We start from the raw sequence: 72089 nt of genomic DNA, 5'->3' as shown, positions 1-72089 counted from the left end.
TGCATGGGCCAGTTCCTTCCCCTGGATTTTCAGAGAAGAGCCCAATGAGTTGAAGCAGTCCTTCTCTCAGATATCAAATAATTGATGTAAAGATTGAGAGATATTAGCAACTTTTTTTCTCCATGTGTAGAGTGAAAGAAAAATCCGTTGTGCAGGGAAAAGCAAAGTCTAGAGAACATGCCTTAACAGAGGTTGCATCCATGTTCTATGTGTTCCTGAGGTTTAGCACACCCCTTTTATTTCCAGCTTGGTTGTTCTATGAAATAGTCTATTATTTTTCAGTTTAGGTATGTTAACTAATAAAGCTAACTGCTGTATTTCATTAATCATGGCATTCGTTTATAGTTCCATGTTGCCATTGAGTTTACCTTCCTCTGTCTCTATAGCCAATTACCCAACCTCTTATATAAATGGCTTCAAATGAGGCCTTCAGATGAGAAACCAATTAGCAGAAGTTTTAAAGACAGAATTGTAGTTCTAGATGATTTTGGCCTTGGTAGTTGATTGTCTATATTCTTTTCTCCTGTGTAGTCTTTTTAGAGTTTAAGTATTTAAGTAAACTGAACTTGGTTTTCTCTGATTCTCGAAGAAATGCATTTCTTTGGCTTCAACCCAGTTCAGTTAAATTCCTATGGAACTATGACAACATTTAACTGGCTTTTATTACTCCAGTCTCAGGGCCCTCTAATTACCAGAATAAACTTTCTAAATGAATTTCTAATAATATTACTTCCCACTCTACATACAATAATTGCCCATTAAATGTAGAATAAATGGTAAATATCTTTGGCTTATTAGGCTCTCCTTCTCAATATCTGCCTTCATCTGATTGGCCAGGCTCATTTAGCACTACTCCCTTCTTCACATCTCATATAACATACAAAGTAAATCGCCTTGGAGATCCTGGATTCACCAGGCTATTGCACACTGTCTTTTGCAGTCAATGGTTTGCATTTAGTCTGGAATGCCATTTCTTTCTCCCTTAAACACACCAGATCTTTGCAGTTAGTATCTGCTTTTCCTTTAGAACTAATTTAGGCAACTATTTCCTATGTGATAAGTTTCCTGCCATCTTCATTAGAATCAATCACTTCTTCCTTATATTCTGCCTTTTTATATAAATCATTTTTAGCCCAAATATCATTCTATTGCTAGACCAAAGAATATAGCTTAGAGATATGACATTAAGAACCATGTTATGTTCACTGATATACATTTGTGCATCACCAGGTACCTACCACTTAGCTTGCTGTCAAAAATATATGATGGCTTTAGTTGTATGAAATTCAGGACATATTTAAGTTATAATCAGTATCAAAATATAACATTTGCTATTTTTCTTTAGCCTGTCAGGTTTATCACTGAGTCTTAGTAGAAAATTATAGTAACTTAACATAAATTATTTTCTCCATTTAAAAATATTATTGGGCAAGAATCTACATATTTTCTGGTTCTGGATAAATAGAAATATCAGATTTTTTTAACGTTAAGGAAAAGTGAATGTATAACACAGTAAAAAGAAGACATGACATAAAGTTAAAAAAATTGGTGTTAATCATGACTTTCTGATGTATTTACTTAAACTTAATGACATTTTTATCACTTCCAAAATGTTGTAATGCTGACTTCCCTTCTCTGTTTTTTAAATTTATTATTTATTTAATATAATTTATTGTCAGATTGGCTTCCATACAACACCCAGTGCTCGTCTCAAGAAGTGCCCTCCTCAATGCCCATCACCCACTTCCCCCTCTCCCTCACCCCCCCCATCAACCCTCAGTTTATTCCCTGTATTTAAGAGTCTCTTATGGCTTCCCTCTTTCCCTCTCTTTGTAACTTTTTTCCCCCTTCCTTTCCCCCGTGGTCTTCTGTTAAGTTTCTCAAGATCCACATATGAGTGAAAACATATGGTATCTGTCTTTCTTTGTATGACTTATTTCACTTAGTGTAATAGCCTCCAGTTCTGTCCATGTTGCTGCAAATGGCAGGATTTCATTCTTTCTCATTGCCATGTAGTATTCCATTGTATATAAAAATCACATCTTCTTTATCCATCCATCTGTTGATGGATATTCAGGCTCTTCCCATAATTTGGCTATTGTTGAAAGAGCTGCTATAAATATTGGGGTACATGTGTCCCTATGCATCAGCACTCCTGTATCCCTTTGGTAAACTCCTAGTAGTGTAATTGCTGAGTTATAGGGTAGTTCTATTTTTAATTTTTTGAAGAACCTCCACACTGTTTTCCAGAGTGGCTGCACCAGTTTGCATTCCCACCAACAGTGCAAGAGAGTTCCCATTTCTTCACATCCTTGTCAGAATTTATAGTCTCCTGTTTTGTTCATTTTAGCCACTCTGACTGGTGTGAGGTGGTATCTCAGTGTGGCTTTGATTTGTATTTCCCTGATGATGAGTGATGTTGAGCATCATTTCATGTATCTGTTGGCCATCTGGATGTCTTCTTTGGGAAAGTATCTATTCATGTCTTCTGCCCATTTCTTCACTGGATTATTTGTTTTTTGGGTGTGGAGTTTGGTGAGTTCTTTATAGGTTTTGGATACTAGCCCTTTATCTGATATGTCATTTGCAAATATCTTCTCCCATTCCATCTGTTGCCTTTAGTTTTGTTGATTGTTTCCTTTGCAGTGCAGAAGCTTTATATCTTGATGAGGTACGAATAATTCATTTTTGCTTTTAATTTCCTCACCTTTGGAGATGCGTTGAAGAAGAAATTGCTGCGACTGAGGTCAAAGAGGTTGTTGCCTGTTTTCTCCTCTAGGGTTTTGATGGTTTCCTGTCTCACATTCAGGTCTTTCATCCACTTTTACTTTATTTTTGTGTATGGTGTAAGAATGTGGTCTATTTTCTTTTCTTTTCTTTTTTTTTTTTTTTTTTTTTTTTGCATGTTGCTGTCCAGTTCTCCCAGCACCATTTGTTAAAGAGGCTGTCTTTTTTCCATTGGATACCCTTTCCTGCATTATCAAAGATTAGTTGGCCATATATTTGTGGGTCCAATTCTGGGTTCTCTATTCTATTCCATTGGTCTATGTGTCTGTTTTTGTGCCAATACCATACTGTCTTGATGATTACAGCTTTGTAATAGAGGCTAAAGTCTGGGATTGTGATGTCTCCTGCTTTGGTTTTCGTCTTCAATATTACTCTGGCTATTCAGGGTCTTTTGTGGTTCCATACAAATTTTAGGATTATTTGATCTAGGTATGAGAAGAATGCCAGTGCATTTTGATTGGGATTGCATTGAATGTGTAGATTGCTTTGGGTAGTATTGACATTTTCCCTGCTCTGTTTTGAGATCATTTTTAGCAATATGTGCGAATGTGTTTTCACTTTAAATTTTTAGAGGTTTTTTGTTTGTTTGTTAGATAACAATCCTTTCATGTTTGTTTAAAACACTATTGATGTTAGCATCCAACAACATTTCATACTTTGACTTACTACTTAATGACTAAGTACCTGTTCCGTACGCATTTCACCTGGTCTGTTTATCAAAGATCAATATAAAGCTCTTCTCACTCGGAATTTTTTTTTTAAGTTTTATATTTCCAATAAAGAAACATTCTGAGAAAAGTTGAGACTGTATCTGGGTATTTTCTTCTCATATGGTTAGGCATTCCCAGGTAGAATCTCCTATCTCACTTTATATTTTGTATATTTTCCTTATAGCTATAGAAGTGGTTATTACTCTCAAACTTTCAAGCATATTTTCCATTTTTTAATTTTAATTTCTTTTTTTTTAACCTCTTTGGGTTCATTGGTAATCCATTGAACTTTTCTCACCATTTTCCTTTTGATAAGTGGAGATTACACTACTTTTATAGTTTATATCATAAACATATGATTTTCTTTCCAAAAGTGTTTTTCAATGATTACCCTAAACCTACTAAAATTTAGATATAAAATTTTCTGTGGACTTTTCCCTCCCAGTAATAGTAGGTGGATCAAACTGCCAATGGAAAAAAAACACGTAAAGAAAAATTATAGATATTTTTTTAAAAAACTGATCTCAATAGCATTGAACAGTTGAGCTGAAAATGAAGAGATACTAGGCCAAAATCTGAAGGTAAATTTATCCTAGAGACATGAGAATTATATCTGAAAAATAAAGTGTCTTTTGTCTTGGTATTTACCCATAGTTCAAATATGAGTATGTCACATCAAGGTCCAAATTGAGACAATAAGGTGGCATTTTAAAAAACCCTCTTCACAATAAGCTTGAAATAAAATGACCACTCTCAATTAAGGCTTAATGAAAATTAAACACTCTCACCTTCTCTAAATTTCTGAACCAGTAGCTAATTCTGCCTAGAAGTTGAGTATAGAAAGTGCACTAAAAACAAAACGAACAACACAAACTAAGACTCTGTGACACTTGCACAGATTTGCATCCAGATGTGCCGAGCTTGTGTAGGCCAGATAAACTCAAAGCTTTGGATTTGGTCTGTGATAGTCTGCAACCGATGATGAACCCTGTTCCTGACAGCTGTAAATGCAAATATTCTGTAGCACAAAAACACATTTTCAGCCTGAATCTCAGGACATTTCCACCAATAATGTTTATCTTGAAAACAACAGTATGAGATCATCTAGCACAAAAGAAAACACAATTTAAGTGTTCCCAATATGGAGTGGGTAAAAATAGGAGGGAAAAAAGAGGAAAAGAATGAATGAAAGAAAGTTCGGAAACAGCCCAACAAAGGACAGCTTAAATCCAAGATGTCATAATAATTACAATCAGTACAAATGGACTAAATATTTTCCTGTCACATTGGGAGAAATCACACCAACTATATGCTGTTTACAAGAGACAAATCTAAAATACAAAATACAGAAAGGGCAAAAGTAATGGAAAAAAAAGAAGAAATATTATACAAACTTTATTTTCAAGTACACATAGAAAAATCTAGCAAAAGTTGAATATTTATAAAAACAACCTAAACTCATATTACCATTCTGACCATAGTCTAATCAATTTTATCACTTTGGATAATGGATTGACACTAAACTGTATACTTGAAGTTATGTACACCCTATAGCTCAGTAATTATATTAATCACTATATACAGTGGTACAACGCATTCACATGTGCACCTGGAATCCATATACTAGAATATGACAGCATTGTAATAGCCAAAAACTTTAAACAATTCAAACGTTCATCAACATAATGGAATTGTGGAAAATTCATGTAATAGAATATTAAAAACAATGAAAATTAACAAACTATAGCTTCAGCGTATTTATTTTACAAACACAGTGTTGAGTGAGAAAAGCAAAAAGCTGAAAACAAAAAAATAGCAAGTTATGATTCTGTTTACATAAAGTTCAAAAGTAGGAAAAATCAAACCAGGCTTCAGCAGTTATGGCCTGTAGGTTAAGTCTGGCTTATCATCTGTTTATTTATTTAAGTTTCTATTTTAATTCCAGTTAGGTAACATACAGAGTTATATTGATTACAGGTGCTATTGGAACATAAACATGCTCATTCTTTTACGCATTATCTATGGCTATTTTTGTGTTACAATTGCAAAATTAGGTAATTGTGACAGAGACCCCCTATGGCTCTCAAAGACTAAAATATTTACTCTCTGGCCTTTACAGAAAATGTTTGCTGATCCCTGAACTAAAGTCATTTTTTTAGGGGGGGGGTATATAAGTGCTCAAACCTTAAGAAGCAAACAAGGAACAGGAAAATAATGATAAGTAAGCTTAATTTTTCTTTCTGAGGCTGGGAGAAAGGGATTGTAATCACAAAGTGACATACTCATTTAAAATTCCACCAAAAATAATGATACCTAGGAATAAACCTAATCAAAGTGGTGAAATATCTATACTCTGAAAACTACAAAACATTGATTAAATAATTTGAAGATGGCACAAAGAAATGGAAAGACATTCCATGCTCATGGATTGGAAGAACAAATATTGTTAAAATGTTTATACCACCCAAAACAATCTACAGATTTAAAACAATTCGTATCAAAATACTGACAGCTTTTTTTAGAGAGCTTTAACAAACAATCCTAAAATTTATATGGAACCACAAAAGACTGTGAATAGCCAAAGAAATTTTGAAAAAGAAAAGCAAAGCTGGAGGCATAACAATTCCAGACTTCAAGTTATATTACAAAGCTGTAGTAATCAAAACACTATGGTACTGGTGCAAAAATAGACACATAGATCAATGGAACAGAATAATAGAAAACCAAGAAATAAACCCACAATTATATGGTCATTTAATCTTCAACAAAGCAGAAAAGAATATCCAATGGGAAAAAGACAGTCTCTTCAACAAATGGTTTTGGGAAAATTGGACAGCTACATGCAAAGGAATGAAACTGAATCACTTACTTATACTCTACATGAAATTAAACTTAAAACGGATGAAAGGCCTAAATGTGAGACCTGAAACCATAAGAATCCTAAAAGAGAGCACAAGCAGTAATGTCTCTGACATTGGCCATAGCAACATTTTTCTAGATATGTCTCCTGAAGCAGGGGAAATAAAAAGCAAAAGGAAACTATTGGGAATACATCAAAATAAAAAGGTTTTGCACAGTGAAGGAAACAATCAACAAAACTAAAATGCACCCTACTGAATGAGAGAAGATATTTGCAAATGACATATATGATAAAGGGTTAGTATCCTAACCATATAAAGAACTGATGTAACTCAACACCCCCAATAATAAAATTAAAAATGGGCAAAAGACATGAACAGACATTTCTCTAAAGACATACAGATGGCCAACAGACACATGAAAAGATGCTCAACATCACTCATCATCAGGGAAATGAAAATCAAAACTAGAATGAGCTATCACCTCACACCTATCAGAGTGTTTAAAATAAAAAACACAAGAAACAACAAGTTGTTGGTGAGGATGTGAAGAAAAAGGGACTGTTTTGCACTCTTGGTGGGAATGAAAACTGGTGCAGCCACTGTGGAAAACAGTATGGTGGATTATCAAAAATGTAAAAGTAGAACTACCCTATGATCCAGTAATTGCACTACTGGGTATTTAACCTAAAAATACAAAAACACTAATTCACAGGGACACATGCATCATTATGTTTGTAGCAGCATTATTTACAATAGCCAAATTATGGAGGCAGCTCAGGTGTCCATAGATAGATGAATATATATATATATATATATATATATATATATATATGTATATATACATATATATATATATGTATGTATGTGTGTATATATATATATATATATATATATATATTATTCAGCCATGAAAAGAATGAAATCTTGTCATTTCCAGTGACATGGATGGAGCTAGAGAGTATAATGCTAAGCAAAATAAATCAGTCAGAGAAAGACAAACACCATATAATTTCATTCATGTGTGCAATTTAAGAAAGAAAAAAAATTAGCAAAGGAAATAAGAGAGGCAAACCAAGAAACATCCTCTTAACTATAGAGAACAAAGTGATGGTTACCAGAGGGGAGATTGGTGGGGAGAATGGGTGAAATAGATGATGGGGATTAGATACAGCACTTGTCATGATGAGCGTTAGGTGATGTATGGAATTGTTGAATATTGTACACCTGAAACTAATATAACATTGTATGTTAACTATACCAGAATAAAAGTTAAACAAACAAACAAACAATGTGACATACAAGGGGCTTCTGCACTGCTACTAATGTTCTTTTTTTTTTTTAACCTATATTAAGTGATTGTTTCATGTGTATTAGATTTACAAATGTTCAGTAAACTATGTATGTGGTTATGCATGCTACGATACTTTACAATTCAATGTCTTTAACACGGAAACAAACAAAAAACAGAAAACATAAAATAAACCAATGATATGCTAGGGCTTTGCATAAATATTTTATTTCCATAAAATATCCCTGAATTTCGCTTGGTTGTTATTAATTTTCTTGCTTCCACCATCCAAATTCTGTAGCTTTTCAATGGTCAAAAAAGACATCACTTCCATATAGTGTCTAGCTTCTCATCAAATAAAGCGGATATCTAACAGAACTTCAGATCCTTTGCAATCTATTATAGATATTATATTTAGTTAGGCCCCTTGAAATCAGAACTCATCTTCTGTTCATTTTCATCTCTTGTACTCTGCCTAGAAAATCCAAATGAATCTAAATAAAATTTTTGTTGAACTAAGAAAGAAAGCATCAGTCACTTATTTCTAATTTAAATATCTAGGATTCCAAATGCGGATCAGACAGCCACAGAACACTCTGTACATGCTTTTTTCTCATTTGCAAACTAGGGACAAATAAAGCTAACTAAATTTATAGAACTATTTACTAATAAAATTATCCCATTGTCTCTTAGAGCCATAGTCAAAGGGGTCAACATTTTAAAATATTTCCAGAATTATAGATTTCCCCATTTTATACATTTTTATCTGAGTCCCAGCATAACATTAGGAAGACATGCTGGGCTGACAGAAAGCGTGTTCCAAATTTGGAGTCAACTGAAGTTCCAAAGTTTTGTGGGAATGATAACGTGCTGGTTCGGGGCTCCAAAACTTACATTTCTCCAGATGGAGCGTTGTTAATATTCTGGATTTGTGGCATTGCACTATTTTGAAACAAATAAAATGAAGCAGTAAAAAGTAAGTTTGTTTGCCATATGGCTGTTTATTTCTGTGTGTAGAGCCTCACTGTGAAATATATGTCTCCTCAGTGTGGGACAGCCACATATTCACACCGGCACACCTGCTTTTAGCATAAAGAATCCTTCTCGTAGATGACATTAAATTCACAGTATCACGATTTGAAGAATTTCTCTCATCATTTACGAGACTCTGGGGAACGGTCTGGCTTATAAGACACAGAAAATGAGATTATATACCAGTAGCTTTTACCCTTTAAAATATATGTATTATTTAAATATGAAAAAGAACGGTTTTAGGTAAGTACAGAATATGACAGGTAGGAGGTGACTCCCAATACTGTGAAGGAAGCTTGTGTTCCAATTCTACCTGTGACAGGGGTTTCTGATGCAGCCTTGGGCAGGGGATGACATTTCTCTACCTAATCTATTCTACCTTTATAATTGGGATTTAAATAATAGAATCACAGAGTTATTGATTTCCTAAAATTTGATCTCGCTTTGCTCCAGGAAAGATACAGTGAGGATACCAAAAGAAGCAACAACTCCTTTCTTCCCTCAAAGGAAACAACTTCTGCTCCTAATCACTACAGTGTTGCTTTCAGGGTCAGAGGTCAACCTGTTCTTTGGAATTTGCTTTCTCTTTCCCACTGGAGAGTCAGAGAAAGTGTGACCCCTTACATTCCTACAGAGGATTTTTAAGTGTTGCTTTCAGGCCTGAATAAGAGGCAAAGACACTCTGCTAAGTTAAATACTCTCTGTTTAGCTCAGAGCCCAACCCTCAGACCTACAAACTCTTCTCAGATAAAACTGTTGAGATTCGATGGTTACTTCAATATTTTACTGAGGCATTCAATCAGTTCTTTTATGGAAATACCAGCCTTTATTACATAAATTTTGCAATCTTTTTACAAGATTTCAACTTCTTTAAACCTGGATAGTATAAAATATCTCTTCGACAAGTATTAATTACTTAAGTGAATATGATAAATCCTAGAGACTTTCAAATGTTGAATCTATAAACACAAAGCATATTTTAAATATTGTTTATTATTAAAGAGGAAGATTCAGTCCATATTATAGAGGTATATAAGCTCATAATGTGGTTGGAGAAATATAATTATGAATGAAAACAACTTTATTCTTAAAAAAATATATAGTCTTGGGGTGCCTGGGTGGCTAAGTTGGTTAAGTGTCCAACTTCAGCTTGGGTCATGATCTCATGGTCCGTGAGTTCGAGCCCCACGTTGGGCTCTGTGCTGAAAGCTCAGGGCCTGGAGTGTGCTTCAGATTCTGTGTCTCTGTCTCTCTCTCTGCCCCTCTCCCACTCACACTCTGTCTCTCTCTCTCAAAGGTGAATAAACATTTTTTAAAAATTTAAAAAGTAAATATATACTCAAATTATTTTCTCTCTTTTTTGCTGTTATTTATGTTTTGTCCAACTGTTGGGTAAATTCTGTTTTCTTTTGCAACATTTTCAGTATCAGTCAACTTCAAGGCCCATCTTATTCAAGATGCTTCACTAGAAATGTCATCAACGTGACCATCTCTGAATTTTTCCAGGTTTTGTTGACAAACTCTGTCACACCAGTGTCTTATTAAAGCACCTAGAGCAGTTGTTATTTCTGCTCACCAGGTCTGATCAGCATGATTCATTATAGAGTAAATCAGTGTGAAGTTCTACGAATGTTTTAGTCTCTTAGGCTGCCACAGCAAAGTGCCACAAGCTGAGTGGCTTAAAAAAACAATTTACTTTTTCCCTAGTACTGGAGTTTAAAGTCAAGGTGTCAGCAGGGTTGTTTCCTTTTGAAGATTCTGAAAAAGAAGGTTCTATGCCACTCTCCTACCTTCTGGTGCTGTGCAGCAATCCTTGGCATTCCTGGGCTTGTAGATGCCTCCAATCTCAGCTCTGTCTTCACCCAGGGTTCTCTCTGTATGTTGTGTCTTCACATGGCCGTCCTCTTATGCGGGCGCCACCAGTCATAATAGATCAGGTCTACACTCAACTTCAGTAAGATCTCATCTTAACTAATGACATCTATAAGAAGCCTTTCCAAATACAGTCACATTCTGAAGGAATGGGGATTAGAACTTCAACATATCTTTTTTGGGGGAAGACACAATTCAGCCCATATTGGTTATACATTCAGATACGTTCAAAGAACATTATGTCAGAAAGCAGGAATTCTGGTAAACATTAAGTAAACCACTAAAGGTATAATGTTGATGCTACCAGTTGAACACAAACTTCTTCTGACCCTACTTAATAATTGGCTCTTAAAAGTACTTGTAAAATGGATGGAGAAATCAATTTGCTCCAATAAATCAACCACTTTCTGATTTAAAGTTATGTTAGTCTTCAACCATTGTCAAAGTTCTATTTCGCTTTTGTAACTTTGAACAGCAGCTTAAATGATGTGATAGGAACAACCACTCCTATGTCTTTGGTACTAATTTCTGAAATTCTCTTAGGAATGTGGTGCATTTAGTTTGCTGTTTGAGAATGAGATTCTATGCTGAGAGTTTACCCTTAGTTTTTCTTGCCATCCATGACCTGTTTATCAGGTCAAGGCACCAATGTGGAGATTCTGTGATTTGCCATGCCTATCCCAATGAAGCATTCATGGATAGGAAAAAATAAACATAGGGTAGTTTGAAAATCTACTGGGCGCACTGTGAGACCAACTTGGCCCAAAACTTAATTTATCATCTCACCACTATAAGCCCTTGGTGGTGGTCTATAAATAATTGGAAGAAAATATATAATATTTAACATATATACCCTTTCATTTAGGGAAATGGGTCTCCATTTCAATCATAGAGCTTCAGGCTGCCAAGAACCATGAGAAATCTAAAATTGTATCCTGTTTGCAAGCTAATCAGTTAACCTGTCACAGTTTCTTGGATGCTTCCAGAAGACAAGAGACTCCTGGGTCAGAGACAAAAGATTTTATTGCTCAAAGCCCAGAAGATAACAAGCTTCATGTTTGCATTGGTTCCCTTGCCCACAATTTCCACAGGGTCATGTGGCTTGACCCACATAGATACTATGCATGCAGTGGGTTAGCATCCGAGGTAAAGAACACCATGTTTAAGAAACTCCAATCTTCTATAGTAGATTACAAACAAACCTGCCTGACCTGTGCCGCAGAACAAGACATTATATTTGTTATCCGGACAAAAAACAAGTCTGTCCTCTACCCCAGAAAGAAGTACTATCGCTTTCTTCCACAGTTGTTTGTTATATAAATATCTATATAAAGCAAGTCCAAAGGAAAAGGTTGTTTATACCTTTTCTCAAAGACTGACCAAAAACAAACAAACAAACAAACAAACAAACAAACAAACAAACAAAAAGCAAGCGAGCCATGGAGAATCGTCTCTCAACACAAGTATGAATTTATTTAAGCCTGGAAGATGGGTAACAGGTAATTACTTCCAGTTGAAGTTATCCAAGTCAGGTTTCTAGTAACCAGATTTAAAAATTTTTTCCCCATAATATATATGAAGTATTACTTTTGTAAATTGTCCCAAATTAATTGCTTCTCAATGCATTTGTGATGGAGAGTCTTCTGGGCCCTTTTGTTGGTAGAGTCAGTAGGAAGTGGTAGAGGGAGAGGATGTAAAGTAAAACATAGAAATTCAAACAATTCCTATCTTTTTAGCCTTAGGATTCTTTTCTGCACATAATGATAGGGAAGTTCTGGCATTTTTTACCTAATTGAGTATAGGTTACTATTGAACTCAAATTTTATTCAGACTGTTAGAGCCAATTTTCACAACTTTAGTGAGCTATTAAATACAAAATGTCTGTTAAGTGCATTCTTATGGATATAGTCAGCTGGAAACTTCTTTTTTGAAATTTTATTTAAGTATAGTTGACATACAATGTTATATTGACTTCAGGTGTATAATATGGTGATTCAAAAATTCTATATATTACTCAGTGTTCACCACAATAAATGTAATCACTACATATCACCATACTATGTTTATTATTAACTATATTACTTATGCTGTACTTTTCATTTCTGTGACATTTATTTCACTGGCCTTATGTTTCTTGAATCAGCCTTTAGAATCCATTTCTGCATATACTTCTTGCACTCCTGCTGATAAAAAGTAGCAAGATTTTTCAATTATTTTTGGCATCTAAATTATTTTAATAAGATCTCCCCAGGGGTGCCTGTGTGATACAGTTGAATGTCCAACTCTTTATTTCAGCTCAGGTCATGAGCCTAGGGTTGTGGAATCAAGCCCCATATTGGGCTCCATGCTAAGCATAGAAATCGCTTAGGATTCTCTCTCTCTCTCTCTCTCTCTCTCTCTCTCTCTCTCTCTCTCGCTGTCTCTCAAATAAAATAAATAAATAAATAAATAAAAATAAATAAATATCTTCCTATACATCATGTAATCTCAATCTCTGGATCAAAAGCAATGAGGGAATTTGGGGATGAATGCTAAGCATAATATGCACCCCCTTGCTAAACAATTCTACATGTGAAAGTTTGGGAGCTCAGTGTTCTCATATTTATCTAAGTCTGACCAAATTTTGCCATCCCCTTCCTTTCCAGTTAATGACCTAATCTTAATATGAGTAATTTGGTCAGGCTATGAATTCAACTTGAAAACAAGTTGCTCACTCTACTCGTGTATAAGCACTCTGGTTTTCTTTTTTTAATTTTTTTTCAACGTTTATTTATTTTTGGGACAGAGAGAGACAGAGCATGAACGGGGGAGGGGCAGAGAGAGAGGGAGACACAGAATCGGAAACAGGCTCCAGGCTCCGAGCCATCTGCCCAGAGCCTGAGGCGAGGCTCGAACTCATGGACCGCGAGATCGTGACCTGGCTGAAGCCGGACGCTTAACCGACTGTGCCACCCAGGCGCCCCAACACTCTGGTTTTCTACCCTTGTTTTGAATGGCAAATTTAAGTCTCTGAGTTTATCATATACTTTTACCAAACTTAGGAAAATGGTGAAGAATCTTGCTATATTATTGTCATCATTATCAACACACTTGAAAGATACAACTGCTGCTTGATTCTCCAAAGTTTTTCCTTCAATCATCACTTCTTCCAAAGCAAACACACGTGATAATACATGTAATACTTCTGAGGCTGCAGGCCATACATATTTGTTATCCTATATTTATTTGCAAAAATGTTATTGTTATTTTCAATCTCTAAGAGGTAAGCAACTCATTTCCAGTCTCCCATCTTTGAGATCTGTTTCCTAGGACCACCCAGGTACCAAGAACTCCGTAAGTCAAGGTTCAGTCAGGAATATAGAAACAATTCGGAATTTTAAATACATAAAATTTAATGCAGGGGATTTTTTAAGAAAGATAATAGAATTGCTGAGAACACTAATATAGAATGTGAGGAGAAAGGTTGGCTGCTAGATACATTACCCAAACAAAGGAATACCTAATTCCCTTTTCTTTCTAATCCCCAACATTCTCTCATTGTGAACTACTAGCTGAAACTAACTTGAAATAGTTGTAAGAGGAAATTTATAAATATGGTTGACTGCAAGTCATGGCAGAATATGACAGATAGAATAGTGCCTTCCTCCCACCACAAAGATGTTTATATCTAAATCCTCAGAACCTATGAATATGTTATGTTTCATGGCTAGAAGGAATTAAGACTGCAGATGGAATTAAGGCTGCTAATCAGTTGATTTTAAAATAAAGAGAAGATCATGGATTATCTGGATTGACCCAATATAATCACAAGTTTCTTTTAAATGTGGAAGAGTTAGGCACAAGAGTTAGAAGAGATGCAGGAAAGAAGAAAATTTAGAATGATGTGATATGAAGACTCAACCCGCCATTGCTGGCTTTGAACATGGAAGGGGGCCTCCAGCCAAAGAATGCAAGCAGACTCTAGAATCTGGAAAGGGGAAGGACACAGATTTTTTTCTAGAGCCTTAAAAAGGAACAGAGCCCCACAGATACCTTGTTTTTAGCTCAATGATATTCAGTTTGGAATAATGATCTTCGTAACTGTAAGACAATAAATTTGTATTATTTAAAGCCACAAAATTTGTAGTAATTTGTTATGGAGGCAATAAGAAATCAATACACAGAACAAGGTAAAAGGGATAGATATGAGGAAATGGACCATATCTAATAGTCTTAATTCCCAACATAGCAGTTCACAACATCATGCATGATAGAAAAAGTGTCAGATTCTTCAATGCATAAACCTTAAGATATGTATAAACACTGGTGAGATCAACCTCTTTTTACCATTCAATCAATTATATTATCCTGAAAATGAAATTATATTAATAAATTTGAATTCATTAAAAATCAATCCTTAAGTTTTTAACAATTTATATGGTATGATTAATACATATGTGCATATTATCCCATTTTAGAATGACTTGTCATCAAGAACTTAAGGTCAACTCTCAAAATTATTATCAGAATTAAATATTGGTTCAGGAATTCCAGCTGAGGCTTCTGAAGAATTCTAGGATAGCATCAAATACAGAAGTCTATATCTTAAGATATAAGTCTATATCTGTTCCTATATCTTAAGGAATATATGGTTATTTTCAATCCAGGTGGGTGGGTTAGCTTAGAACTTAGGCCATCAAGTAAACCCAGACAAAATAAAAAGACTTAGTCCTCGGTTGACAGGACACTGTCATCATTCAATTCAAAGGTTTCATATGTAGAAAAGAATGGCTCAGGCCAATATGTAATATGTAAGTTAAGAGTTATGTGCTCAGAGTATATTATCCAATGTCAGGTTGCAGAAGTGTTAGAGGACATAGGGAGAACTGGAACAGAGTTACACAAGTGCAGACTTCCTTATTCAGAGGAAGGCAAGCATAGAAACAAAAATAAAAACACAAATAAACCCATAGCCAACAAGAAAACACGTGCCCGCGCGAGCACACACACACACACACACACACACACACACACACACACAGAGAGACAGACACACACACACACATTAAAAACAAAACAAAACAACAACAGAAAACAAGCCAGGCAGTAATAGAAAACAAGAAACAGAGTAGAAAACGAGACACAGCATTTCAGGATCCCAAGAAGTCAAGTGGTTCCTGTAATCAGCCCAGCTAGAATGATTGCTTTCTTGTCCTGCTTTAAAGTAGTCTTGCTCTCGATAAAGTGAATTCACAATACAGGTTGCTACTCAGAGTAGGGAAAGTGCAGACATTTGTTACAGAGAGAGGAATCTCTTCATCTGGGAACAGAGTACTAATAATAATCTATTTCAATTTTTTATTTTATTCCTGTAGTCAACAGATATTACTTAAAAAAAACTATGATACAACAGTCATTGTGCTACTCACTGAAAATACAAGGATAACAATTGTCCTCATGAAATGTATGATTAATTAACTTCAGTATCTGGCTTAGTCTGAACCATTCTATAAGTTGTTGTGGCCTTTGTGGTCCTAAACTAAATTATTACTCACAGTTTAACTGATTCTTACACTCTGTGAAAATAAGGTAGTTGATCATTACCATCCAAATCTTTTTCATTAAAGATGGAGCATTTACATTTCTCCCAGTAGTAGTAATCATGTTTCCTATTTTTAATTTTTATTCTTTTTTTTCTGGATCATCTCAAAGTTTTCAATGTCTTATTTAGGTTATGGAACTTAAAGTTACACATAGGAAAATCTTGCTTATATATTCAACAATGACAATCAAAATTGAGGAAGTTCACAGCTTTACTAAAAGGTTACGGAATATCTCTGGATTTCTGACGATAAAACTTTGCAGTATCTCTTAGAAAATAACATGAAAAAAGAATCTTTCAAGAGGCCTTAAAGCATAAATCTGTAGGATTTCATAGATGTAACAGGTTAATTCTAGAGTTAGTACTCTCTTGTGGTATTGTAGCATTTAGCATGTTAAAGATAAAACACATTTCATCATCACAGGAGAGAATGCAATTATAAAAGCAAGTTCATCTGCACTCTCTTCCTATTCTCCAGTTTAGCTGGAAAACTGGAGTAAATATCTGTGTGTGTGTAGTGCAATTTTAAAGGCATGGGAAAATGATACTTCTAGGTTAAATGATTCTGGCCCCAACTAGCTAGTCAGGAGCAGCATGGATGCAGAAATTGAAGTGTTGAATGCTTCTGATATGCTCCCACTGGATCATCTGAATAAAATGCTGCCATGCTAATCCTGTTAGAATAATCCAATTTAATCATATCCTTAATCTAAGATATTGTTTTTCTCTGAATTTTTCTATCGTTTGCTAACCCAGGATTTTGTTGTGCGGTAAATATATTCTGACTGTAACATTTATGCTGACATAATTGAATGGTTATATGAAAACCTTTATTAATTAGGCTATAAATCTCTATCACTCTTAACTCACATGTGACATAAGAAAGCCATGTCCAGAAATAAAGGCATAGAACTTGCATTTTGGCAAATACTACGTTGTCTTCTCACTTGTGATTATGCTAAGAAAAGAAATAAACAAATCTCTTCTACCCATCACAAAGTTGCAGGAGACTCAGTCTGGAAGTAAGTACTGATATTTACTCCAGAAAAATGTAAAGATAAAATCCTGAATTTGGAACACTGAGCCAAAAACAGTTGACCTATGCAGCTTATAGCTATGTTTAGATACAGATGCAAAATATTTTAGAAGTGGAGGCAGTGATGGGGACAAGATGGTGTGGAAGGTTGGGCAACTAAGATGTGCAAACATTGAAACTGTTTCTAGTAGTTACATGCTCATGAAAAAGAAGAAACAGTTACTGTGTTAAAATAGCCAAAATAGTGGGGTGTCTGGGTGGCTCAGTTGGTTAAGCATCTGACTTCAGCTCAGGTCATGTTCTAACAGTTTGTGAGTTCGAGCCCCACATCCAGTTTTGTGCTGACAGCTCAGAGCCTGGAGCCTGCTTTGGAATTCTGTATCTCCCTCTCTCTGCCCCTCCTGGGCTCATGCTCTGTGTGTGTCTCTCTCTCAAAAATAAACAAACATTAAATTTTTTAAATTAAAAACTAAATGAATAAAATAGCCAAAATAAATTGGAAGCTTTTAATTTATACTCTGCAGATTTAAGGTGGCAAAATAATATTGAATGAGAACTCAAACTTGTGTTGGCATAGACATAACTTCAGTGAATCTCACGAGCCATATCTTAGAGCAATGGGAAAAGAAATATTTCATTATATTTTATCAAATAAGGAATTTAAAAATTTAGCTGGTTTATGCAAACTCCATAGTTTAATTAATGCTATTTATTATTTGGAATATGTTCACTTAACAAACACCATGAAAGGATTAGAGCTGCTAACTTACTAATAATGTTATAATGTTTTTAAGAAAAAAATTTCTTGGCATTGCATTCTTCGGCTGATGCAAGTAACTTCTTTGAATTATAGTTATTGTGAATTCACTGTGTACAATTAGGAAGGGAAAAACTTTCAAATGTAGTGAAGGGAAAGAATAAAGCTGAGAAGTAGCAATTAAAGATTTAATCATTACACCTCAATTCTCAAAAGATACTATAAATTGATCCACAGCTAATAATTACTCCTAACGCACACATACATTTTTCACAACTTCTCAAAGTATAGCTATAACTGAGGACGAAGGCATTCATAAATGTTATATTAGGAAGCTTTTACTTTATGATGCAAACCATGGCTGTGACCCAAAGCAAGAATATACAATACCTTTCTGTGAGATATTCAGTCACTTCCATTCCCTTTGATGCTTTCTTCAGTTTCTGGAAAGAAGCAGAGGGAGTTCAGGTTTGTGGCCTGCTCCCCTGTTGTCCTTCATTGCACAGTCACTGAAACCGAGATGAAACCACAGCAGATCACTCGTCCACATGCACACAAGCCCCTGGCTTTCATCAGTAGCTTTTCTTCTTTATGAAAGTTTCTATTGGAGAGCAGTGCACCTGATTATACAGTCCATCCAGCTCCACTCACCATGGTCGGCTGTGAAATGGGCAATGGCAGAAAACTTGACAAAAGTTTTCTTCATCTGTAAGATCCTCAAATGAGTTATTTTTTCTTCTAGTGTTGAGGAGCAGCTGAACCGAATATCTTCATGGACATACAACAATTGAGAGATCAGTAAGGTTTCTTTGTCCTTAGCAACCTCTTTAGGTATTTCACTCTTCTGGCAGAACTAACATGGGGTTGAGTCAGCATCTCCATAACCAAAAGTGGTGGCCCTGAACATCTGTCATTGGATAAGACTTCTCAAGAACGAGGAAAGAATAACTCTTATAAATTGTATTTATTTTTGTTTTTGTTTTTGGCTCATTTTCATAATGTATATTGAATTTTTCCTCAAATTTGTAAAGATAAAAATTCACTATTTTATAGTTGTAACAGTTTCTTTTTTACCTAATTAATGTAAACCCTTTTAAAGATTTTTTTCCTTGAACATTTATTTATTTTTGAGAGACAGAGAAAGACAGAGGGTGAGTCGGGGAGGGGCAGAGAGAGGAAGACACGTACTTCGAAGAAGGCTCCAGGCTCTGAGCTGTCAGCACAGAGTCTGGCGCGGGGCTTGAACTTGTGAACTCTGGGATCAAGACCTGAGCCAAAGTCAGACACCCAACCAACTGAGCCACCAGGCACCCCAATGTAAACCCTTTTTTAAAAAGGTAAATTGATGCAACAATATAAAATAACAAATACAGCAACAATAATATATAGATTCAAATAACCTGGATAGGTATGAAATCAGTTTTCTTACTCTAAAAAGGTCTGACTATTAATATATGATGAAATTTATTAAATATTCCTAGAAAACATTTCCCTTTAGGGCTGAAAAGAAAATGAAAGACTTTCACTTCCATTTTAAAAATTTGAAATTTTAAAATTTAAGTTTAAATTTTTAAAAAGTTAAAAATGTGAAAGATTGATTGAACAACCAAAAGAACAGCGGGTCTAGTTTAGGATTTCTCTTATAAATCACGATGTTCTTCCTTTTAGACTTTATAATTTAAAATTTTTTCATTGACAGTATATACATTTATTAATTGAACAAGTGAAAATATTTAGTAACTTCTATAGGCTAGGCACTCTTCTATGCATTGAGGATACAAATATAAAAAGAACAAAAACCAGACAACATCCTTACAATGAAGACCTTAAAACTTAAACGGGATTGAAATAAATGCAAAATAAATATATCATATAAGGATAGATGAGGTAAGTACTATGACAAAAATAGTAGAGTAAAAAATAGGCAACAATGAGGGATGGTAATTAACAGCCTTTTTTTTTTAAAGGAATAGAATTTAGTGATTCATAACTTACTTACAACACCCAGTGCACATCCCAAGAAGTGCCCTCCTTAATGTCCATTGCCCATTTCACCCATTCCCCCACCCAACACCTGGCCAGCAACCCTCAGTTTGTTCTCTGTATTTAAGTCTCTTATAGTTTATCTCCCTAACTGATTTTATCTTATTTTTGTGTCCATTCCCTTATGTTCATCTGTTTTGTTTATTAAATTTTACACATGAATGAAATCACATATTTATCTTTCTCTGACTTATTTCACTTAGCATAATACACTCTAGTTTCATCCACGTTGTTGCAAATGGCAAGGTTTCATTCTTTTTGGTCACCAAGTAACATTCCATTGTGTGTGTACGTATATATATGTGTATATATACACATATATACACATATATATACACACATATATATACATATATATGTGTGTGTGTGTGTGCATATATATATATATATATATATATATATATATATATGCGCCACATCTTCTTATCCATTCATCAGTTGATGGACATTTGGGATCTTTCCATACTTTGGCTATTGTTGATAGTGCCACTATAAACATTGGGTGCATGTGCCCATTCGAATCAGCACTCCTGTATCCTTTGGGTAAATACCTAGTAGTGCAATTGCTGGGTCATAGGGTAATCTATTTTCAATTTTTTTAGGAATCTCCATACTATTTTCCATAGTGGCTGCACCAATTTGCATTTGCAAAAGAGTTCATCTTTCTCCACATCCTCACCAACTATTGATTCCAGAGTTGTTAATTTTAGTTTGGAAGTTTTGCTCCCATTTCTATCTTTTGGAACAGCTTCAGAAGAATAATTGTTAAGTCTTCTTTAGATGTTTGGTAGAATTCCCCTGGAAAGCCATCTGGCCCTGGACTCTTGTTTTTTGGGAGACTTTTTATTACTAATTCAATTTCTTTACTTGTTATGGGTCTGTTCAAATTTTCTATTTCTTTCTGTTTTAGTTTTGGTAGTCTATACGTTTCTAGGAATTTGTCCATTTCTTCCAGATTTCCCATTTTATTGGCATATAATTGCTCATAATATTCTCTTATTATTGTTTTTATTTCTGCTGTGTTGGTTGTGATCTCTCCTCTTGCATTCTCAATTTTATTTATTTGGGTGCTTTCCTTTTTCTTTTTGATCAAACTGGCTAGTGGTTTATTAATTTTGTTAATTCTTTCAAAGAACCAGCTTCTGGTGTCATTGATCTGTTCTACTGTTTTTTGGTTTCAATAGCATTAATTTCTGCTCTAATCTTTATTATTTCCTGTATTCTGCTGGTAGTGGGTTTTATTTGCTCTTCTTTTTCCAGCTTTTTAAGGTGTATGGTTAGGTTGTGTATCTGAGATCTTTCTTCCTTCTTTATGAAGGCCTGGATTGCAATATACTTCCCTCTTCTGACTGCCTTTGCAACATCCCAGAGGTTTTGGACTGTGGTGTTATCATTTTCATTGGCTTCCATGTACTTTTAATTTCCTCTTTAACTTCTTGGTTAGCCCATTCTTTAGTGGGATGTTCTTCAGTCTCTAAGTATTTGTTATCTTTCCAATTTTTTTCTTGTGGTTGATTTCAAGTTTCATAGCGTTGTGGTCTGAAAATATGCACGGCATGATCCTGATCTTTTTGTACTTGTTGAGGGCTAATGTGTGTCCCACCATGCGATCTATTCTGGAGAATGTTCCATGTACACTGGGGAAGAATGTGTATTCTGCTGCTTTAGAAAGAAATGTTCTGAATGTATCTATTGAGTCCATCTGGTCCAGTGTGTCATTCAAAGTCATTGTTTCCTTGTTGATTTTCTGTTTAGATGATCTGTCCATTGTTGTAAGTGGGGTGTTGAAGTCCCCTACTATTGTCAATGAGTTTCTTTATGTTTGTAATTGATTTATATATTTGGGTGCTTTCATGTTTGGTGCATAAATGTTTAACAATTATTAGATCTTGGTGGACAGACTCCTTAATTATGATATAATGCCCTTCTTCATCTCTTGTTACAGTCTTTATTTTAAAATCTAGATTGTCTGATATAAGTATGGCTGCTCCAGCTTTCTTTTGGCAACCATTACCATGATAGATGGTTCTTCATCCCTTTATTTTCAATCTGAATGTGTCTTTAGGTCTAAAATGGGTCTCTTATAAACAGTATGTAGATGGATCTTGTTTTCTTATCCATTCATTCTGTTACCCTATGTCTTTTGATTGGAGCATTTAGTCCATTGATGTTTAGAGTCAGTGCTGAAAGATATGAATTTATTGCCATTATGTTGCCTGTAGAGTTGGGGTTTCTGGTGGTATTCTCTGGTCCTTTCTAGTCTTTGTTCTTTTGGTCTTTTTTTTCCATCTTTTCTTTCTTCAGAAAGTCCCCCTTAAAATTTCTTGCAGGGCTGGTTTAGTGGTCATAAACTCCTTTAGTTTTTGTTGTTTGGGAAATGTTTTTATGTCTCCTTCAATTTTGAATGGATAGAGATTTGTTTCTGGATAAAGAATTCTTGGCTTCAAAAGTGACCATTTTAAAGTGAACAATTCAATAGCATTTAGTACATTCACAGTGTTTCAAAATTGCCCCCTTTATCTAGTCCCAAGACATTTTCATCTTACCCAAAGGGAAGTCTGTACTTATTAGGCAGAAGCTCCCAATTCTCTCTCCATCCGGACACTGGCAGACTCTAAACTGCATTCTGTCTCTAACGACTTATCTATACATATTTAATATGTATATTTCATAAAAATATACATAATACAACAGGTGACCTATTGTGTCTGGCTACTTTCATGTAGCATAATGATATAGAAGTCATCTGTGTTATAGCATGGATCAATACTTCATTCCTTTTAATGATTGAGTACCATTTTCATTCCATGGATATACCACTATGTATTTATCTGGACCTTTATTGATAGACATTAAGCTCTTTCCACTTTTTGATTATAATGAATAGGGCTACTATGAACATGCATTACATAAATGTATTTGTTTATCTGTTTTCAATACTTTTGGATATATACCTAAGAGTAGAATATCAGAGTCATATGGTAATTACATATTTAACTTTCTGAGGAACGTCAAAATATTTCCCCATGGTGGAGCCATTTCACATTGCTATTATCAATTTTTCCCTGTTTTGCAAAAATTCATTACTTTTTGGAGTAGTTGTGCTTTTTAGGTTTGTTTTAGTTACAGCCATCATACCATGTGTGCAGTGGTACTCATTGTATGTAGGGTTTTGATTCACATTTTCCGAATTAGTAATGATGTTGAGCAACATTTCATGTACCTTTGGTCATTTGTATATCTTCATGGATAAACGTCCATTCAAAATCTTGGCCCATTTATAATTGGGTTGCTCACCTTTTGATTGTTCAAGTGTAAATGTTCTTTATATATTATGGATACTAGATCATTGTCAAATATATTATTTGCAAATATTTTCTCTCATTATATAGGTTATGTTTTCACTTTCTTAATAATGTTCTTTGATGCAAAACACTTTTAATTTTGAGAAGTTCAATTTATCTATTTTTTCTCTTGGTACTTTTTAATATAACTTTGTGTTATATTTAAGAGTCCACTGCTAAGTAGAAAATCATGATTTACCCTCTATGTTTTCAAGGATCTTATGGTTTTAGCTGTTGAATTTAGATTGTTGATCCCTTTTGAGTTAGTCTTTGCATATGGAATAAGGTAGGAAGCCAACTTCATTTTTTTGCATGTGTATATCTACCTGCTCTAGCACCTTTTTGTGAAGAGACAAATTATTTCCACCGTTGAATGGTCTTGGGACCGTGTTGAAATCATTTGTTTATATATGTGATTTGTTATTGGGCTCTCTGTTCCATTCAATTGGTTTATATGTTTGTCTTAATGCCAGTACTACACTGTTTTGATTACTGTAGATATTTTGCAATCAGGAAGAGGGGTCCTCCACCTTTGTCGTTTTTCAGTATAGTTTTGACAGTTTAGAACCCTTTGAAATTCCATATGAATTTTAAAATCAAATTTTGTATTTTTGTAAAAAACTTCATTAGGATTTTGATAGAGATTGTAATGAATCTATAGATAAATTGGGGTAGTATATAAGACTTAATTTTAACAATAAGTATATAAGTATACAATAAGTATATAAGATTTAACTTTAACAATTAAATCTTCCAATCTTTGAACACAAATCTTTCCAATCTTTCTGTTTTCATTTTTTTAAGATATTTAATTTCTTTTAGCAATGTGTTGCCATTTAAGTCTACAAGTCTTTTATTCCTTTGGTTAGATTTATTCCTAAGTGCTTAATTCTTTGAAATGTTATTGTAAATTCCATTGCTTTCTCAATTTCTTTTTTGGATTGTTTATTTCAGGTATGAGGAAACAGAACTGTGCGTGTTGATCTTGTATCTTGCAATTTTATTAAATATAGCTGGTTTATGGTGTATATATAACCATTTAAATATGCTGTTCAATTCAGTTTGCTAGTATTTTTTGAGGATTTTGACACTTATATTCATTAAGGATATTTGTCTGTAGTTTTCTCTTTTTGAGTTGTCTTTCTCTGACTTTGATATCAGGGTAATGCTTGCTTTATAGGATATGTTAGGAAGTGTTTATTCTATTTTTTTTCCTGAAAACTTGAGAAGGATGAGTATTCATTTCCTCCTTAAATATTTGGTACGTTTCATCAGTGAAAGCTTAGGTCATAGAAACTCCTTTGATGGAAGATTTTCAATGATTCTTCTACCTTCTGAAACCTGTTATTGGAACCCTATAGTGAGTTATTCATGCTAGTCATTGTACTTTTCAGCTCCAAAATTTATATTTTTAATAGAATATTTATCTATTTATCTCTCTATTGATATCCTCTATTTGTACATATATTGTTCTCCTAGGTCTTTAGCACTTTGTCCATATTTTTTAGCTCTTTGAGCATAGTTGGTTTAAAGTTATTGTCTAGTAAGTCCAAGGTTTGTGCTTACTCAGAGGGAAGTTTGTGTTAATTTCTTCTGTGAATAGGCCATACTTTCTTATTTCTTTGTATGCTTTGTAGTATTTTGTTCAATGCTGGACATTTTGGATATTATAATATGGTAACCATGAAAAAATTAATTCCTCACCCTCCTTAAGATTTTCTTTTTGAGGCTTGCTGTAGGCTGGAATTGTTTGTTTCCTTAAGTGCTAAGTGGATGGGGAAGGAGAAAGAGAAGGAGGAGGAGGAGGGGAGGAGTAGGAGGAGGAGAAGAAGAGGAAGAAGGAGAAGAAGAAGGAGAAGAAGAAGAAGAAGAAGAAGAAAGAAGAAGAAGAAGAAGAAGAAGAAGAAGAAGAAGAAGAAGAAGGGAAAAATGGAAATAATGGAAGAAAAAAATTAAATGAATTGAAACTCTTCCAGTCTTTGCAGATGACTCTGTGCATGATCTTTTTATATTTCTGTGGGAGGATAAGCTTCTGGAGATGCCTTTTCTGCCAATTTTGCTGACATCAACCCTCAAAAAATTTTAAGGTATTTCTAAGAAATAGTATGGGGTGTGAGATAAAAATTAAGTAGCAAATTAGAAAAAGTATGGAGTGTGAGATAAAAATGAAGTAGCAAATTATAGCCCACTTTTTCACTCAACTGTGTGAATAATGTGCTATTTAGTAGGATGGGGGTTAGTATAGCAAATGTAAGGTGAAATCATAAATTTGGTTTCAGATATAATAAATTTTAGTTGGTTATTAGATCTCCAAATGGAAAACTTAATAGTGTGGAGGAAGATTTGGTTCAGGGACTGCTTAGAATTAGAGCGATCTTAGAAGTCATTATTAAATGGATTTTTTAAAAGCCATTATGTTCACTTAGAACTAGTGTAGTTAGATGAAAGAATGGATCTCAGGAGAGAATTTAGGACATTACAACATGTAGAAGTTGGAAATTGAAGGATAATTCAGCCAAAGAAAATAGGAAGAAACAAAAAGTGAGGTAGAAAGAAAAATGGAAATGTATGGTGTCCAGAAGCCTAAAGCAGTAACTATTTAAAAGGAGAAGAGATCAGTTGCTTTAAATGCTGCTGAGATATCAACCATAATAATTGATCATTTTGTGTACTAATATAGAAATCACTGATGTCCTAAAGTTTTAGAGAGGTAATCTCAATTTGCTTAGATTCAAGAGAAACTGAGACTAAAAATAAAGTCAATAAATAGACATAAGTCTTCAAAGAAATTTTGCAGAAAATGAGAAGAGACAATGAGTGATAACTACAGGGGTGTATGAGGTAAAGGATTTTATTTTGAAGAGGGGATATGTAATATTATGTTGGCATGCTAATGGAAATAATGAAACAGAGAAAGAACATGTGATTCAAGAAAAAGTAAATTATCTTAATTTAAAATATTTAAACAACACCAATCATGCAACCATTTTTCTTTCATAATCTCTGTTATGTATGTATATTATTTTTATTTTTTCTTTAAACAAGTATGATCCTGTTATATATTTTAACTGCATATAACATATACTTATATATATTATATAGTATTTCTTTATAAATTCATAAAATCCTCATAATTAGATTAATGGCTACATAATAATCTGTTAATATACCCCATATTTATTTAATGATTCTTCCCTTTAATATTGAAGTTGTTTCTACTTTTTCCTTTACAAACACTCTTATAACAAATATTCTTGTTTACACCTGTTTGTGAACATGTGTGAGTAGTACCTAGAATACATAGGTAAATTGCTGGATCAAAGAAGAGAAACAATTAAAATTGCAATTTCCCTAATTGATATTTAATGGCATTCAGTAAAATATTGCCACTTTTTTTTATAGCAAGAGATGTTAATTATCAAATTCATCTGGAAGAAAAAGTATAAAAAATAGACCAAAAAATCTCAATTAGAAGAGCTAAGAGGGGTCTATGCCAACTCATGATGACAGTATGGTATCAGTTCATAAAGAGAAAGACCAATGGAACAGACTATAAAATGCAGAAATACCCAAGTATATATGAAAATTTAGTATAACATTCAAAGAAAATCTTGAATCTATGGGGAAAAGTGGACTTTTAAAGAATTGATGTTGGAAAATTAAGTAGCTAGACAAATGTAGAAAATATCAAATTAGATTTGTTACACATGCTGTTTATGAGGAAAACTTCCAAATGATCAGACATTTAGGTTTAAAAATATGGAATTATACAAGAATTGGGGTTACATAAACAGTCCTAGATTAAAAATCTAGAAGAAATAAAGAAAACAATTGGTAAATGTGACCAAATGCTTGGTAAAAGCACCATAAGCAAAATAAAAATGATCAATGTCCAATTAGGAAGATATGTACAATTTATGTCAAAAACAAAAGTTTAATATTCCCAATTATAGAGTATACATTCAGAACCATTGCACACAACCCTATAGCAAAATAAATAAGATACACAAATAGACCGTTTACATATAACCTCCTCCTCTTTCTCCTCTTCTCATTCCTCTTCCCCATTATTAGGCTTCAGGCATACGAAGATGCATCTCCTCAAACTTAATTAAATTAAATGAAAACAATTTTCTCAACTCTCATATTGGCAAAAATCTCATTTTTGATAGCACGTTGCTTTGATGAAATATGGGAAAATGTAAGATGGAAAGAAAGAAAAAATAATTATACAGCCCTACTGAGAAAATTGGGAGTAGTTAGTGAAGTTACATGTGACTTTTTCTTTTATTCAAAATTCCATGTCTAGAAGTGTATCCCAAAATACATTACCAAAAATTTGGAGATAAAGTGACTGCACATAAGTTCTGATAACTATAACTTTTATAGTATTTGTTTTTTTTTTTAATTTTTTTTCCAACATTTATTTATTTTTGGGACAGAGAGAGACAGAGCATGGACGGGGGAGGGTCAGAGAGAGAGGGAGACACAGAATCGGAAACAGGCTCCAGGCTCCGAGCCATCAGCCCAGAGCCATCAGCCCAGAGCCTGACGCGGGGCTCGAACTCACGGACCGCGAGATCGTGACCTGGCTGAAGTCGGACGCTTAATTGACTGCGCCACCCAGGCGCCCCGATACAGTATTTGTAACAAAAACAAAAACAAAACTGGAAGCAACTCAAATATCCATTTATAGACTTGGGGATGATGGCACATTAGCCAATGAAGTAAATTGCAGCTACAGAAAGGAATGAAGAATATTTCTATGTAATGAGATGAAGGTATCTTCAGCCAATATATGTTTTTGAATGTTTATTTATTTATTTTGAGAGGGAGAGAATGGAGAAAGAGCAGAGAGAGAGAGAGAGAGAGAGAGAGGGAAAGAGACAATCAAGCAGGCTCCGTGCTGTGAGCACAGAGCCCAATGCAAGGCTTGATCTCATGAACCATGAGATCATGACCTGAACCAAATCAAGAAGTGGTCACTTAACCAACTGAACCACTCAGGTGCACCCAAGCAATATAATTAAGAAGCAAGCAAGATGGGAGAAAGTATATACAGCGATGTATATATGCAATCTAAGAATGGGGAGAAATACAAATATATGTGTGTTTGGTTACTCTAGAAAGATAGATGGCTAACCTAAAAAACAAAACAAAAAAAGATGTTCCCTGTGTGAGAGAAAAGGAGCAAAATGGAGGGGACAGGGCACAATCTAGACTTCTCTAAATATGCCTTAATTTCTAGATTTGATTTTGTTGCTATGGAGATGTTTATTTATAAAACAAATATAAATTTATAAAAAGCTTTAAAATATAAAGCAATATAAAACAAATGAGCCTGTCATGTTTCAAGTTGGTAGTATATTATACAAAGGAAAATTATTTCAATTGAGTCTGAAACAGTTTAGTGACCAATTATCCCTTTTAAGATATGCCCTAAGAACAAAGTAAAACTAACAAAACATTTAAATTGCACGAATCCTCATATTATGAGTAATAACATTGGAAATGTTATTGTGATACATATATATAAATATCTAAGTACATACACATATGAAAAATTATGTCAATGCAATTAAGACAATAATTCTAGCATAAGAAAAAGGGTTTTGAAACAGTGAAAAAAGTTCTGTTAAAAAAACTTTAGTCTTACATGTAAACTGGAAATATCAGATACAGAAATTCAGAATATATAATCTCTTCTAACATATTACATATTTTCAATCCAGATTTGAATAACAACCCAGCAATGAGCAACTCAGGTGCCCAGATTGTGGTCTATAAATGTCATTTCTCACTATAAAAAACAGAAAAATGGAAAAATAGTTGATACCATATCTGGCAGGGGACAAATATAAGACAAGTTTCAATAATTTGTTGTAGTGACAAACACTATTTATAAGACTACTCGGAATGTGGCAAAGAGAACTAAAGTCAAGCCGATGAGGTTATCATGAGTCAAGGATTGGACAGTTTAACCATCAATAAGAATGATAACTAAACACATACATCAGGTATGTTAAAACTAATATGCTTATAATGATACTTAAATAGTAAACTATTTTTTGTTAGCTTTAAAGAATGCTATAGAAAAAAAATTACTACTTTGAAAACTGGTAAATAGAGAAAGGAAGTGCTTATTATCCCGAACTCCAAATCAGACACCCAAATATATTAAGCAAATATTAACACATCTAGAGGGAGAAATAGACAACAACACAATAATAGTAGGGGATTTCAACACCCCACTTTCAACAATGTATAGATCATCCAGACAGAAAATTTATCAGAAACATTGGACTTGAACTATACTTTAGACCAAATGGACCTAACAGACCTATACAGAATATTCCATCTAATAGCAGCAGAATACACATTCTTTTCAAGTGCACATGGGACTTCTCCAGGATAGATTATATGTTAGGTCACAAAATAAGTCTTCAAAAATTTAAAAAGATTGAAATCATACTAAGTATCTTTTCTGAGCACAATGGTATGTGAAAGTAGAAATCAATAACAGGAGGAAAACTGAAAAATTCACAAATATGTGGAAATGAGACAATACACTACTCAACAATCAATGAGTCAAATAAGAAATCAAAAGGGAAATCAAATAATATCATGAAATAAATGAAAATGGAAACACAATATGTCAAAACTTACAAGATGCAGTGTAAGCAGTTCTAAGAAGGAAGTTTATAGTGATAAATGCTTACATTAAGAAAGAAGAAAGATTGCAAATAAACAACATAACTTTACATTTCAAGGAACTATAAAAAGAACAAACTTAGCCCAAAGTTAGCAGAAGGAGAAAATAACAAATATTCTTTATTTTCTTAGTGAACTGTACATCAGAGGAAGCAAATAGTGAATTACAGGAAATTTTCTCCATAAAGACACTCCAGCTAATACATGAAGAAGAAATGAGAGCATTTAAATAGCACTGTTTCATAATCATTAAAGAAGTTAATGGGTCCAGGCAATAATTATCAATAGTTACTAAAGCCCCCCCAAAGAGAAGTTATATTGCAAATATAATATGTAAGCACTTATAAAATAGTCTTGTCAAAAACTGAACCTGAAGCTGATCAAACCTCCAGCTCTAATTGGAAGATTAAAAGAAACATAGGCAGAAGATATATTAAGTGACACCACAAGAATACCCTTAACATTCTATACTGGAATTCAAATAAAAAATAGTAATAAAAAAACAGAATACCTTCAACATGAGGGTCAGCAGGCTATGCTACAGGACTAACCATCCGGTTTGTTCAACTAATAAACTGTAGGTATAAGAAAAAAGAAAAGAGAATGTATAGATCAAAAGGGAATTAAGAGAAATATAAACCAAATATGTAGACAGTATTTCATTCCCAATTATGATAAACAACAACTATAAAAATAACATGAGACATTTGGGAAAATTTGAACACTTACTGAATACTTGATGATATTAAGGAGTCATTTCTACATATTTTAGATATCACAATAAAATTATGGCTATATACTTTTTAATCTTTAAAAATTTTTGTACTTTTAAACACTTTGTTTTGAAATGGTTTTAGACTCACAAGAAGTTTCAATAATAGTACAGTGAATTCCTGAGTACACTTCATCCACCTTTTCCCAATGGTTAACATTTTGTAGAATCATGGAGCATTATCAAAACTAGAAATTAACCCTGATACAATACTACTAATAAAACAAGAGGCCTTATTCATATTTCACAGCTTTTATTATTTTTTCACCGAAGTTTTTTCTTAAATGTTCAATAGGCCCCAAGACAGGACTGTTTTCGAGCAATAAGTGGTAACAGATGTTATGGCAGGTAATCCAGATGTTTAAATAGAAATGGAATTAAGAATCACCATTGCCTCAGGCATGAGAAACAGGTTACTTTCTGCCAGATTTCTTAATTCCACCTTGGCCAGGGCCCTTCGCCATAGCTTTTGCTTTTAGCTCCTCAAGTTCCTTCTGCTCCCTTTTCTGTTTTTGCTCAAATGCCCTAGTTTCCTCATTCATGTTCTTGGTCTCCTTCTTAGGATGCTTCAGGGACTTCTTGCCACCTTTTTGACCAAACATGGTGCCTACTCCCCTTCTTCAGATCCTGCCACCAGAAGTGGAGCCATATTTCACAACATTTATATACTCTCCATGTTCAATGTACCTTTCCATCTTTATCACACATAATGATTTATATAACTACCACAGAAATTTGAATGTAGAACTCTTCCACCACCAGGAATATATTTTCTGATATTACTCCTACAAAGTCACACTCTTCTTCCAACCCTAACCTCTAGCATTGATCTGTTACCCATATAATCTTTTCTTTTTGAGAATACTAAATAAATAGGTTAATATGGTATGTAATACTTTCAGATTGACATCTTCAACACATGCCTTCAGATTCATCCAAGTTGATGTATGTAACAATAGTCTGCTCCTTTTTTTTTTTGAGTAGTATTCCACTGTATGAATATATCACAGTTTGTTTATCCATTTGCCTTTTGACAGATATTTGATTATTTCCAGTTGTTGGCTTTTACAAATAAATTTATATGAATATTTATGTACAGGTTTTTTCAAAAAATATATTTATTTATTTTTGAGAGAGAGGGAGAGCACAACGGTGCATCTAGTCCAGAAAGAGAGAGGGAGATACAAAATCTGAAGCAGGCTCCAGGCTCCACACTGTCAGCACAGAGCCAGATGCAGGGCTCGAACCCCCTAACCATGAGATCATAACCTGAGTGGAAGTCGGGTGTTTAACCAACTGAGTCACCTAGGCGCCCCGTACAGGTTTTTGAGTAAACATAAGTTTTCATTTTTCCAGGAATAACACCCCAAAATACACCAAAAATTACTGGATCACATGCAAATGCACATTTAACTTTATAAGACACTGCAAACTGTTTCTCAGAGTGGCTATGCCAGTAATGTCTGAGAGATCCAGTTTCTCTGCATCTTCACTGTCACTTAATTTTTTATTTTTCATTTTAGCAATTCTAATTGATGTGTTCTGGTATTTAATTTTAGATTTAATATGCATTTCTTTGATTGCTAATGATATTTGACTTTTTTTTTATGCTTGAGGCTGCCTAGACTACTTAGGAGGGTGCATCATTTTGATCACTTAAATGTTAGTTAATGAATTTGCAGTTTCAAGAATATTCCATGTTCATGAAATCCTTCCTTATCTTAATGTCACAGAAAATACCTCATATATTTTCTGCCAAACGGTTTACAGTTCTGTTTTTTTTATATTTACTTTTTATATCTAGTTATTAGAAACCTATGGTAGGTTAAGAAAAGAAATGACTGGTTTGACTTACATTTTGAATAAATGTTGGCTCATGTGATAAAAAAAACTGCCAGGAGAGGCAGTGTAGGTATTCAAGGATGGAAGAAAGAGCAATTAGGAGGTGAATGCATTGCTGTAGGTGAGATAAATACCAATATTTCACGATTAGAATTAATGTTTTTTTTAAATAATTTTATTTTTGAGACAGAGAGAGACAGAGCATGAGCAGGGAAGGGGCAGAGAGAGGGAGACACAGAATGTGAAGCAGGCTCCAGGCTCTGAGCTGTCAGCACAGAGCCCGATGCGGGGACCGAACTCATGAACTGCGAGATCATGACCTGAGCTGAAGTCGGACGCTCAACCGACTGAGCCACCCAGGCGCCCCTAGAATTAATATTTTTAATCAGAGGTAAATGTTACATTTTATCACAAGTCCTTTCAGCATCCACAAAAGTTATATTATTTTTCCATTTTGATCTATACATAACAATGAATGACATGGATCTGTTTTTAATATTGAGCCTTCCTTGCATACCTGGAATATAGCTACTTAGCCAAAGAAAAGTATCTCTCACTATGTGACTAGATTCTGGTTTTGACTCCTAAATTGATTCCACAAAATTTCACTTTTTTCATTGCTTTATTATATTATAATATAATCATATATGATGATATAATGATATAATGATAATGATATCATGATATAATATATCATGATATCATGATATCATGATATAATATAATAATATAATATAATTATAATATAATGACAGTGACATATGGTTAATTTTGTGAATTATAATTCAATACAATCATTATGTATATTGATGTCCAAATTGCCCCAGGTTTGCCTTTTTGATATTTCTCATTTTTTTTTTGAGCACGTCCTTATTTTATGGCACAGCTAGGTATGCCTAGTCCACTTTTTATTTTCCCCGCCCTAGACCTAGTATCAGCAATTTATCCAAGGAGGTCTAATTCCATTAGGTGGAGCATGAAGAATAGTATTTGGAAAAAAAAGAACTGGTAATATTTATACTCATTACTATTGGGGTGTTCCTGTTCCCATTGCTTTCTCTGGACAGAGCCAGAGAATACACATGCACGTTCACACACGCACATGCACACGCGCGCGTGCACACACACACACACACACACACACACACACTTACATCTACATTTTCTCTATATCTATCCATATATACTGAGAACCATGATTTCACACTAATATTCTTATTCCTATCTAATTTGATAGGGTTTCAGTTCTCTCACTTCCCATATCTGTCATTCTTTTCCCTAAGAATGGGAAACCTGGGGAAGGGTTACTTTTAATATATTTGTTATTTGAGCAACTGCCTACATGAAGCCAATATCCCATTGCCACTTCAGGGTGGATGCCCTCCTCTCCCCTTATGGATTCTGACACTTCAATGAGACTGACATAATTCCCCCTGTGTGTGCTCTCTTCATCCTAGTCTGGTCCACCAACTCCCACTAGGCCATCATCACATGTGGAGGCACTACAAACCCTGCTAGTGATCTAACATCCTCTACTAGGTTGTGACATCAGGTATATGCTTTCTTCATTTCAATCAGGTTGAATTCTCCCAGGCTGTCCTCCCAGATCATCCTCCAGGTCATCATCACCACCCTGCTTGAGCTCTAAACCTCATGTCAATCTTGTCCTTCGCAGGGGCATTCTCCTTACTTCACTTGACACCCACTCACATTATCCTTCATACTTGCTTGGACACTCTTCTCACTCTAATAAGCTCTTAAAGCCCACATCAGATAGAAATTCATTGTGGGAGTCCCCCTCACTCTTCCTGGGCTTGGATTTCCCACACTGAGCACCATCCTGTATGATTCTCATCCTCATTACACTTGGGCTCCAAAATCCCATGACAGACTGCATTCCATAGAGTGGATGATTTCTTTATCCTGTTCAGATTTGGACATCCTTCTTAGGGATGATACACTGGCACAACTGCATTGATGTGCATCCACTGACAATATTCTCACATTCACCTGAGTCTGGCTGCCCATGCTTGGTCATCCAACTGTATGAATGCCCTGCTAACCCCATTAAGGCACCAACATTTCCACCAATGATTAGTCCTTCCAATCAGGTGTCTGTATCACTCTTCTTAGATATCAACACCTAACTCTAAGAGACAATGATTGTATTGTATGTCTACTCACCATTAACCACTTTTAGTGTTTTTCATTCATTTTTAGATCCAAATATTCATCTGGTATCATTTTTCTTCTATCTGAAGAGCTTCTTTTGACAATTAGTGTAAATTACATTGGCTGGAATACATGCAAAAACTCTACTTCTTTATACCTCTATCCCTTTCAGAGAGGGACGGGAGTACAATAAATAAATACACCATGAAATTTCTTGCCATTGGAATGTGGCTTTTTCTTAAGAATTTACTTGTTCTCTATAAACCTTTGACTGCTGTGCAAATTCCTGAAAATGTAAACAAGTTTCTAATTGGTTTTGATGCTTCTATAGGGAAACTAAGACTTGGATCTTCATAGTCCACCATTTTTACTTTTGTACTTAAATGATAAATTTAGTTTATTTTATTTAGAGTAGTGACTAGTCTAGTATGTAGGCTTGTTTCAAATGTCTTATTGTGTGCTTCCTACTTGACATTGTTTTATTTCTTCATGTTACTTACTGTGTTCCCCTCCTTTTTGTCTTTCCACTAATTTGGAAATTATACCTTCTAGTTCTGTTATTTTCTCAATTGCACTTGAATGTGTGATGTGTTTATTTACTTAACAGTGTCTAATGTGAGATGCAATCTTTATTTTATTTTTTTAGAGGTACAATCTTTAAAATAATCCTGAAAAGGCAAGAAGTTATAACTTTTTCTTATCCCCTTATAATTTCTTCCTGATCTATAATATCAATGCTACTAATTCAGATGTCTTGTTTTTATAAACCATTTATTAATATTACTTTGTATAATCTATGCTATAGATTTACCTAAGTGTTTTCCAGGTTAACCAACTTGATGCTCACATTGCTTCTATTGCAATTTATTTCTTTCTAAAATATATCCAATAAAATATTTCTGGAAAAAAGTGAGTAAAATTTAATCCCTACCTATCTGAAAATATCTTTATTTTTCTTCACTTAGAATGACAATTTAGCTAAACATATGATTCTTAGTTTACCTCTATATTTCCTTTTTACAATATTATTGTTTGACTTCTTTCATTCATTACTGAAATATTTGTTGTTGATTTTATATTTTTTTAAGTAAAAAAAGGACAAACATGAACAAGACACACAAAAGCAGTGCTCTCACACTGCTTCCATTGTATGTGGTAGATAAACATTAAACGAAGAAATAAAATATAACACGTTAGGTCTCAAATTGTTTTGCTCTCTAAAAAGTGTTTATTGTCATGACACTAAAAGTAATTAGAGACATCTAAATAAACAAAATATTTGGTGTCTTTTCCTTCTAGAATTCTGTTTATATTTTTAGCTTTATAATTGATCTTTATAATTGACATCCATTATTACTTCAAGTAATGCATTATCTCATTTTCTTTTTTTGGAACAACAATCTAGTATCTGCTGGACCTCTTTTTTTCTACTAAGATTTCCTGATATCATTTCTATATCCTTTATTTTAGTCTCTAAGTTGCTATTTAACTCACCCCTATATTCCAGTTTGCTGATTTCCTTTTTAGCTATATCAGTTCATTTGTTTAATTGCATTTTAATATATATTATTTTTAAAATTTAAGTCACCATATTCTTGATATTATTTATTACCATAGTTTTAGCTATATTTCTTTGTCTCTCCATATCACTTTTGTGGTGTCTGGTCTTTTAGTTACCGTTTGTAAATATTTTTATGTGTTTCTATCATAGTTGGATATTTTAAAAAAATTATTCTATTACGCAGGATCAAGTTGTGGTTTTAATCACTTTTTATTCTGTGCAGTGTCAAAAATCTTTCAATCATGGCAAAATATATATTCTCCTTTTTTTAATGTTTATTTTTGACATGCAGTTTCCCAGAATAATGAAGACTCTAAACTGTCTTGAGAATCAGGGTAGTGGTTAAGCTTCTCAGGGAAAACATTTTCTTTGCTCACCCAGAATTCAGACTCAGACATCCCTTTGACATCTCTCTGAGCTATCAGTTCACCCTTTCACAGAGGGCATAACACTTTGAAGGTAATAGATTTATACAGCAGTATTCATTCTAACTCCTTGCCTCACCTGGGCCCAAGGATTTATCTCCTGTCTCTGAGTAGAAATAAAAACCAACTACGTAGGTAACCAAGACCAAAAATCCTTATCCACACCCAGGAAACTCTGGCATGTATCTCTTCACGATCTGATTCTCAGTTTCTTCTTCATTGTGGGTTTGTGTTTTTTTTCTTTATTTTCGGTTTTCTCTATTTTACAGATATACATATTAAACAAAATCTTTATTTCCTCTCACATATCCATCTTTAACTACATATAGTCTACTTTAATTTGTATATCTGTGTATTGATTGACTGATGATTTAATAAATAAGTGCCCACGGATGTACCAGTTCAGAATCTGAACAATCTTATGCATGTCTCCTGAAGCACACGTGCTTATAAGTGTCATGGGATTTGTACTTAGGAGAGTGACTGCTGGGTTGAAGGGAACGGGAATGTTCGATTCTGTGTAGAGCCAAGCCATTTTCAAAAGTATTGTTAATTATTATCAATAAGATTGTGTTTATCCTGGTTATATTTTATCTTAGGTATTATCTGAATTTAAAATTTTTGATAATCAAAATGTACATAAAATGGCATGTCTTTGTTGTCTTCATTTGTATTTTCCTTATTACAAATAAGTCTGAACATATTTTATATATGTAATGTGTGGATACAGATACAAATACAATTCTATAGATATGTCTATGTTTGTACATATAGATATATGTGTATATATATGCGTGTATATCTACTTTTAGCCCCATGTCTCCTGCTTCCATCAAATGCATTTTCATTGCCTTCTTTTCATTTTTCCACTTGTATTTTTCCTTACCCTGATGACTTATAGGCATTTCTTATACGTTATTGATATTGAGTCTTTGTAAGATTTTGTGTGTTGCAAATAACTTTTCATGGTCTATAATTTGACTTTTCACTTTCCTTAAGTTGTCTTGTGATGTATGAAAGCTTTGATCTTTAATAGTTAAATTTATCAAACTTTTATATAGCATAAAGTCTTAGAAGTGTTTGAAATTAACATACTTCTGTTGAGATGTTTGAAAAGATGATGTTTCAGATTTCTTACCAAAAGTTTCTTGGTTTCTTTCATGGCCTCTGGGAGGAAACATACACAGTAGCAGTACTCGTTTAATTCCACTGTTGAAACAGTTTATTTTTTGTTCCAAAGTGAGTTAATGATGAAGCATTTGCCTGTGTGGGCTTGACAGAGCAATCTGTCTCTGTGGGAGGCTTCCTTGGGACTATCAAGAATTGTGTGCGAACCCCTGAAGATGCCTCCTTTTTTACAAGCCCTATAGTTAACCTAAATGCCGGACCTAGATCCCTGGATCAGTTCCAATTTGGATAATATGCAATTCTTACTAAAATTCCTTCTGCAGTTTGAATGCAATACAGAATGTTTCTTCATTTCTCTTCATAAAGCCTCCTTCAATGTGATCACACATCTATTAAACTATATTTTAATCTCTAGGGTAGATGCTTTTCATGTTGCCCATTATTTCTCATGACAGAGTCAAAATAAAAGTTTGTTGTATCAAAAATAAATGTGTGGTTTGAACACATTCTTATCTTGTTTAGCCAATATGGATTTACTATCACAAAGCCTTCAGATAATGTTGCAGATATGATAACTGATTTTGAAAAAAAAGATTAGATGCTGTTAAAAGCTTCAATTTCAAAGGATCAGGTGTGGATCAGCACAATTTGTATACTGTATAAACTGGGTCTAAGATTCAGGTTCATACAGATCTCTAGAGATTTGACTATTGTAGGATAAGACAGAGAACATGCAAATACTGCTTTCTAAACTGGTTACCTACATCAGAGTAGATCATCCATAGAGCTGAAATTCACTATTAAAATGCATAAACAGCTACTTTGTAAAGCACAATCCCACTAAGGTTGTGTACAGAAAATCAAAATTATGTTTTGAAAATGTTATGGGACTAATTTAACAATTGAATTAGATGGACTGCATGACCAATTCTACTGAGAACACAGAATACTATCATTTTGACAGTAAAAAATGGATATAAAGAAATTATTTTATATATTTATTCACGCATAGCATATATTTTGAATTTATCAATAATTTTTAATTAGACATGTATTCTACTCATCTACTGCATTTTTAAGCAAATGCATAATGTGGATTCATCTATACTTCACTCACTGTATAATCTTGCTTAGACACAAAAAGAGAAATCTCCTTAGCTGTTATATACTTTAAGAATCAACCCATTAGAAAATTAGAACCTCTGAAAGAAATGAGACAAAGTTGGTAAAATTGAGAACTTTCTTATATAATTGGGTAATGTTCAAAATGACTTTCTAAGTAAAATTAATAATAATAGTCTATAATAGGAAGTTTTTATTTTTTATGGTACAAGTAGGGCAAGTTTAAACAGTATAAAACATCTTGCTTACTTCCCTGGCACTATGTAAAGCTTAAATAAAACACGGGAACATAATTTTTAATCAAGTACCCTTATATTTGGAAAAAAAAAACTGTTACCAATCTTATTTCTGATGAACATATCAAAGTGATTGTTGTATGCCCCATCTTTTCAGAAAGCATATGTTAAACAGGGCAGGCAAAGATAAACTTTAAAAGGATTCACTTGTCCTAACAGCCCATCTGTTTCCTACTCCCCGCAGAGCACATCTCTTTTCTGGGGTCCCTTTCAGGTGTGCTCTTACCTTATGTAACACTCTCTTTATTGTAAGTTCATGCTGTGACCCTGTCAGAATTGCTACAGCAGGGGTGACCTCAGTAATGACCATCCACAGCCTGCCAAGCTAACTTGGTCAGTGTTAGCTGATTAAACTTTTAACAACATCCCCTGTGCGATAAAGGGCAAAATGACAACTTTGCCCATCGTCAAGGTGTCTGTATAATAAACTAATTAGTAAACCACACAGTCTGTGGAGCTTTTAATGAGTGCTATCGGCTGGCCTCTGTAATAAAAACCCAGTCTGCCCCCTTTTGGGATTCAATTAAGGCACAGACTGTCATATGCTTGGTCTAGCTGATCAATGAATCCATTCCGACCTTTGTCGGAGCTGTTTGCAAGGTCAGTGGCAGTAGTGAAGAAAGCCAGCTTGGTAAAGGAGACATACCCAACAGCGGCCGACAGCCTCCAAGTCCAGTTGTTAATATCCTTGTGGTCATTTGACATCAGCAGAAGTTTCTCTCATTCAAAGGTTAGCTGAAAGAGAAGACAGCAATGAAAAAAAATATATTGGTTTTTTTTTTTCACAGAAAGGTCCCTCTGTTATTAAAAAATGATCATTAGTCTGTTAACATCTACTTTTACCTTGCGGTATCTCCTTTTTCTTCACCCAGTGGAATATACTATCCAATTTTTGTTCTTCCAAATATGCCTATTGATTTAATTCTTTTCCAGATGCGAAAACAAATGTAACCTTTATAAAATGTAGTCCTGTTTTTTATGTTTCAAGATGTTGAAGTTTTAGAGAAGGAATTCAATTAGATGAGACATTATTGCTTATTGAAAGTCCTTGATGTCAGAAAAGTTTTTTTATAATAAAATTATTGTAATATTCCATACTTTCAGGTATTGCAAGACTCTTCAAGTCTACATCTCAAATGTGGCTTTTTCTTCCTTAGCAAGTTGAGAATCTTTGCATTTACATCTACTAGAAAATAATTATTCAAAAATTAAAAGTAGCTAATTTTTCTAATACTTAAATGATGGTTTGATGAGAACAATAATATATCTGTCCATTTTAAATGTAGTAAGTTACAGAGAAACAAAACATGTATAAACTACTGTTTCGGTACACAAAACACTGTTTTCTGTAAATATTGCAGATTGTGGCATTTCCAGATCTAATATTTATGGCTTTTAGAATAATCCGGAAGACCTATGAGAGTTAAGTATCTATAACTTTATTGAGACCCAAGATCGATAGGCTTTGCGGCCAGCCTGTGAGATGGAAAACCAGTGAGGTAGAAAGTGACCATAGAGGACAATTCAGCAGCCATACCCACAATGACACAGTTTTTGCATATGCAGTGTTTGAGAGGCCCTGTAGGATGTCAGTATTTATACCTTAATATAAGGCCAAAAGTATGTTTTAAGTGCTACTTGTGATTTGGGATATTCATATATTTTTAAAAAATCATTGTTCTACAGCTTATTATTTTCCACAAAATAGACATCCATGTTCAAATTAGGTTGAAATTCTATTAAAACTGAAAAAAATTTAAATTCAACAGTTTTTACTAGAATTTAAATAAACCCTTAAAAATAAATAAATAAATTCAACAATTTTTAATAAATGCATATTTGCAAAATAAATTAGTGCAATTAAAATGGAACAATCTGTACCTTTGAGCAATATTGGTACAATCTCTAAGTATTAAGAATGAACATACCATGAGATCCAAAATTCTAACTCTTACAGTCTATGCTAAGGAAATAATCATATGGCTGTAGAACATGCAATCACTAAAATATTCACCACAGAATTTATTTTAATAGGAAACAATTGTCTAAAAGCTAAATGCTCAACTATAGGGGACTATGTATAAAGAAACTGAATATCCACTTAGCAAAATACTATGTATCCCTTGGAAATGATGATGTAGAGCCTATATTTATAGCCATAGAAAATATTCATAATATCAGTAAAGAGACCAGTGGAAAAACAATATGATTCAGTTTTTGTAATATCTATTTCATAATATATATATGTTTATGAATATATTCATGCATATATACATATATGGATGTGTATGTGAATACGCATGCATAGGTATGTAGACTTACTTATTCATAAGGTAAATATGTATACACAGATGCATCAATATATACATATATACATGTTCTAGATTTATGAAAGTACTTTCAGTTTTTATATTTTCAATATTTTCTGATTTTCTTCTAATGATCTGTCTCTCTACAATATTTAATCAAAAAAAGAAAGTATTTCCTTATTTAAAATGTGCTCAATAAAATTAGAAGATATGCAATTAAAAATCTGGGATGTATTTTAAGAAGTTTGAAAAAAAAATTCAAATAAATAGATTTTCCACCTCATTTTCCGTACTTTTTACTGGGTGATATTTTCACATAAAAAGTATGTAGAGGTATATTTTAACCTAAAGTTTAGCTTGAGGGTCAATATATATTTAGATCATAGAATCAAGGAATCTATGATCAAGAAATCATAGAAAATTAACCTTCATAACGGAAGTGTACTGTATAGGTAACTGCCCCTATTCCATCTGTTTGGAAGCTGAGTGTAGAGAGCAATCCTATTTCTTTGGGGGTAATACTCTCAAGTGCATTTAGAATCCAAGTGAAAGTCCTGTGGGTTTGTGAGGTTTGGGTTGAGGGAGGATTACGAAGGAGGAAAGTATGATTGACATAATCTTGGTATTTGAATTCTATACAATTGACCCATAAACAACCTGGGTTTGAGCCGTGTAGGTCCACTTACAGGTAGATTCTTTTTTCAATACACACAGCACAGTAGTGTAAATATATTTTCTCTTTCTTATGATTTTCTTTAATTTTTAATATTTTATTTCAAAGAGAGAGAGAGAGAGAGAGCAAGGGAGGAGAAGAGAGGGAGAGAGAGAGGAAGCAAGCTCCATGCTTAAATACAGAGCCCAAGGTGGGGCTTGATCCCATGACCTTGGGATCCTGACCTGAGCCAAAATCAAGATCAGACACTAAATTGAATTGAGCCACCCAGGAGCCCCTCCTTATGATTTTCTTATTAATAGTTTTTCTCTAGCTTACTATATTGTAAGAATACAATATATAATATATATATAACATACAAAATATGTATTAATCAATTATTTACATTGTGGGTAAGTCTCCCAGTCAATAGCAGTTAAGTTCTGGGAAGAGTCAAAAGCTATACTTGGATTTTCAACTGCACAGGGAGTCAATGCCCCGACCCTGTGTTGTACAAAGGTCAATTATATTTCTAATTTCTCTCTCATCAAGACCAACCCTATCTTTGTAAACACACCTCTACTCCCCAACACATTTGTACAAACATACCTACATATACAGAGTGAACATTAACCAGGCAAATTTGTTTTTGTTGCTGTTTTGCTTGTGTGTGTGTGTGTGTGTGTGTGTGCACGCGCGCGCGTGTGCACATGTGTGCTCTAACTCAGAATATAGGCATAGATCTAAACAGACATATTTAAATTCTCCTCAGAGCTCAAACTTAAAAATGTTATCAATACAACTCTAAAATAGTAGAAGGTATGTCCTGTGTCCTTTCATAACTCATGTTTTATTGGTAAAGAATCTGAGTTTTTAGAAAATGAAGATGCTGATCATCTGGTTTGACCAGCCCATTCATATAACAAACATACATCAAGTTTTCTCATCAGAATTAATTTGTAAATGATTGTTTTAAGAAGTGTAGACATTCAGGGGCACCTGGGTGGCTCAGTCAGTTAAGTGTCTGACTCTTGGTTTTGGCTCAGGTCATGATCTCACAGTTCATGAGTTCGGGTCCCACACTGGGCTCTGTGCTGGCAGTGCAGAGCCTGCTTGTGATTCTCTCTCGGATTTCCCTCTCTCTCTTCCCTTCTGTACTCTCTCTCTGTCTCTTAGAATAAATTTAAAAAAAAACTAAAAAAAAGTGTAGATATTCAGTTAGGTCAAGAAAATTAATATTGGGAGATGAGAGAAGGCAAAGGTAGTTGTATCTATAAGGAAAAAAAATACTTCTCATGCTGCCTAAACTAAATATACCACATAACTTAGCATCAAATTGTGAGTTCATAGTTTATTTCCAAGTACCCAAATTCCTGACTTATTTTGCTAGTCTTGCAAAATTATGTTTTGGAATCCATGACCTTAAGTTACATTTTATTTATTTATTTATTTATTTATTTATTTATTTATTTATTTAATGTTTATTTATTTTTGAGACAGAGAGAGACAGAGCATGAACGGGGGAGGGGCAGAGAGAGAGGGAGACACAGAATCAGAAACAGGCTCCAGGCTCTGAGCCATCAGCCCAGAGCCTGACGCGGGGCTCGAACTCACGGACCGCGAGATCGTGACCTGAGCTGAGGTCGGAGGCTTAACCGACTGAGCCACCCAGGCGCCCCCTTAAGTTACATTTTAACATAAAGGAAACACAATTTTTTAAATTAATGCAGGGATGCTTAATGTTTTGTATACACTAAAAACATTTTACAAAGAAATGTAATATACAAAGAAATACACTATAAAAATTAAATAATATAAAATGTTCAATTAAAGCCAAAGAAGGCAGACAATGAGAGAGAAAGAGAATGAAGGAACAAACACAATGATTACAAAGCAATCAAAAACATGTTAAATATGTATTCAGACATGACAATAATCATTATTAATGTGAATGGCCTAAATACACAAGGGAAAATAAAGATATTGTTGGATTAGATTAAAAATACCCAATATGTTAGGCTCAAAAAACCCACTTTAAATATAAAGACCCAGATAAGTTAAAAGTAAAAGGATAAAGAGAGATATACCATGTTAACATTAATCAAAAGAAAGCCAAGTTAGCTATGTTAATTTCAGACTTCAGAACAAACAAGATTCTTGGGGATAAGGAGACTCATTACCTAATGATGAAGGGGTCAATTTTTACAAGAAAACATAAAAATACTAAATGCATATGCATCTAAACAAGAGAGCATCAAAATTATGATGCAAAACTGATAAAAATGAGAGGAGAAATAATCAAATCTATCACTGTTGGGAACTCCAACACCTATCTGTTGGTAATTGATAAATCAGACAGGCAGAAATCAGTAGGCTATGGATAGCCTTAACAACTCTATCAGTCAACTTGATCCAATTAACATTTATAGGGGTGCCTGGGTGGCTCAGTCTGTTAAGTGTCTGAATTTGGCTCAGGTCATGATCTCACCATTTGTGAGTCTGAGCTCTGAGTCGGGACCCGTGCTGACAGCTCAGAGCCTGGAACTTGCTTCATATTCTGTGCCTCCCTCTCTCTCTACCCATCATCCTCCACTTGCACTCTCTCAAAAATAAGTAAACATTAAAAAAAATTTTAAAGAAACGTTTATAGAATACTACATTTAACAATAGCAAAATACTCAATCTTCTCAGGATAACATAAAATATTAACCAAGATAAATCCTGTTCTAGGACATAAAATACACTTTTACAAATATATATAAGGATATTCTTGGACCACAATGAAATTAAAATACACATCAATTAGCTGAAAAAAAGTCATGATTAATTCCCAAGTATTTGGAAATTAGCAACACACTTCTAAATAACCCATGTAGTCTCAAGAGGACTTAAAAAAAATCATGTTGAACGAACTAATTTAAAATGAAAATAACATTTATCAAAATATTATGGATGCAGCAAAAGCTCCTTGAAATATATATTAGAGAAACAAAAGAATCTATTAAAATTAATAAACTCCTGGAAAAGATAAGAAATTATATGGCAAGGTTAGTACATAATACAAGGGCAATATATTAAAGTCAATTGTTTTCATATATTCCAGCCATGGATAATTGGGATTTAAAATAAAAAAATAACATTTGTAGTAATATATAGTATATATATATATATATATATATATATATATATATATATATAGTATAGTCTGTGGGACTGGGGATGTTGAGTCCCACAGAACAATTACTTAGATGTAAATCTAACAAATTATAAACAGGAGTTCTATGCTGAAACTAAAAAAACAAAAAACCCCAAGACAATAACAACAGCAAACACTCATAAAAGAAATCCAAGAAGGGGGTGCCTGGGTGGCTTCAGTCAGCTGAAGCGTCTGACTTCAGCTCAGGTCAGTGAATTTGAGCCCCATGTTGGGGCTCGAGCCTGGAGCCTGCTTTAGGCTCTGTGTCTCCCTCTCTTTCTGCCTCTCCCCAGTCACACTCTGTCTCTCTCACAAAAATAAATAAACATTACAAAAATTGAAAAAAAAAAAGAAAGAAATCCAAGAAGATCTAAATAAATGGAAAGGTATTCCATTTTTGCACACTGGTAGTATCAGTATTATTAAGGTGTCAATTCCTCCCACATTTATATATAAATTCAGTACAATCCCAATTTATATACCCAATAAACTGTAGTATCAAAACACTAGTTTTAAAATTTATATGGAAAAGCAAAGAATTTAGAATAGCCAACAATATATTGTAGATGAAGAGCCAAATTGGAGGGCTCACATGATCAGTTTTTAAACTTTACTATAAAGCTACATAAACAAGAGATTGTTTGCAATTACAGAATAAACACATAGATCAATGGAACACAATACAGAGCCTAGATAAATGAATACAAATACCATGAACTAATTTTTCATAAGGTTGCTAAGGCAATTCAGTGGAGATGATCTAGTCTTTTCAAAAATGGTGCTGGAACAATTAGATGTCAATATACAACAACAACAAACAACTCTAAACCTAGGCACAAACCTTATATTTTATACAAATTTATCACAAAATATAGAAATATAAAATGCAAAATTATAACCTTTTAGAAGACATAGGAAAACATTAAGGTGGCTTTCATGTTGAGCTTTAGATACAATACCAAAAGCCCAATTAATGAATTAAAAATAAATAGATAAGTTAGATTTTAAAAATAAAATATCTCTCAGAGACACCTGCATGGCTCAGTCAGTTAAGCGCCAGACTTGATTTCCAGTCAGGTCATGATCTCACAGTTTCTGAGATAGATCTTCATGTCAGGCTCTGTGCTAACAGAGTGGAGCCTGCTTGGGATTCTCTTTCCCCCTCTCTCTCTGCCCCTTCCCCACTTGTGTTCTCTCTCTATCAAAATAAATAAATAAACTATAAAATAATTTTTAAAAAATGTCTCTTAAAATGTGAAGAATGATGTTAAAACAATGAAAAAAAAAACTACCAACTGGGAGAAAATCTTTGCTAAACACACATCTTTTAAAGAATTGGAATACAAATATGCAAAGAAGTCTCAAAACTCAACAATAAAAAACAACAATTAAAAAATGGGCAAAAGGTCTGAACAGACACCTCACCAAAAAAGATATAAAGATAGCAAATAAGACTGTGACAAGATGCTCAACATTATTTGTCATTAAGGAAAAATGTAAATTAATACAAAATGAACTATTATAACACACCTATTACAATGGCTAAAATCCCAAACACTGACAAGATCAAGTATTTAATGAGATGTGGAATAATAGCAACTTTTATTTCTGGTGGGAATTTCATAGCAGGTAGAATGAAAAATGATACAGCTACTTTAGCAGACTACTTGGTAGTTTCTTGCAAAACTAAACCATCTCATCATATGATTCAGTGTTCATTGAGCACTTCGCTCAAATGACTTGAAAACTTACTTCCATCCAAAACCTGTATGTGAATGTTTATAGAGACTTTGTTCATAATGGACCCAAAATGGAAACAACCAAGATGTCTTAATAAATAAATGGATAAGTCAGTAAATGCGTAAACTGTGGTGCATTCATACAATGACATACTATTTAGAAAAAAAAAAAAAAAAAAAGAAAAATCAAGAAATGAACTATCAAGATAAACAAAAGCAAGAATGAAATTCTAGCAGAGACAAAATATAGATATGGGAAATAGATGGGTGGTTGTCAGGAATTTGGGAAGAGGAAAGGACTGAATAGGCAAAGCACAGGAAATTCAGGGTGTTGAACGTATTCTATACGTGATTATAATGGTATAGATACAGCACAATGTATTTATCAAAACACACAGAACTTTTTACAGCACGAACAGTGAACCTTAATGTATGCAAATTAAAAAAATCATTTAGGAGTCAGGGTTGTCAGGACAGAATGTGGACTGTGATAAAATATCTAAAAAGCAGAAGAAATAATTTCTATGAAAGTATTCAGATAAAAGGATGCTGACCTAAGCAACTTTGGAAATGAGTGGCCTGTAGAACTAAAGGCAAAATAAACTGGATAGAGCACTTTAGTTGATAAAGTTATTTCTCATGGAGGGTACAGATTAACAATTCTGGAAGCATTATCCACATACACTAGAATCAAAGAATTAAATTAATGAATGGTGTACAGTTAAGCACAGTCTCATTGTTATAGTGGCAGGTTTCAGAAAGCAGGGGGAGAAGATTGGAATGATCAAAGTGTACTAGAGTTGAAGACATAGTATCAACTAATTTATTTTAATATTTTCATGAAGATACATAGAGAAATAGGTATAGATAAATGTACACACATATGTACACATAGATTGAATTTTTCTGTCAGCTGAGAAGGCATAAAACAATGATACCCTAGTAACAATGTGCATACCTAGTACCCAGATCTTGGTTTCCAATACTGTCCTCCAATAAGAGTACCAAGGGCTTCTTGGAGAAATGGCTGATTTTATCATGGGAGCAGGGAATACATAAAATGAGCCTGGAGCATCTTATAGTGCCAGAAGGTAAACATATGCTAACAAACAAAACAAAACAAAACAAGCAAAAAATAATGTGAGGTGTGTCAAAGGGACATGAGACTCAACCAAAGAACCTCCAATCACCAAAGATGGAACTACATAGACAGCATAATAAAATGGTTTGGAATTATAACCCAAAATACAAAATACATGGATATTCAATATCTATGAATCTTATACTATTATGAATGAATGAATGAATGAATGAATGAAAATAGACAAATATACCATTGAAAAGAATTCCAAGTCATTTATGTAGATACACCATACTCAGGAGGTAGAGCATAATTTCCTACTTCTTCAGTGTGGGATCCACGTTATGACTTCCTTTCTAAGATTACAGTATGGAAGGGGGGGTGTGTAAGATCACAGTGGGGAAAATTGACAAATATGACCTTAGCAAACTGATTAATGGTAGCGTCAACAGTGGTTAGTTGTGTTGATATCATGTACCCTTGAAAATATTGTGATGAAAATCAGATGCTACCTCTGCATTTTGTTTTTTGGTTTGTTTTTTTTTGTTTTTGTTTTTGTTTTTGTTTTTTTACCATGTACACATACGCAAGTTGCTGAATATGTTGATAATGATAACATTGCTGGTTCAAGATATCAAGCATTGGCCATAAGTATTATCAGAAAACCAGTTTAGTTTTACATATTTTTCTTTTTTATAAAAAGACTCCTTTGTGGTCTTTCCCTTAAAATCCATAACTCTAGTTTAGTCATGAGAAAAGTATCAGAAAATGTCCAGTTGAGGGACATCCTGCAATATAGTTTACCAATAATCCTCAAACCCACCATAGTCATGTAAGTCTAAGAAACTATCACACCAGGAGATACCTAAGGAGACATAACAACTGAATGTCATGTAGTATTCCAGATGATATCCTAAGGGTATCTTATTATGGATTTTAATACTAATGTTATCAATATTGGCTCATTAATTGTGACAAATATTCCACACTGATGTAAAATGTGAATAACAGAGGAAATGGGTATAAATATATAGAAACTATCTAGAAATTTTCACACCTTTTCTGTAAATCTGAAACTTCCCTAAAATAAAAAAAAATAAAAGTCTAAAAGACCAATTGTGACTAGAAAGTTAGGACATGAAGTCAGAGAAGTAGAAAGAGGCCATATCATAAAATATCTTGAAGGCCATAGCATACTGGTGATATTGTATACTTTGTTGGAAGCATTGGTGATGTTATGATTTGACTGGCATCTACATGGCATACAGATTATAGAATAAAAAGAGTCAACAGAGAGTGAACTATCTGAAAGCTAATAATACGGTCCAGGTACTGTTGGCTAGAAAAGTCAAGCCAATGAAGTTGATGGTTATTTAAATATGGGATACGAAAGAAAGGGCTCATGGATCAGGCTAGGAACTTCTGTTCTGACCAGTGTGGTGAATAGTGGTGACGTTTTCTGCTATAGGGATATTGAAGAAAAAGCCTCTTTAGAGTTCAAATTTGCCAGTTAAATATCATAACAATCTTGTCACACAACATGACACCATTTTTTTTAACATGCTGGGAAAAGATGGAATAGAGATATTATAAAAATTACCAAAACTTACACATCTAAATCACCAGAGCTGAGATATCCCATTTGAATCCAGAGTATCTCTGAGCAGTATACTCTCCTCCACAGAGTGGATATATTTCCCTGTCCCTGCAATTTTTGAGGTAGTAGTCCTGTGTCTACTGACCAAAGAGCCTTTCTTTTTTTTTTTTTTTAATTTTTTTTTCAACGTTTATTTATTTTTGAGACAGAGAGAGACAGACCATGAACGGGGGAGGGGCAGAGAGAGAGGGAGACACAGAATCGGAAACAGGCTCCAGGCTCTGAGCCATCAGCCCAGAGCCCGACGCGGGGCTCGAACTCCCGGACCGCGAGATCGTGACCTGGCTGAAGTCAGACGCTTAACCGACTGCACCACCCAGGCGCCCCCCAAAGAGCCTTTCAAAAGTAGAATGAATCTTTTAAAATTAACAGAAATATAAGTAATATGACTTCAAAATCTCTTGGTTTCCCTTAGAAACTCAAAGGTGAAATGATTTAGCTTTACTTTCAGCAAAAGTGAGGGGGAAATTTCTCTACATTTGGTAAGAGAATAAACATGGGACTTGGTTTGTGTGATTCAATTAAGAATCCAGAATCACATTATGAACACTGTGTGCCCTAAGCACTTTTGCCTTTGTGGACCCCTTCTTCCATTAAACACATATTCAAAATTCTATGTTACAATGGAGTTGGTATAATAACGTATTCATATTATATTATAACATTTTCTTTGACCTACTGTGCCTGCAATGGATAACGGACCCTATTCATATCTGTCTGGAGAAGAGTATTCTAACAGATTTAAGATGTTGAACAATAGAAGATATAGTTTCCCCAAACCACTTTTTCAAATAAGGATGCTTTTAATTCATGAGAATAGTATGTAAAAATCAGTAGTTCATTATAGACTATTAAAGTATGTTTTTCCCCCAAACTTTTTGCTAATGTGTTTTTTAAAATAGGTTGTGATTCTTTTAGTGTTTCTTAAAACAAGTAGTGTTTCTTAAATCAAGGCAGAATTTTTCTTTTCTTCAAACGATTGTATGTCCTTTATGTTTATTCTGAAGTTTTGATTCTAGTCAACTTAGTATAAGGAGGAGGAGGAAAAGGAGGAGGAGGAGGAGGAGGAGGAGGAGGAGGAGGAGGAGGAAGAGAAGAGGGGATAAGAAGGATAGTTATCCCAGTGTTAAAAGGAACTGGACTTTTAAAAATTATTTTTGTGTGTGTACATTTTTTCTTTCTTGCCCAGGTTTTGTGTCACTGCTTTTTCAATTTTTATCTTGTATAGTGTATCTGGGACACATTTCCTGTTCTTTTTAGGCTTGTCATAAAGCTAAAATAAGTTTAAATATTTCAAGCATTTGGTCTTTGCCCTAAATATGCTAAAGCAAGAGAAATATTCTTTATTGATAATTCTACCTTCCTAAGCAAGCCATCACGTAGGGAGGCCAGCGAATTAACTAATTAATACACACGCACAGAGGAAAATTAAACAGTTGAAATAATAAACGTGGACGTGTCTCTGAATATTTGAATTAAATTCTATTATTTAAGTTACTAGAACATTTTAATCTGCAGTCTGGGGCAAGATAATACTTGGAAGTGTTTTATTCTGTAGCTGAGAATTTTGGATAACTAAGAGTTTGTACCTTTGTTTCTTAAAATATATTTTAACCACTTAGGATGGGAACAGTTTTAAAGATGGTCAATTACTACATTTTTTCATAGAATTAACATATTGCACTGATGACACGTCATTATTTTGCCCGTGTTATCATGTTGCTATCCATATATATTTTGAGGATCCACTAAAGGACTTTGGTTTATTTTATTCAACTTAAACAGTTCTCAGAAAATTATGCTTTTTTAAGTGTTACAATGTTGCCATTAATAGTGTCAGACAAGTCATAAGAGGTGCTTTGTGGTAGAAATTGTTATGTCTAGTATTGTATATGTTGCATTTGGTTGTTACAAAAACTGAAAAATTCAACTGAGTTAAGGGAAAATAAATAAGATACAACTTGTCATAAGTCTGTTGACATATTATCCTAATTATATATATAAATATATATATTATACATACAAACATATATGAATACATTTTATGTAAGTATTAAACATAAATAGAAATAAAATTACATATATATATATATATATATATAAAGACAAATACCATATGATTTTACTCGTATGTGGAATTTAAGAAAGCAAGCAGATGAATTTATGGGAAGGAAAAAAAAAGAGATAAAGGGAAACAAACCATCAGATTTAAAGATCAAGGATAAACTGAGGGTTGATGGAGGAGGAAGGTGGGTGGAAGACGGGCTGGATGGGTGATGGGTGTGTGTGTGTGTGTGTGTGTGTGTGTGTGTGTGTGTGTGTGTGTGTGTATATATGGCAAATAGGAGTACATCCAACTCTATGGAAAATTTTCAGAAAAATCTTTTCTGGCTAGGAAAAGCAGGATACATTTAATTTTACAAAAGTTCCAGTAACAACAAGGTTGTTAATAATGTAGTCTGTGAATCATCAATAAAAAATAAATATTTATAAGTGTACATTTACATTTAATCCATCAATTAAAGTGATCTGAGTTAGAGATAAAATAGAAATTATAAGTTGTTCACTGAATGACATAGAAAGGGCAAACTGAGCATGGAGAGTGTATATTTGAAAGACAAATTCTCTAAATCAAAACCACGATGAGGTACCATCTCACACCTGTAAGAATGGCTAAAATGAACAACACAGGAAACAGCAGATGTTGGCCCAGATGTGGAGAAAGGGGAACCCTCTTACACTGTTGGTGGGAACGCAAACTGGTGTGGCCACTCTGGAGAACAGTACAGAGGTTCCTTAAAAAGTTAAAATAGAACTACCCTATAACCCAGCAATTGTACTACTACGTATTTACTCAAAGTATACAAAAATACAGATCTGAAGGGGCACAGGCACCCTGGTGTTTATAGCAGCATTATCAACAACAGGTAAACTATGGAAAGAGCACAAATGTCCACTGACTGAAGAATGGATAAAGAAGAGGTGGTACATATACACAATGGAATATTACTCAGCCAACAAAAGAATGAAACCTTGCCATCTGCAAAGACATGGATGGAGCTAGACTGTATTATGCTAAGTGAAATAAGTCACTCAGAGAAAGACAAATACCATATGATTTTACTCATATGTAGAATTGAAGAAAGAAAACAGATGAACTTATGGGAAGGAACAAAAAAAAAAAGAGAGAAAGGGAAACAAACCATGAGAGACTCTTAAAGATCAAGGATAAACTGAGGATTGATAGAGGACTGAGGTGGGTGGGAGAGGGGCTAGATGGATGATGGGCGTTAAGGAGGGCATTTGTTGTGATGAGCACTGGATGTTATATGAAAGTGATGAATCACTGAATTCTACTCCTGAAACTAATAGTGCACACTATATGTTAACTAACGAGAATTTAAATTAAAAATTGAAAAAAAAGAAAGACATTCTCTTTCCATTTTCTTTTCTTTTCCTTTTTTCTTTTTTTTTCTTTTTGAGAAATAGGGATTGTGCACGTTGAGTCATGGAGGGACAGAGGAGAGGGACATTGAGAATCTTGAGAAGGCTCCACACTTAGCACAAAACATAAGATCATGACCTGAACTGAATTCAAGATTCAGATGCTCAACCAACTGAGCCATCCAGGCACCCCTCCATTTTCTCTTAAAATCACCCTAGTCATGTTATGACTCCTCATCCTGCAGTTTACTAAAACTGCTCACACCAAAGTCACTGATTCTTCCATGTGGATAAATCTAATGGGGGAATTCTCAGTCCTTATCTTAACTTGATCTGTAAATAACATTTGAAACACTAGGTGATAACCCTCACTCCTTGCTTTGGTACCAGATCTCTGAAATGGATTTCTCCAAAGACTTTTCCTGAGGTACTTCTCTTCTTTCCATTCTTGATGTAATCCAGTCTGATGCTTTTAAATGCCTCTAGATGGTCCAACCTGAATTCCTTTGACCAGAAGACCCATATTTCTATCTGGATGCTTGTTCTTTCCACTTGAATGTCTCAGAATTCATAGACTTAACGTACTGAAAATCAATCTTTTGATCTCTCCAACCTGATTCCACCTGCAGTGTTCTTTAACTTAATGCCAACCCTCTAGTTGTAGTTATCGAGGCCAAAACGACCTCAGCAGAACCATGACTCTTCTCATACTCTGTATCCAAATAATCAGAATATACTAGAGAATCTGTAAAATATAACCAGAATCTGACTCCTAATCGCACTGTAATCCTGGTCTAAGCCACTGTCATTTCTCTCTGGTATTATTGCAGTAATTTCTATCTGATTTCCCTGCTTTCATTCTTCTTCTTCTTCTTCTTCTTCTTCTTCTTCTTCTTCTTCTTCTTCTTCTCCTTTTCTTTCTTTTTTTTTTTTTTTACCTCTCTCTTGCTTACTTCCTTTCAATCTCAGCTCCTTTGTTATTACTTCAGCACACTGGGCATAGTACTCCTGATAGAGAGCCATTGTAATTATTTTTTTGTTTTTGTTTTTTTTCTGTTGTGGGTGCCCTCTTCCCAGATAATGACTTAGTCCACTCCACCTCATCTCATTTAAGTTTGTATCATTTATCAAAAATGTGAAAAAAAATTGTTCCCTGAGCAAATGTAAAATTTAAAATTGCAATCAACTTCTGGCACTGTCACTCTTGTTAGTACTTACTATCTTCTTGGCTGTATGTATGTATGTATGTATGTATTGCCTGTACCCTTCCTTACTAGAAAGTAAGTGCCACAAGAGAGTGGATTATTGTTTATTTGTTTTATTGCTGTATGTATAAATATAGAACACCAGGAAAAGTGCTCAATAAATATGTTCGATTTGTTGAATAACTTTATAGACCCAATGGGCAGAATAACTATTTTGACCAATTATGCCAAAATTCTAAGTCTATGTTGGTTGGTACCATAAGAATATGATGAATCATTTAAGGAGATGAATAATTTGATGAGAATTTACAGTAAAATTATAATTATGATAATGTAAGGGTTAAGGCTAATTCATGAGTAATCAGGACCAAATGGTTCTAAGCATTAATAAATATTAGATCATAAACTATTCATAAAAAATAAGTTAAAAGGTAGGTTTTCTCTTAGACTTTGAAATATTCTGATCTGTAGAAATCTGCAATTTTAACAAGCATATGAAGTGATTCCGGGGCAGATTGTACAAGGACCATGCTTTGACTTAAGCATGTTTGAAAAAGAGAAGGGGAAGTGGATGGAAAACTAGAGCTTGAGAGGAGTAAGTTTGCATTTGCACTAAGATCCAGCATAAAAGTATGTGATTAAATAACAGAATTAAAAATTAGATTTAGAATTAGGCAGCCTTTTTCTTCTTGGTCAGGACCGATAAACTGAGGAAGATAGACTGCTTTTTTTTTTTTCTGGAAGCATTTAAAAATAGATCCTCATCTTTCTCGAGTGATTTTTATGATAGTCTATTTTAAGATATCGGATTAGCCAAAATGAATTTGCATTGTTCTTATCAAGTGCTGTGATCATGACTTTTAATCTTTTTAACAGCTATGAAGGGGTAGAGTAAGTATGAAGTTAAGAACATTGATAATAGGGCCAACTTTTCTTTGAGTATCAAATAAATCAAATACACTTTTTTAAGTTATCTTTCTGCCTATATTCTTAATGATTCTCATTCTCTCTTATTCTTCGTTTTCTCTCACCATCAAGGTATAGATTTCTAGGCCTAAGGAAGGTCATATAGAAATACAGAATATTTTTCCCCATCTAAAAATTCATGTTTGGTGCAGGCCTTTGTCAATAGGATGGGCACTCAGGAAGGGCACAGTTTTTACCATTTTAATTTAATAGAATGGCATTTTACATTTCTCAGTCCAGGATTAAATAGGATATCTATACCTAGTACAGTGTACCAGAGGGGAGAAAAGAAGGAGGAATCAAGTACAACAGTAATTTAAGACATTTTCAAATATTCCTGCACTACGGTGTTGTATATACAAATAAGATCTTATTTCAAAATGTCAGAAGCCAATGTTTCCTTTGTTTTCTTAAATAAGTTTTATTTATTTAAAAAAAAAATTTAATGCATATTTATTTTTGAGAGAGAGACAGACAGACAGTGTGCAAGCAGGGGAGGGACAGAGAGAGGGACACACAGAATCCAAAGCAGGCTCCAGGCTCTGAGCTGTCAGCACAGAGCCCAAAGAGAGGTTCAAACTCATGATCTGTGAGATCATGACCTGAGCCAAAGTGAGGCGCCCCTGTTTTCCTAAATAAGTTTTAAAATAAACAAATATGTAATGGAGAAACAGGTTCAGGATCAAGTTCTAAAATGATCATTTTCCCATTAAAGATCCCTATCAAGAAGGTGCATACAGTTCTATTTAGCATTTACAATCCTACATAAATACAAATATATACACTTTCTATGTCCAATTATATATCAAGCTATTTCAGAGACCAGAATGACAAATCTGTTCCCGTGTAATTGGGACAGGGTTTGCCTGCGTGACACTAAACAGAATAAAGAAAGGAACAGCTGCAGAATTTGAAGTGATGAAACATTTTAATTTTAAACATCCAACCCTATCTTAAGACTTCAATTAAAAAAAAGAGAGAGAGAACCTGAAAGAAACATAGACAATATTATGATGCAATGGATCTTTCTTTTTAAATCTCCAGAAACATCATGAGATTACACAACCCAGTTTACAAGAGAATTGGGGGCAAGTTTCAGAGTTTTATCATTCAGACTCTAGGCTTATTTATTTCATTTTTCTACTCACTTGAAAAAAAACGTTTTAAGTATGAACTTAAGACTTATCTATACGTACTTGGAATAGAGCCCTAAATAAATTGGAATTATACTTTATCATTGGTGACCTGGGTGAAGATTCAAACTTTCTTTATGTTTTTATTTATAATTAGAGTATAAGAAATTCAGAGCAGTGGAGAATGTTAAATACACATGGATTTATCTTTAAAAAGCCCCGCAAAAATCCGTAACTGACAGTATAAAAAGAAGAAATGATTATACAGAAATATTCTTTTAATACATTTTGAGAAAACAAATAAAACCTTGATATCTTATGTGAGATATTAGTAACCCTTTGTTAAGACACTAAAATGAGTAAAAAATACATTGATCAATTTAAAACTTCATTTTTTTTTCTATCAATGATGGTCTATGGATGCTCTCAATTGAGTTTGTTAAGTAGGTATTCTATTTTGCTAAAGTATATATATATTAAGATATCCTTACTGATGGTGTTAAAAAAACAAAATTCAACTGAGTAAATTTTAAAGACCTTTTGGCTTTATTCAATGATTCATGAATGGAGGCAGCATCTCAACTAGCAGATGCAAAGGAGTTCTGAGGAGCTGTACAAAATGGAAGATTTGCTGGCAGAAGAGGGTAGAGAAAGGAAATTAATAACAAAGAGTGGACTGTTTGGGGCAAAGTTACCTTCCTTTAATAGACTGCAGGGCTCTATCAGGCAGGTTACCTGACTAGTGCTGACCCTGGTAGTCCCAGACTGGGTGGCTAAGGTTCTAGTCTGGGGGGAGGTTGAAACTGTAATTAAATTAGATACTAAGTCTCAGTTTGGTTATGTGGGCTTAGCACAAGTGACTCCATTTGGGGCCTGTTGTCTCTTTTTTAACAATGAGCATAGAAGTTTTAGCATCGTTAAAATTTGCTCTTAACAAGGTTATTAACAGAAAGGGCAAAATAGAATGCAATTTACTGATTCAATTGAAATTATACAACTTTTCCACTGCAAAAGAACAGAATTTTGATCAGCTTAGGTATAGGTCACAAGGTTTATACTTTGAAGGTCTTAATGAAATAATAAGTAACATTTACATAAAACCTTTATTCTTCAGCAGTTATTTCACATTTTCACTCCTCCAAATAACATGTATTTGTATTACTATTATTACCTGCATTTAAAAAAAAGCTAACACTGAAAGAGGCTGAACTTTCCATATCTGGTTTGCCCCACGCAGGGAATATTGATGGGGAACAGCTTCGCTGGCAGTCAGACTCTGCGGCAGTCTGATCCTTTCTGCGCCATCTTGCTTCCCCCTTCCCTTCATAGTAGTGAATCCCTGAAAAACATCTTTGCCTCCGAATCTGCTTCTGTAAAACCAGCACTAGCTATGTAAGTTGTGGGTTCGGTGCAAGATAGAGTCTTGAAGACCTCTTTTAATAGAGCCTGACTGCATTTTTGATAATCAATGGCTGATATCTTTCAAACTGCATAGTAAGACATGCCGGTAAGAAAGCTTGTATTCCCTCCCAAGGCACCAGATGGAGAAGTTCAAGTCAAGCAAACTCGGCTACGTGTGAAGATTCTCACACCAATCTGTGTCTTAATCACAATAAAAACCAATTCCATTTGCCCTCCTTTACTCCGGCCATTTTGGACCTGCTTGCTCTCCCCAAAAACCATTATTTATGAGAGTAGTAAAATTTTTCATGCCCTCATGGTGCATGTGTGGCATAATCAGTTTCAACATGTGAATCAATTTTGGATCGGGGGGTTGATCTTGCCCTCTGCAGGATACCACAAAATGTCCTTCTACAAAAACTGTTAAAAGTCTCAAGAATGTGACAGCAGAGAATTACACTAAATACCAGGCCATTCTAAAAATGAGCCCCTGTGCCACAGTGCAGGTCACACACACAGAGCCAGTCCTGTGTAAAAGCTGACCTCAGCCATAGTTTATCTCTGTGTTAATTTTGTAATCTTGATTAGGAAAAACATAACACATAATGTTTACCTCCTTGGGTACTCTGTTCGCACACTCTACAGTTGTTCTCCATTTCCCCCCTCCCCTTGGTGTTACCACTGTGCTTCCATCCTCAGTGAGATGAATTTTCATAATTTCCCTAGTCCTACAACTTGCCCTTTCTAAGAAAATCTTCCTGCTAAAAAGGATTATTGAACTATGCACTCATATGTTTTATTCCCTCAACTATAAGGGAATATCTATCACAGATCATTATGACAGTATGTATATGCATTTCGTACCCTTCCTACCCTCCCAACGCAGTCTAAATTCTACATTCCCACATTATATCTTTTGTGTGCAAATACTGACAACTTTCTTGCCCTGTCTTTCATTTTGTCACCCTCTCCTGGCCAATGCAATCATAGTCAAACTGTACTTGCCACCTAATTTATATCAGTCCCTCTGAACCTGACTATGGTTCATTGTCTCAAATTCATAACCACTAACTTCAAGTGACGATTAATTTTACCTCTGCACTGGCTCGTTCCAGTAAGCACAAGATGTACACATATACTGTAATTTGTTTCAGGTTAAAAAGGAAACCTCCTTAAACTACTATGTCCCTCTAGCTGCCACTACATTCTGCTGCCCACCTTTAACCACAAAACTCTTATAAAGAGTTTATGGTTTATGGTTTGTGTTTTATATCTCCAATTCCTTCCCTCCTAATGTTCCTTAAATACATTTAGTTTAGGCATTTGACTCCATAATATACTGGCAATACTTTTGTTGAGGTTACAAATGAAAGCCACGTTGCTAAAGGCCAATATTACAGAGTCATTATTGAGGGCTCCCTTTCTCTCACAACTGATATATCATCAGTTATCATGTTTCTTTGCTGTACCTTCAAAGTATGTAAAATTTGACTCTCAATATCCAGAATAATCCTCTTATCCAATCTGCTACCACCTTTTGATTGAATGTTTTCTGAAGTTCCTTAACTAGTCTTCCCGTTTCTGCTTTGTATTTCCATTAGCAGATTTTCAATCTAGAGTCCGGGGTTCTCAGTTTTAAACCCAAGTGGACTTATGTCACTTCTTATTTAAAATACTCAAAAGCCCTTCAATTCACATACACAAAAAGTCTGTTTCTGCTGGAATCTACAGATCTTATTACCTGACTCTAATAGTTTTAAAGATAAATCTTTTAATTTTACTTTTGCTCACTTCCTTCCAACCACAGTCATTTCCAGGCTAGCTTTCAAACAAACCAGGTATTCCTGCCTCAGAGCCCTTGGATTTGTTTGCTCTTCCTGGGATGTCTGATATACCTGAGTCAATTCTATCAGTCTCTGGTCAAATTTCAGTCTCAATAACCTTCTAATATTATTCAAGTTAAAATAGTATTCTTTTTCTTTATCATCACTAATAATCATCAGTCCCTATCTTCTACTTCTGTTTCACTTTTCCTTCGAGTAATTTTAACCATTTGACATATTATATATATTGTGTTTATTGTGTGTCTCATCTCAGTAGAATAAGTTTCATGATAGCAGAGACCTTTATGTGACTGCAACATAGCAAGTGTTCAATAAAAAATTATAACTTAATTAATCAAATATATCTACTGATAAGAGTTCTCAATAAATATTCCTAAGGTTTTTCACAAGTTCTAACCACCTAAGAAACATTCAGTATATTAGTTGTCTAAATATTTCCCACAAGCACAAGTGAAAAGACTGAGAACATATGAATAAGACTAAGGAGACTTAAAATGCAAATTATTTTCAAAAGGAGGGAAAAATACATGTTAATGCAATAACTCAAAGTGTACTCATTATGTAAGTAGAACATATGTAATAATTTCAAAGCAGGTATGCTCAAGTAAATGGAAAATGTCAGGACAATCTGGGTTTGTAAAAAGTAATGGCCAAAAATCTGATAGGTTTTTAATTGGTCCATCATGGTTTTAGCTTATCATGATCCTAGAATATTACTTGAGAAAGCAGCTAGGAATTGTTTTTCAGGAAGCTACACTAGCTTGGGGGGTGGTGTATGTGTATGCATGTGCACGTGTGTGTGTTTCAATGAGGAGTGAACAATTTATCGTCATGTGAATTGGATAGTTCTGCACTTTTATTAGTAGGTAAAAGACAGACAAAATCTAGCTCACTGTTTAAAAAATGTCTTCCTCATGTTTTAGGTTGTTCAAGCTTTCTTCTGAATATTTTGGCAGGCGTACCAAAAGGCTGTTATCAATTTTGTCATAGTTTGATATTAAAATATGGGTGCATTAATCTTACAGTGACCTTTTCCCTGAACCTAGAGCTAGAAAAAGGATGCTGCATCTTTTGTAAGTAACTTCAAGGCAAGATATCATATAGCATTCAAATATAAGCTTTTATCCAGTTAATCATCAAGCATTACCTACTTTCATCAATGTTCAGGAGCTTAATTCCTGGATTACTCATCCCCCAAAAAAGCTAAATATAAAAACCAAAAGCATAGACCCAAACAATAGAACTTTTATACCATGATAATTAGAAAAGGAACCTATTACCCAGGATTATAATTAGTGACTAACATATTAAATGACCTTTAACATTTACCTTAAGCCCTGGATTTCTAGAAAACCAGCAAGGTTATGAATGCCATATTAGTAATCTTTAATCTTTATTACTGCTGTGGACAGAATTTTAATGATTTTTAAATAGGTAGTGGTCACTAACATATCCCTATTAAAATAAAAAAAATCTCATAAAAAATTAAATGGATTAAGACTTCAAATGTACCATCATCAAAAGTATTATCTAATTATGGAGTTCAGTGAACAGGCCAAGTGAAATGGTTGGTAATATTAGTTACTTGCCACATGGGAATGCCCAGGATTTATGCACAAATAGATTCGGCTTCTGTTGCAACATAGTAATTAAGAATTTGTCAGGGAAATTTGACCCTCTAGGGTAGAAATTACTTTGTAAAATAAGAATGGCAGAGCACTAGTCTCCTTGCTGCACATAATTTAACTTGATTATTTATACATCAAAGAGAGTCCACAGTGACTGCAGTATAATATTTAAGTAGAGGGATATTAAAGGAAGAAGCATCTAGTGAAATCTTTTTTCCCAAATCTCCGTGAGAAAATAGAAGAAATTTTCATAAAGCATTTCATTTTGCATATAAATTGGGGCCTAGATTGTGCCTGTGAATTTACTGCTGTCAAATTTAATTTTTCTTTAATTCTTCAGGCCCAGATGTGAAAGGCTCCGTTTGCAGGCTGCAATTTTCAATGCTTACAGGTAGCACCCGGATCGATAATGTGTCTTTATGAGAAATTACCGTTAATGTTATTGAGTATGCATTTTGTTTTATAGGATAATAAGGTAATATGAAATGCCAATTCATTCATTAGAAGAGAGCTAAGTGCTTAAATGAAATGGGTGACAGGTCTGAAAAAAGATGTAGTTATGGGCAGGAAGGCAAGAATGGATTTTTAATGACCCAATACTTAAAGGTTTAACATGTTTTTGCATTTTCTTTTTATAAACAATTTAACTTATAAAATAAAGGAGTTTATTTAAATTAGAGACTGTGTTTTGGCTGAAAAATTCTCTGCAAAAAAATAATATTAACAACTTGGTTTCAGAACATTTTTATGCTGGGTTACTTTTACTGGGATCTCAACATCAAAATTAACCAAAACCAGACATTTCAGGAGGAAATAAATGCCATAAAAATCATCAGGACATAATAGAATGCCACGAAAAAGACCAACGTTAACCATGTAATAAAAGGAAAATGTATTTAATACTCCTTTATTTAAGTAAATTCTGAAAATAACTCAATTACTAAAATGCAAGTACACTGACAAATTTGGGAAACTGTGATCCAAGTAATTGTACCTCAGGCAAAAGGAACGACTTAAAAAAAAAACCAGTTAAACTGAATGTGAATTCTAGCATTGATATTAATATTGACATTAAGGAAACCTAGTTTCCACACCTTCATGAGTAAAATAATTCTGATCCGGGCCTACATTATTAAGCTGAGGGACATTCTAATTATCTAAAAAGTTGGACGGACTCATTAGTAGATGTCTGTGGTTTTGTAAAAAGCCAGTATGTGTTCTACCAGAAAACCATTTGGGAACTCAGTTAAACAAGATTTTTGGCAAAATATAAATAAAATATCTCTATATTTCATAATTTGAATTAAAATGACTTGCTTTTAACATCTTACTGTCTTATAATCACATATAATTCTGAAAGCGATATAAGCCTCATTGATATGCTTAACAGTGTCACAAAGAAAATGTTCTTGAGCTGTATATCTCCAGAATAAAATTGACACCAACATCTCTGAGGATGTTCCCAAATCAAAGACTCAGATTCAAAGGAACCAAGCATGAACATCGACAATTATACACAAAACAAAACAAAGTGATTTAAACAACCGATTGTCAGAATTGTATTGATTCTTTTACACAGATTCAAGCAGTTTAAGCTTGTATAAGAAAGGCGCATACCTTGATATCAGGATTTGCAAAGCCAGATTGTGGAGAACAATATGGCAAAAGCACAGAAGCTTTGGAGTCAGAAAGACTGAGAATGAAATCACAGCTCTAATGCCCACTAGTTGTTTCAACTTAGACAAATGATTGAACCTCTCCAAATCAGGTTTTGTTTTGTTTTGTTTTTTCTTGTCATAAAATGGACACAAAAGTACCTAACTTACCACAGCTAATGCCATACATTGAAGTTAAACTAAAATTTGTTCACATCTGAAACTCAAGCACTAATATCTCTAATATCCTCTACCTGAGTCTCAGTTTCGCCCCTACTATCTGTACTAAACAGCTTTATGAAAGCAGTCAGTTCTTGATCCTACCCCACCTTCTCTCAGGGGACCTACCAAGACCTTCCAAGATTTTCCATCTTTTCTCCACAGCATGGATCCCATTACTGACCACTTCAACTACTGTTCTACCAATGCCCTCAATGCCTTGCACCCTTACCTTTGCCGACACCTAACAGATGAAATGTCAATCCTGAATTAAAACTACTTCTCATCTTCTTTACTGTAATGCACGTACTCGACTTTGCTAGAGAAGTGCCACAATTTTAACATTCATATAGCCACAAATTTGTATTCAACCCCAGCTAGTTCCTCAGATCTTTGGACAACCTTTTGCCTTCTCTGTCAACTTCTGTTTCTTCCTCTTTTGACAACTATTCTACCTTTATCTTCAAAGCCTTCTACTCCCCCAGGCTTATTCTCTACAGCTAAACATCTAGATTATTAGGAAATGTGAATCTGTAAAACATGAATTATTAGCTCTTCCCCTCCACCTCACCATCAGGATTGCAATTGCAATTCCCTTCTGAGAGGAATGTATACTTCTCTTCACAGTGGATTGTGACCCAGACACCTGCTCGTTACTTCATAAGTGTCCTCCAGGATTTTTCTTGGCTTTCTCCCTAGCTTTCAAATGTGTACAATGTCTCTAAGCAACCCCTTTCTCCCACTAAAGAAAAAAATAATTAGAAAGAAACTTACTTGAAACTCAAATCTCCTTATTATCATCCCATTACTCTTTCCCTTTTACCACCATGTTTCTTCAAATATACCGTCTCTATCAGTCCACTGAAACTGTTTTGTCAGAGTAACCATTGACTTTCTAAATGTAAAGCCAGTGGGTTTGATTTTTTTTTCATCTTTCTTGACTGACTAGAACAGTGGCCTGTTTTATTTGTATTTAGGAAACCATTTTCTCTCTTTTTGACTTGTCTTTCTCCATCTTCTATGGGTTTCCTCTTTTCCTACCCACTCTTTAAAAATGTCTCTCACCATTGACCTATAGTCATTCTTACTCCACATGCATTCCCAGAAGACTTCCTTCCACGTTCATAGTTTCCATTACCAACCAATGTTTATGACTCCCATTTGTGTATCTAGTGCCAATATCTACACCGTAGTTTGGGGTTATAGATCCAACTGCCTGATGGATGTCTTCAAAACTATCTCAAACTTGTCATGAGCTTGTCTTTCCCCATTAAATCATTCCTGTCTCTGTATAACCTATCTCTAAAGAACAATTTTCCAAATACAATTAAAAAAAAACAATATACTATTTGGGATACAATATCAAATTCTTCCTTTTCCTTACTTCAACTTCCAGAAAATCTCCTAATAAATTTATTTATTAAATTGTTTATAGGTCTACAATCTTTTCTCAAGCCATGTTATCCTTTCTTTGGTTTAGGCTCTCCTCATGTAATAATGAGCCTAATCAATGAGTTCCTAACTGCTGCCTTTGCCTGCAATATCTCTTCCTTCCAATCCATTCTCCATGGAATTACCATTAATATTCTATTTCAAATACAGTCTGATCATGTGACCTGCCTGCTTCAGAACCCTTCAGTGGAAACCTGTTGCCTATAAAATTCTCACACTATAAAATCCGCACACTTTACTATTCTACACTGCATAGCTCTCATGACCTATCTAACTCTCTCACCTTCTCTCCTGCCATGTCCTGACTCTCACTTTATGCACTTGGAATCAAATGACTTGCTGTTTTTCTCATGCAACATGCTGTTTCACAGCTCTGTGCTTTAAGTCATGCTGTTTAACTGCCCTGAATGTACTTCCCCACATTCTTTGCCTGGCTAACTCTTACTCATCCTTAAAACTTTAGTTCTCACCATGCTGTCTTCTCAGGAAATCTTCCCGAATCTCCCCAGTCTAAGTGTAAATACTCTGAGCTCCCCTGCAGCTAGTGCATCCCCATAGCCCTGCTCTCATATCATGCTGACATTTTTGTCTTTTTCACTCTACCTGATGTAAGCATCTCATTGGCAAGGACCATCTTTTTATTTGAGAGGGATTTATTTAGGATTCTCAGCTTACTGGAGTGAGACATAGAACTATTTTATTTTTCCAATAATTGACAACAAGTCAACACCTCTCCCTTTCTCATTTGGTTATAAGCATCCTCTCATGAAAATTCTGTTCACTTCCAATAATTTCAATCATTAGAAGAGTAAACTTCAAGTTCCTAAGACCCAGATATATTTGCTTTAAAATGTACTTTCATATTTAATTAAATGCTCTTAAAAAAAAAACAACTTCTTCTTTTCTCCCTACCACATTATCGCTTCTCTTTGTAACATTGACTGAATATAGTTACCCTTTGTGGGCAAGTATCTACATGGGGCACTTTTGATAGTACTTAAGAGAGGCTTAAGTGAGATAGGATGCATCCATCTAATTCCCTGGCAAGAGACATCAGATGGGTTTTAATCAACACCTGTATGTGCATACACACATGCAAACATGCATGAGGTTAGTTTTCACAAATTTAGCAAATAATTTTTTGGGGGTGTTTAGCATGAAAAGGACAGCTACCTATTGAAGTACCTGCTTGCCATATTAGCTCCAAATGTGGGCTGCAGCATTGGCATACCCTTTCTCAAATCTGTCATCTCATTCCCACACCCTTCTCCAGTCCCAGCAGGATCAGGCACTCACTTATCCATCAGCCCAGAAACTTTCAACTGTGAGATGGTGAATATCCCCAAATTAATGGAAGGGCACCCCAGTTTTAGGAGTGACTCTGTTGCGGCTTCTCTCACTCTCTCAAATAAAGATGTATTGAAGAAAGAGTCTTTATTTATCAACACTTCTCTACTCCAAACACACACATGCTCTTCTGCCCTCCAGATGATGCTGATAATACTGCAGCCCCAATAGCTCACAGTTCCCTGAATTTAGGTTGTTAAAATTTGTATTCACTTATTTATTCAGCAAATATTTATTGAAGGCTATTATATGCTGACCAATGTAGTAGATACTAAGTTGATCACAGTGAATAAAACAGACAGAATCTCAATTTCTAGTACCTAACATTTTATCAATTGTATAGTTGGTGATCAATAACTATCTGGGAAATGAAAGCAGGCAAATTACTTGATGTACAAAGGGAATAAAATAGAGAGTTTTCTTATTCTTGTTAATGAAATTATTAAGGTTTCAATTTAAATTAACTTTCAACTTTATAGTTCATTTCACTGGTTTGCATTTTCAACTAAAAAAAACCCCATTTTAAAATTTTACTGAAACTATTTGTTATAATAAACCTAGGATAAGTTGAAACAACACACCATTCAAAGTCTCAGTACCTTGAAATAAAAGTGCTCAGGTTGCACCCATTTTGGGAAAAGAAACTCCATTATTTAAAAATGTCATTTGTCAGGGCATTTGTGTAAAAAGAAAGCTGGAAAGGCACCAGCCAGGAATTAAATGCTATAGACTTTGTGCTCACAAACACTTGGGCAGAAATAGTAACATGATCCATAAATTTGCAAGGGGAACAAGGAAGGCAATATTCCCATCTATCATAAAAAACAAACAAATGAATTGCTAATAAATTAAATTTCCAAGAATAACTACCACTTCTGAGTTATAATCATGACCTTTAATCTTTCAGTGACCTTTCTTATAGGCTTCTGACAGTCTTGTGCTCTACATTATGCTATAGTAAAATCAAACATTAAAAGATCTGGCACTTTCTTGCAAAAAAAAAAAAAAAAACCCAAAACCAAAAAATTCTTTGGCCAAGTCATTCTTTCTGTCTGAATTAATAATTTGTTGGGTGGAATACAAGATACTCTTTGAAAATGATAAGATTTTGAAAGCCAGCAGATGAACAGCAGATGATCAGAACAGGGTATCTCAATCTAAGAATAATTAACATTTTTAAAATGTTTATTTATTTATTTATTTATTTATTTATTTATTTATTTATGAGAGAGAGAGAGAGAGAGAGAGAGACAGAGACAGAGAGAGAGAGAGAGAGAGAGAGAGAGATTGCACGAGTGGGGGAGAGGCAGAGAGAGAGAGAGAGAAAGAGAACCCCAAGCAGGCTCTGTGCTGGCACAGAGCCTGATGTGGCACTTGATCCCATGATAATGAAATCATGACGTGAGCCAAAATCCAGAGTCAGATGCTTAACCGACTGAGCCACCCAGGTGCCTCAAGAATTATTATCATTTTTGACTGCATAGTTGCATGGGGTAGTGCATCCTAGGATGTTTAGCAGGACCCCAGTTATCTACCCATTAGATACCAACAGCACCTCCTTCGAGTTTTGCTAGCCAAAAAATGTATCCAAATATTGACAGATGTTCCCTGGTGGGACAAGCTCCCAGGGGACAAAATCACCTATAGTTAAGGACCACTGACCTAGAAAAACTTATTAAAACCCTAGTGATCATCACATTATTCTCTGTTGCAAACTTGTAATGCCATTAAACGAATCTCTCTAGCCTTTCCATCTCTAAAGAATCTCATTCCTGAAGAATTTCTTATGCGTCTGCATCATCAGAGATACCCTTTTTTTCCAGCAATAGACATTAACTGGCCATACTATGTTCATAACTAGATTACCTTCCTCAAACAGGTATATCAGAGTCTTTTCTTTTCTTCCAGCTGATTCAAATGGTGCTCTCCACCCCTTACAGGGGACTTCATGGCTCTCCCACTGGAGGAAAAGAGGAAAGAATATGGTTGAGAAGAATTTTTAAAATTAATACTATTTATGCTGGAAAGAGAAGAAACCTTGACTTCAAGTTTCGTAAACCTTACAGACATTCAATCTTGTAAAAACAGAGATTCCATAGGTAGCGCAAGCTTAAGACTTGGTATGTTGGTCTAACAAATGTTAGTAATCCTAGGTTCTCTTCATTTCTCTTGTCTGACATCCATGAAGTTGGATACATCTTCACACTGGAATAGGTGGCTACGTTAGTTTTAGGTGACACAACATGGCATAACAAGATCCAAAGCAAGACTAGAGATTGTCTCTCTACTGCTCTGTTAGGAGACAGAAACCTTTTCTAAGAATAGAGCCTGCTAGACTGGGAATTAGAAAACCAAGTTTACTCCAAATTACTCCAAGCATTGGGGCAAATGCATTATTAACTGTCAGCTTCAGTTTTCAGATGAAATGATCTTAAAAACCCTGACCCACTTTGCAACTTTATGAACCTCTATAAAATGTTTATTTTCTTTAGTATAAATATGTGATTGGAATCCAAAAACTGAATAAGCACTAAAGTAAGTTTGCTTTCCTGTTGGAGAATGAAATGTATTTCTCTTCAGATGACTTCATTGTTAAGTTTTGTTTTACTCTCCTCTGGAAAGTGAATGACTACAAGAGCCCGGAGGTGTTGCTGTGTGGAGGGAGGGAATTTTCTCTCAGTCGTTCTAAGGTCCCAGAGGCACTACCCATCTCCAGCTCATCCAATCAATAGCCAGTTAGGGCTGCAGAGAAACAGTGAGTAAAAATTACGGAATCGATCTGTCCTGCCCCACTTGGGCCATCATTCACTCTCTGCACTTCCGAGGTTGTGAAGGGACCACTCAGGTTAATGGAAACACAGTGGCAGACCTGATCTTGCGTTTTCTCATTTCTCCTCTCTTGCCCTGGAGTGAATGGATAGGTCTAAGAGTCAGAGAGGCCAGGAGAATCATGATGGAAATTCCCATCTAGACACCTTTCAAAATTCACCAACTCTAATAACACTAATCTATTTACTAAACTAGGGGAAAAGAAACATAACTTGGGGAAGCGAGAGGAATTTTCTCCTGCCATATAAGTGCGGTACCTAGCCCAAAATATGAAGGGCATTAATTAAAGAAAGGGAAATCTACCCCATCAAACATCTCTAAATTGAGATTCCAATTGTTTTGCAGTGAGTCTAATTACTAATATTTTCAATGAGCTTGAATATTATTTACTTTTAAATGGTCCTCTTAAGAAAGCTATCATTAAATTAAAATATTTAACACTTTTTAATGATTACTGAGAATCACTTGTAGTTCATTTAAATATTGAACACCATGATATAATGGGAAAAGTTTTAAGTAAATTTAGATTCTAATATTAATCAGTTTTATAATGTTGAACAAGTAATTTAAAAATTGTAGTTCTTTTCCCTTAAGTCAAAGATAAAGTGAATTGGTTAGTGTAGAGTCCCTCTATGATCTTTTCTAGCTATAAAATTCTTAATCTGTGATTATTTGATTTGCATTTAAAAGGAAAGCTGATTATGCCATTTATCTGCAAGATTAGGCATAATAAAACCCCGGTTAATTCCACATTGTTTTGAGGCCTGCAAGCCAAAAGAATAAAGTGAAATTTAAAATTGTTTTCAATTGATCTTGTAATGATGCACAAATCAATTTTAAAAACACACACCAATAGTTTTTTAAGGTAACGGCCATGAAATTTTTTAGGGATTCAAACACAATCTGATCAAAGTCGTCATCTGAATAAAGAAAAAAAGGATAACAAAAAGAACACAATATGTGTTACTGTATGTTAAAATCAATTTATTTTACCCTAATGTTCTACTGGGGACACAGAATGATTGATGCCAACAATTCCAAAGTGAGGTGAGAGACAATTGTGCAAAAGGAGGTTGAAAGAAGTGGTTGTCTAACTTAGCTTCCTCACTCACCATGAGGGAATAAAATTGGCAGCATTTTGATTAGATAGGGATTTCTTTGGAGGATGCTGTCTGTACAAGAGGGACCGTGGTGCTTCTCACTCTACAGCTGAATTGAAACTTTAAGGAGACTACTTATCGTAATGTCCCTTACAGTTTGGTAGACACAGTGGACAGTGTCTGACTCATGCTCAAGAAATCTGAAGCATGAGTAACTGGCTGTTTAGCTACTCTGACAGCAGAGAGATTAACCTGTGCTTTCCCGAAGTATTAAGGCAGAAGCTGTCTGAATGTTTCCCTACGACCCCAGATGTGGTCAGGCAAGAGAAAAATATTTGTCCTGAAATGCTTGTCTTCGACAATGCTCAAGGGGATTATCCGTAGGAGCTAGATGTCCCCATGGAGGTGGGAGGTGCAAAATGCTGTATTTGCTAGGGTCTAAAAAGAAGTTATAAACCATAAACCAGAATATTTAATCTCAGAAAGAGAATTTGCAGTGAATTATCTTCAGCTATGGTGGGGATCTCAGTACTAATATTTCTTTGAGATCCTGATTTCAGTTCTCTTAGGTAAATATCCAGAGGTGGGATTACTGGGTTATATGGTAATTTCCATTTTTACTTTTTTGAAGAACCTCCATGTTGTTTTCCATAGAGGTTATACCATTTTGCATTTTCACTAGCAGTGTGCAAGAGTTCCAGGTTCTCCACATCCTCACCAACATTTGTATTTAAAAAAATTTTTTTTAATGTTTATCTTTATTTTTGAGACAGAGAGAGACAGAGCATGAGCGGGTGAGAGGCAGAGAGAAAGGGAGACACAGAATCAGAAGCAGGCTCCAGGCTCTGAGCTGTCAGCACAGAGCCCGACGCGGGGCTCTAACTCATCAACTGCGAGATCATGACTGGAGCTGAAGTCAGATGCTCAACCGACTGAGCCACCCAGGTGCCCCTGTACTTTATTTTCTGATAAAAATTATTTTGATAGGTATAAGGTGATATTGTTTAGATTTGAATTTCAATGATGATTAGTTTCGTTAAGCATTTTTTTCTTATATTTGCATTTTTTTTGTCTTCTTTGGAGAAATGGTTATTTAAATTCTTAGTCCATTTTTTAAATCAAATTATTAGTATTTTTTTTGTTATTGAGTTGTAGGAGCTCCTTATATATTTTATTGATTTGTCCCTTATCAGTTATATGATTCGTAAATATGCCGTCTCATTCTGTAGGTTGCTTTTTCATTCCATTGGAAGTTCCCTTTGCTTTGCAGAAGCTTTTTAGTTTGATGTAGTCCAACTTATTTATTTTTGTTCTTGTTGCCTGTTCTTTTGGTGTCAAATCTGCAAATCATTGCCAAAACCAATGTCATGAAACTTTTCTTCTATGTTTTCTTTTAATTGTTTATAGATTCAGGCCCTTTAATTTTCATGCATTTAAATGTTAATTTTAGGTGTTTAAATCCTTAATCCATTTTGAGTTGATGTTTGTGTAAGGTGTAAAATAAAGGTCCAATTTCATTCTTTTGCATGTGGATATCCAGTTTACTCAACACCAGTTGTTGAAGAACTAGCCTTTCTCCATTGTGTATTTTTTGCACTTCGATGAAGGTGAATTGGCCATATTTGCATGGGTTTATTTCTGGGCTACCTATGGTGTTCCACTGGTTTATATGACTGTAGTTATGCTACTAACATACTGTTTTGATTACTATAGTCTTGAAGGGTATTTTTAAATCAGGATTGTGATGCCTCCAGCTTTGTTCCTCTCTTTGGGATTAATTTGGCTGTTTGCAGCCTTCTCCGGTTCCAAATGAATTGGAAAATTGGCTTTTTCAACTCCTATAAAAAATTCCATTGAACTTTTTTTCTTTTTAAAAATACATGTTTTATTCT

The 72089-nt window shown here is 34.4% G+C and overlaps 1 long non-coding RNA gene across 1 annotated transcript; it reads right to left on the bottom strand.

Moving 5' to 3' along the window:
- Nucleotides 1–29756: 29756 nt before the first annotated feature.
- LOC123386828 lies at nucleotides 29757–68228 on the bottom strand. Its single transcript, XR_006601270.1, has 3 exons — nucleotides 68135–68228; nucleotides 39987–40075; nucleotides 29757–30597 (listed from the first exon to the last, which is right to left on the bottom strand). It is a non-coding gene; the product is annotated as an uncharacterized LOC123386828 (long non-coding RNA).
- Nucleotides 68229–72089: the final 3861 nt, after the last annotated feature.

The sequence above is a fragment of the Felis catus genome, chromosome B4 (genome assembly GCF_018350175.1).
Source record: "Felis catus isolate Fca126 chromosome B4, F.catus_Fca126_mat1.0, whole genome shotgun sequence".
Taxonomy (NCBI): Eukaryota; Metazoa; Chordata; class Mammalia; order Carnivora; family Felidae; genus Felis; species Felis catus.
Note: the sequence above shows the minus strand (reverse complement) of the source record. Positions and strands in the feature narration are given on the sequence as shown.